General features: G+C 41.3%; 1 protein-coding gene across 1 annotated transcript; it reads right to left on the reverse strand.

The window, feature by feature from the left end:
- Nucleotides 1-32,374: 32,374 nt before the first annotated feature.
- Nucleotides 32,375-59,524, reverse strand: LOC145400179 (uncharacterized). The gene is made up of 12 exons (XM_080272692.1): nucleotides 59,296-59,524; nucleotides 54,218-54,267; nucleotides 52,214-52,242; nucleotides 51,449-51,732; nucleotides 50,947-51,084; nucleotides 50,537-50,601; nucleotides 48,479-48,620; nucleotides 47,238-47,328; nucleotides 41,030-41,263; nucleotides 35,164-35,306; nucleotides 32,815-32,923; nucleotides 32,375-32,517 (listed from the first exon to the last, which is right to left on the reverse strand). Exons 1-12 carry the CDS (start codon nucleotides 59,374-59,376, stop codon nucleotides 32,414-32,416), a joined length of 1,470 nt encoding a protein of 489 aa, XP_080128818.1. The 5' UTR covers nucleotides 59,377-59,524; the 3' UTR covers nucleotides 32,375-32,413.
- Nucleotides 59,525-61,066: the final 1,542 nt, after the last annotated feature.

Genomic DNA, 61,066 nt, shown 5'->3' on the forward strand with positions numbered 1-61,066 from the left:
ACCACCCTCTGTAGTTGTTGTTGTTGTAGTTACTGTTGGCGTTAGTGATGAAACTTTAAAAATAAACCTTCACTCAAATCCTTAATCCTACAACACCCATTTTCCCATGGCCCATCCCCATTCTACACAATAATTCCAGCTCTTCCCACTTTTTTTTTTTAGTCCCTCCCACCCCATCCTTTACCCCTTCTCCGAAACGTTCATTCATTTTCACAGGGTATAAGTTCTTATCCCAGTCCCAATGCCCGCCTACATGTCCAGTTCATTTCACCCAATCCTTACCACATCGATTTCTTTACCCGTCTCCGACGGTTTCACGGCGTGACGCAGGTCACGCGGTCAACGAAAGGGTTTGTTTACCATAGTTCATTCCCGAGGCCCAACAAACCGCCTGCACAAAACAGATAGCGTAAAATTGAATATATGATAGATATTTCATTCGGGACTGGTGTGTGATGGTACCAGCGAAAGAGTTGTCAGGTCCTCTCAGGGGTCAAGCTAAGAAGTGCCCATGTCACTGAATAACTGAATCTCCGAGTTCCCGATTATCTTGAGTCAGACGGCTCAGCGTCCACCACCACACACCAGCTTAAGCGTCATACCCTGGGACTCATCCTCTGTCGAAAGTTTTTAGGTTGGTAGAGTTTTGAAACGTTTGCAGAGGTTTAAATATAATGAGCTGGTTTCGGAAGGAGGCAGGTTCCCTTAAGTTTTGCTGCAGGACACAAAATTTTCAAAATATTTTAGATTTTCTTTTCTAAAGTTTCGGCTTGGTTTGATCAGTGTTTGTTTGGGCAAGTCTGGATAAATATGAGTATGAGTTTTGGTGAATAGGTCTTTCATGAGTTTGGACGTGAATCTTGGTGAAAAAACTTTTGTGCTGGAACAATGATTCGTGTTAGTTATATATATATTGACAGATGAATAAGACCGATAATGTTGGGAAAAATACACAGAAAAATAGATGGATTTGTAGGTACTGGTAAAAACAGGTAGATGGACAGATGAATACACAGAGATATGCAGATTACATGATGGATGGATGGATAATCATATGGATATATGGCTAATAGCGGCGTCTGGCAACACCATCGCTGGAGGTGACAAGTTGCCAATCGTCACCAGATTTTCCGTTTTCTCTCGTGATTTTGAAGATAAACTAAACTGCTTCTTGCCTTACTCGTGTTTTTAAATCCGGCAGAAAGCATGGTGGCTGTTCTATTTTATGACACATCGGTAGGTCTTCTGAAAGATCAATAAAAGCTACTTTAATGAAACTCAAATTTTAATTTTTTGCCAGCGCTGTTTCCATTACCTGAATAAACTCGTCTCTCGCAAGCTGGAATAAACACAAAATTTCTTTACTCTCGGGTCAAGTATGAATTGTTCTCGCTCTGGCACATTTGGGTCACTGGGTCTCTCTCTCGAGTATCATGTAATCGTCTGGCTTTAACACAAACTAGAATAACTTGCAGGGAAATGGTTAACCTCTCCCTTGTCTCAGATTGATCAATCACGCGCCGTTTCAAAAGGCACTTTAACCCACTACCACTGTGGCCTGTTGTTGTTATTGGGGTGAGCTGAGGAGGAGGCGGTGTGGGCTGTGCAGTTTGTCGATACCTGTCCTCCTCTGTCATATCTCTTCCTGCGTACCCATCTGTCTGTCAGTGCCTACCAATTTATCTACCTGTCTACCTACAAACCGATCAATGTCAGTCTCTACCAACGTATCTACTTACCTACCCACCTACCAACTGTATCTGTCTAGTTTGGATTTTTATCTACCTGGCTATCTATCAGTTCACGTTATCTATATTCCTACCTACATAGGCTCTATGTCCATCTATATAATTGCTTATCTAGCTGTTTATCTGCCTACCTGTCTGCCGGGTACCTACATATTTATCGCTATCTTTCTATCTATCTATCTATCTGCCTGTTTGTGTCAGTCTCTGCTGATCTATCAATACATCTATCTATCTATCCGTTCCTACCATAACCATTCTAATCCAATTTCCCAATAATATCCACCATTCTGTATCAGCTTATCTGTATATTTAAAACCTGTCTACCCGTCTACCAGCCGACACGTAAGGTGCGTATGTTTGCTTACCTGTCTACCGACCTAATTAACTACCTGCAGCTTCGCCAATCTACCGTAATTAGTTGCCTGTTTCTACCAATTTTTCTCCACTCACCTACCTACCTACGTACAGTGTATATGTATTTACCCATTAATTCACTTATTCATGTAGCTACCTGTGCATAATTAGGGACAAAAGTTTAACTACTACGCCATAATGCTACTTGACGCTTCGGGCATCTCACTCAATTTCCCCTCTGAAACATCACGTCAAGGAGAATCACCTTGGGGCAGAAAACATACCAACCAACAAAAGGAAAAGGATATTGCAAATGGTGATATGTATGGAGGGTTTTCCTCACCCACTGTACCTGCCTGTCAACCTATCTAAACTCACCTGTTAATCGTCGTGTTTATGATCTCACTGCCTACACCTTTCCTTCTCTCCTATCTACCACTTTACTTAACGTTCTTTCTTGTATACTAACATATCGTAGTTTAAAGCATTTGCCTACATACAAAAAAAAAAAAAAATCCATATCTATGTACAGTATATCCCTGAGTCGATGTCATGCTATTTTATGCAAAGATATATTGGTCAATACTTATTAATTAGCAAATACAACAGTACATTTGTCGGTCTCTTACAAGTCATAATTCCTTTCCCTCTCACTGTCTATCTACATCTATCTATCCATCCTCCTATCTATCACGGAGTACATGCAGTTCTTTCCTTTTTTTTTTTTTTTTTTTACATTTCGTCACACCCATTCGGAACCTTTATTTGCCTTTTCCTACTTCATCCCATCATCCTATTTCATCATTTTGCTTAACTGTAAAGCCAACCCACATCAATACAGCCTACACCAGCCAGTCTGTGTATTCGGTTGCATGTTAAGTTTATCTGTTTCTGCAACTTTCTGCATTTCGATGGGCTGTCTGTTGCATGTCTGTCTTCGTCTGCCTACATGTCTTTAAATAAACCTCTATACCTCACATACACCATTAAGGCAGCCAGGAGACAGGGCATGTGTGCTGGGCAATCCCCAGGTCCTGTCCTCCCCACTTACCATTTTTTAACCAGCCCATACCCCACTGGCCGGGCTAATGTATGGCCCGGCCTGCACTATATGTGCAGGAAATCTTCGAACGAACGAACTCTATACCTGCCCGAATGCCTACACCTGTTGATTAAGTTGATCTGTATTCTCTCCCTCTCTCTCTCTCTCTCTCTCTCTCTCTCTCTCTCTCTCTCTCTCTGACACAAAAACGTGATAGTGGTAGACCGATAGAGTAATATATGAGACAGACAGACTTACAGACTGATAGAAGAGAAAGAAATATTGTAGAAGCAATAATAGAAGCACACACACACACACACACACACACACACACACACACACAAATATTCGTGCCTAAGAATATTTTGCCACTGCTAAAACATTCACATCCATCAGCATCGACCGCCAGTGAATATCTTGTCTCCCGGTTCAATATCGGAGAATAATTGCGTTCGAATATTAGATTTTGATTCAGCAGAGTGACAGGCGTAGAGAGGGCGAGAGGGCGAACGGAGAAGTGGGCTGGGACAGGAAGAGGGAGAGGGAGCGAGGTGGTGGGAGAGTGGTGGGAGAGGGAGAGTGGTGGGAGAGGGAGGGATACGGCAGAAGGGGGGAGGGGTAGGGTAAAAGGGGGGAGGGGTAGGGTAAAAGGGGGGAGGGGTAGGGTAAAAGGGGGGAGTAGTAGGGAAAGGAGGTATAGCAAGAATAGGAATGTAGGGGAGGGGGTTGGAGAGAGAGAGATGTGAAGGGGGGAAAGGAGGTGGAATGGAAAGGGGGGGGGCAGTAGGAAAGGGAGATTGGAAATCGAGGAGTGAAGAGAAAATGGGAGAAAAGGAGTATGACGGGGAGGGAGGAGGAGGACGAGGAGGAGGAGGAGGAAGAAGAAAAGGAGAGTGATGAGGAGGGAGGAGGGGAATGTAGAGGAGAATAAAAGAGTGGATAAGGAAGGAGAAGAGGTATGGAGATATAACACGAGAATAGAGAGAATGGAAAAAAAAAGAATGAAAGAGAGTACGGTAATAGGGAGAGAATATGGAAGATGAGATACAGGGAAAATAAGTCGATAAGGGAAAAGAGGGATGCAGAAGAGGAGAGATAAGAAAGTGTTAAAAAGAGAATAAAAAGAGAAAGACGAGGTAGGATAATGATGGGACATTTCAGTAAGGAAAATTAAGAAGACAGAATGGTAAATGGGGAGGAGGAGGGAAACAAGGGGAGAGTGAAACGAGGAAGGGGAACAGGGGTGAGGAAGAGAAAATGGGAGAGTGCGAACAAGGGAAGCAGAAGGGAGGGAGGGGAAGCAGACGGGAGGAAGGGGGAAAGAGAGAGGAGGGGAAGGACGAGAACAGAATGAAAGTGAAAGGAAGGTTCAATGACAGGGAGAGTGAATGAAAACGAGAGACAGCGTTAGGGAAGGGGAATACATTCAAAGGATGTATAAAGGAAAGAAGTGAATGGGGAAAATAAAAAGAAAGATATTTTGATGAGAATAAGTAAAAGAAAAAATATGAAAGAAATCTGGAAGTACCGGTATGGAAAGTGAAACGGTGATAAAGGATAGTGAATGAAGAGAGCAAGTATGGCTGTGCCCAATAAATCAGTGAAATAAAGTTTGTCCATGAGTGAAGGGGTGAAAGAGAGGGGAAACTAAAAGAGAGAGTAAATAAGAAATGAGAAATTCAAAGCTAAAAGCATAAGAGCAAAGTGAAGCGAGAAGGAAAAAAAAAAAAAAAAAAGGAACTGAAAAAAGGTGAGAAGACGGGTGATTCTGTATACTACACAGCACCCTCCATAAGGTCAATAAGAAACTGCTTATCAGTGAGCGTATAAAGTACAATACCACAAACAAGGAAACAGAAGACGAATATAATCTCCTCTGGCTCGACTTTACTGGCCTATATTTTTAGAGGAAGATCGATAGTTACATCAACGACACACATCCTGACAGTGGATGGGTTCTCGGGTTCAAATGTGATGCGTGATGTATGAACTTTCAGGTGTGATGTGCGATATATGAAAGGGTGAATTTGATGTAAAAAAAAAAAAAAAAAAAAACTGACAGCAGGCGAGTTATCCTATGCATTATACTTCATTCTAGCTAAGTGTTAACGACTGCAGAAGTGCTAAGTACAACCTCTCTGACTGGAGAGAAACTGAAACGATCCCAAATCCTTCTCTTCAGTACCATGACGTCGTAGCTGTTTTCCTCTAACAGCCGGCGATTTCTCCGACTTGGCGACGTTCCTGGCAAAAGTTGTGTTCTATTTGTGGTTGCTACTTGCCTCATCATACCTAGTTGTTACCAGTATCTCACCCAAAGGGCAAAGTACAGCGAGGAACTTTAAGCAAAATGGAAGATTATCTTAAACGAAGACGGAAGGAAAACTTAGATGATTGGGGGGGGGAAGGTTGTGTATGTATTAAGCGAAAATTGTACGAAAAAAAGTTATCGAAAACACAAGGAGTTTCAAATGAACCAATAAACATAGACACACTGCCCACCGTGAAGCAGTCAAATAATAAGCGACAACGTACTGAAGCTTTTCATGTTTTCCACGTTTGGCACTGATGTTGGTTTGCTTTTAGTTGACGGAAGTGGGCCACACTCAGAGTTTGAATACTGAGTCGTGGTTACCTGATATACACTGATTCTTAGTTATGAGTTAATCAGTCTTCTTAGTGCCATAATCGACCCTCCAGTCTAACGACGCTTGACCATCAACTGTGCTGAAAGGCGATAGGAATCCTCGCGCTGTGGTGGAGTATCAGTATAAATCACCACCGCCACCACCTGCTCATTGTCAATAGTGCTCTGTTGATCTTAGCGGGAGCAACATGCAGTTATCTCACGTGTACAGGACCTGCTTGCTGTTTACTACTTTACAGTGTCGTTTAGGCACAGATTCGAGAAGCGAGTCAGGGAAGATAGGCTACACTAATGTATGTCCTGTCCTTAGTTAGAAAATGTTTTGTAAGTTACCTGTAATATATTTAGTAAGTAGTATGGGTAACAAGACTCTGTAATCACTCTGCATTTTATTTTATTTCTGTATTTATCGCTCGACCTGACTTACGATTACTTTCATACGCAAAGTTCTGCTTCACTAATAGAAGGGTAAAATACAGCTATAGATCTGAAAGATAAAAAAAGACCGACAGAGTATATGGGTTTAGACAGCCAAGCAAATAAACTGCGAGATGGAGACAAATATGGATATAGACCTGAGAGATATGGATGGATATGGCCGGTAGAAGAGACGGGTATAGACAGTCCGGCGTATCCACCACTACATCCGTGTGTCATACTCTCTCTGACAGGAAGAAATTAGCGACACAATGTGATCAAAAGCGGTCCTCTAATTATCCCCTAATCTATACACGACGCCCATTTACCCTGTCCCCTCTTACCGTCATTGTTCCCCTTACCCCACTCCTCCAACACACCCCTGCACCCCCATCCCGAGAGACACGTTGGCGAGGGGAACGTGAGGTGGATTTAGACCGGTGTTAACATCATTATTTGGTGAAAACAGTGGCTATACGAATCCAATTCTGGCTCTACAGAATCGACAGGACCGATTTTCTATGACGTCTTGATTATTCTATTTTTGATATCGCCAGACCATTATTCCCTTCGGAACTATGGGATCTTATTTCACCATTGCTATTCAGCTTCAGGGGGAAACTTCACTTACTCAAGGATTTTTTTTTTTTTTTTTTTTTCGGAGGGGAGGGGATACTGTAGTACGTGTATCTCTAATAATGTAAAAACGATTCTCCAGATCTAAACTTTACCTTTTCTCATTTACCAATGTGGTTATCAGATACACTAACCAAGACAATTTGGAATTATTCAACCCCTTCACTACGATGCAATATTCTTTCGCTTACTTTGTCTCCCTAGAGAAAAATACCCTTGGGGAACCCTCTGGCAAAGAAATCTTACCGCTTGCTGCACTTGACTCAGAAATCCAATGTATGGTGTTCAGAGAATTCTGGAAAAGGAGTCAAGAAGATTCTGATGTACTTTACACCATTAACAATAAGCTGAGTGTTTCATGAATCTGGAGCAACGGGTGAAGGTTAAGAATACATCCAGGGCTAAGCAAAAATCGGTGAAGATAAACCTTAACATAGACAAGGTCACAAGGCAATTCAGAATCACATCGGCTAAATCGACATCCAGCTGAAAGATATTACAATATTTTGAAAAGCAGAAGAAACTCAAGCTAATTAAGATGATCGTAGCGAGGAATCAAATACTTTAGATGACTGACCCAGCGTTGGTAAACAGTGTATAATATGCAGTTCTCAGCATACTAATTACTAAACATTTAAAAGTTTTGACTAAGCAGAATAAGTATGTGTGGCTCATTTCGATGGAATTCTGTTGTCAGTTTTCTTTGTTTAGATCCTGGATCCAACCCGGTCCGTATACAGCAAGGGAAGCTTAAAGTGTGAGGAGGAGGAGGAGGAGGAGGATCGCCACTGCCATAAACAGGTGACTTTTTATGTAATCAGTGCACCGGAAAAAGTTTGTGCTACTAATATAGTACAATATAAAATGAGCAAACTGTGTGTGTGTGTGTGTGTGTGTGTGTGTGTGTGTGTGTGTGTGTGTGTTTATTTATCTAACTCAAAAAGGGATGCTGCATAGTCAGTGCAATAAGAAATGAACAGTTACTACTTACTACTGCAGCTCCGAGAGTATCATATGGCCCTAAAAGGGGCTTGGTTAAATTTAAGGAAGATCAGAACCTCGTTCCTGAAAAGCCTTCGTGAATGACAGAACGACAGCCTGACTGCTAGACATGTTCTCGCATCTAAAAGCTAAAGTAAACATTTGTGAGTAAATGCATGACTTTGTCTTTTCGTGCTCCTAACTTACTGCCCAGCGACCGTCCCAAGATTCAGAAAGAAGTGACAGAGGGCAGCCAAGATGGGGTAGGGAAAGGGACTCGCGGAAAGATGAAAAGTCCGAGTCCGCAGCGTGAACATTTTTTTTTTTTTTTTTTTTATTATTCACTAAAAAACCCAAATACTCTGAGAAACGCAAGACATCCCAATATGGTGAAGTTACCCCACACATACCTCGTTATCTTCTTTACAAAAGTTTCTCCGTTTTCTTTTAAGCTTTTAGTAATTATGGGGGGACAAACTATCAGTAAATGTACTTTTTACTTTAAGCAGCTTAACCTGACCAATTCAGTTCCTATTCCTCCAGTATTCTGCATTTTTCTGAGTATTTTCATCGTGGTAAACTATTGTTTTAAGTTGACTTTTTCCATTCTTGTCATGTTCCTTAAGCCTCACCGAGTTTTGCTTCTCCTCAGGCGTAATGGATGACTTAATTCAAACCTACTCAAATTACCCAGATTCATTTACTTGTGTATTTTTATCTGGTTCATTTTTCATTTTTACCACTTTTATGGGCGTAAACGATGTTTACTGTTCACTTTTCCTTTGCTGATCTACTGTTCATATCACGGGTGTAGCTGCGGACTTACTAAAACTTATTCGAATCCTAAGTTAGGTTAGGTTAGGTTGTATTGCTGGATTAGGTTAGGTTAGACTAGGTTAAAATGTAAGGTTAGGATGAGGTACTAAATGGCGACCGCAATGGGTGCTGGAGCTACACTCGAGAAACAGTTAATACATCGGAAGGAACATGGCTAAAAACAATCGGGAAAGAAGTTTAACGTGAAACGTTCATTTATCACCCCAGAAATAATCAGAAAAATATAGAAGAATATCAAGAAGAAGAACTTATACCGCAAGGTGCTTCTACTGCTTAGTAAACACCTATGATAAACTAAATTTACATGTTTTTTCTCATGCAGCTTCGTGTTCCCCTCCTGTGTTGGCAGTTGTTCCCTTCCTGTGTTGGCAGTTGTAGACAATACGATTGCTTTTGCCCTACGTATGCGTCAAATCCACCCTTTAGCTCTTATCACTGTCCTGCTTCCTACTTGGCCTTCAGCAACAACGTTCCCTGGCTCAGTGTAAGGGCTCAATTGTAGCCAACTTAATGGTAAATAAAGAAGCTTTTGAGAGAGAGAGAGAGAGAGAGAGAGAGAGAGAGAGAGAGAAGGAGGAGGAGGAGGAGGAGGAGAAGAAGGAGAACGGAAATCTGGGAGGGCGTCTCGAGAGAACTGAGAAGTGTAATAAAATGACAAAGGAAATGCACAAAGGCATGCTTGTGCAGGTTATGCAGAGTAAAAACGTAGCAGGGGAACTATTTCAATGCACTGACATAGACACGGGATTCGATTGTCATAAAACGAGAGAGAGAGAGAGAGAGAGAGAGAGAGAGAGAGAGAGAGAGAGAGAGAGAGAGAGAGAGAGATGTGTGACATGATAATTTTCAGTGTGTAGAATGCAAAACGCCATGAAACTCAATTAAGGACACCACTAAGCAACACAAGAAATCTGTCAGTTCTTAGGACTCAACCGCAGAGTCACTTGAGAAGGAACCCTTTATCTAAAGACCCCGAGATAAGTCAGTCAAGGATTTATCAAAGAGAGTGGAGACATGGATCGGGATGGCCCTGTGTTAATGAGCGGCTGGATTGTTCAATCCATATTACATAATCATTAAGCTCACTTAAATACGTTCGGGATTTTTACTAAAATATTTTTATTTCTTAATAATATGATTTACCATTCAGTACATGCCCAAAGTATACCTTTACAACTGTAGGCCTAAATATTCCAATCAATCTTTCACTCTGGGAACCATAGAAATTTACAGTAGTTTTGACAATTTCCACAGGTAGAAAACTAAGGTGTATTTGCTTCAAAGAAAATGAACTTTCTATCGGTACCTGACCTAAAACGAATTATAAAGCCTGCCATTCCCTTTAATGTTGAGACACTCAACGGCTAGTAAATTATCATTTATTTCTCTCTCTAAACTTACACATACACACACAGATACATGTATATAAATTATCGCGCACAGCTTCCCACAAAGTTCGGCCACAGTTAGAAAAAGTAATTGTGACACCCATTTGATCCACTCACTCGCAGTTGTTTGTGAATTCAAGACCATACAAAACGCAGTTGCAAGATGAAATAATGACACTCCAAAGAATAGAAAATACAGTATACCAACATGCTAGGCACCCCGAAGTATATGCTCAGAGAGCTACACTGAGGGGGGGGATCCAACATAACGGCAAAAGTAAGGGAAGGCAAATTACAATTTTTACACATTTTGAAAGAAAATGAACTGGGAGAAGGTGAGAAACTCACTTCTATGAGAAACAGTGACTGAGATGAAAAGTACTAACCAACTTAAACGGATACAAGTGAAGAATTACGCCAGCCACTTGAACATACCTCTTGACAGAATAAATGAAAAAAAAAAAAATCAAGAAGATTCAAGATTGAGACAAAAAGAATGGGCAAGAAATGGAAAACCTCTCAAGCTCAACAGTTTACCACCAATGGAAACAGAATACAGAAAGCGATGAAGAGGTATACAGTATAATTACGGTATGATATGACAACATAATTACGGTATGACAACACATCTTCATCAGTGATCTTACAGAAATACAGAGCATATAATTTCGCCATTAAATGATAGAAAACGTTTTACTAGAAAGGTACAGAATGTAGGTTGTGTGGAGAAAACAGAATACTGTATTTAGCTCATTTTATACAGTATTGTCCAGCATACAGCAAAATCCGAAATAATGTACTTCAGTTGCAACAACCATATATAGAAAACCAGATAAACCTTAGAGTCGTCGTACAACCTCTTTAATAAAAAGCTTCCTTTGAACAGATTCAGCGACTTTGCAATGGTGTACAAAAATGCGTTTTCGAGTATGAAGAGGATCCATCAATAAACAAGAAAAATATGATTCCATAATGGGGCGCTTTCAAAGCTAGTATTCCGGTAGATGTCACTACCACTGGGACAAACACATTCCCCGCGCTGCATATTTTTCTTTGTTAAATATCTACACTGTTGTGTGAAACTGTGAGTCATAGTAATGTCACATACCATAATATAAATAATACAAACAACACGATTTTTTTGTGTGTGTGTGTGTGTGTGAGGAAGAAGAAACCAAAGGCTGAGCCCTCATTAACATTCCTTCCAAGAAACAAAAACAATATAAAAGAGAGCCAAATTCAAGATCCATTCATTTCGAGATGCCTGAGCACACAGCGTTTGAAAGACAGGAGATCATAGGAAGCAGGAAATACAGACAGAGGGAGACAGTTCCAGAGCTGACCTGTTGCATAAATGAAGGAGAGTAACGGTTAACTCTTGCATTAAAGAGTTGGACAGCAAAGGGATGAGAGTTTGTTACTAAACGGGTGCTACGCGCCCGTCGTAGAGGTGGAGAGATGCAAGAAGACAGATCAGAGGAGCAGTGACCATTGAAGTAGCGATAGAAAAGAGATAAAGAGGCAACAGCGCGGTGAAGAGACAAAGGTTGAAGGAAGCCAGTAAGGGTAGGACAGCTGATGAGATGAAGAGCTTATGACTCCACCCTATTGAGAAGAGTTGTATGTGGGGAGCCTCCCCACACATGAGAGTTGTACTCTAAACAGGGGCGAACGTAGCGTGAATTGTTTATATTTATCATAAACTGAAATTAAAATATAACTGCTAGCATGTGATGGCAACCCGCCATTTCAGTGGTCCTATATTATTTAATTTCTGCTTCATTTAGTACAAGTTAGGTTCTTAATACACAGTTTGTTCAGACTGTAAATTATGCCTAGTGGCTATCCTGACTCAGTCTCTATGTGGGCAGAAATTTAATGTTGAATAAATACTGGGACTCACATTTTGCTCACTTCCTTCATGCCTAAAACACTGAAACTTGACGATATAATCAGAAAATACTTAAAGAATCACATGAGGAACTATGGTAAGGGGAAAAAAAAAAAAATGCAAAATAAGGTGATCTTGTCTCCTTAAGGCTTACTGAAACTCATTGATAAGTAGCTACTAGGAAAATTCTTACTTGGAAAAGAAATGGGGGATATTATTCAGATGTCCTGTACTTTGCTCAACTAATTTCATTGTATTTTTCTCAATGTTATTTTGGTCCGGTGATCAAGAAAAAATTCATAATTTGGTTGTGCAATTTATATTTCTGGTTGATATTTAACCCCCAAACGCCAGATGATTTTTACCACTGTTAGCCTCTGTTTGGGCAATTTTTCCAAAATTGCTTATTTTCAAACCTTAGGAACTCATAAAGTATAGCATTTAGAGAAAAAATAAAAAGAGCAACTTACCAACTCTTCTTCTTGCAAATGGAAGCATCCCCAGGTCTGTAGGTGGTCCCGTTCATGAGAAGGGACGTAAAGACGACAGGTTACTTGTGGTTCAAGTCAGAGTGTGTCTGACCCGCTGCACGCGGCCCAGACATAGGGCTCAGCGGTCGCGCTCTGGCTAGCATTTGTAACACTGACTTCCCGGGGAGTGTGGTGTGTTTGTATCACTGCCTGTTATCTCACTAAGAAATTTTCCATTTTTAGTAACCAATCTCCCCCACTTTCCCTACTCACAGCTATGATTATGACCAGTCATCACCCGGTACATGTGGCTCACTTATATGGTTTCCGGCAGTAAAAGCATTGCACTTTGCCCAGTTTGTGTGTGGGAGACAGTGAAGGACACAATACTTACCCATTTTTCCCTCACTATCTTACAATTTTGCACTTTGGAAACACAGAGAAAATTTCCTTCTTTCCGTTTCACTTTTTTCTCAGCTGGCAAGCACTCGTGTAATAAATATCTTATTTTAAACAATGATGGAGATGTTTGTACTATTGGTTAGGCTTTTTGGCAAATTTTCTTGGCATCGGGCTAGTGCTTTTCTCAATAATTAAGTTATATATTACTTATTCTACTAGCACTTCGTATCACATATACGGAGCACATAATTTGCACAATAAAACGAAGGCAAGAAATAAGCTTAAGTACTACCACAAAAAGCAGTTTTCTTCTGGTGCGCAAAAGGTTTCTTTTGTAAGTGGCAGGGTAACTAGGCATATTTACAACTACTTCACATCAACTTTGACTTAGGTGATTATGACAAAAAATTAAACACACACACACACACACACACACATTACAGGAAAGAGAAGGATGGGTGGACAGTACCTATATAGATTTCAAGAAAGCATTTGACACAGTACCACACCAAAGACTTTTATGGAAACTGTACCATCAAGGAGGAATTCCAGGCAAACTGTATTGTTGGATGCAAGATTTTCTCATGAAAAGAAAAATAAGAACAGTACTAAGGGAAACTTACTCATCATGGAAAGAAGTGACTAGTGGAGTACCACAGAGCTCAGTGCTGGCACCAATCGTGTTTTTAGTGTATATAAATGATACAGACAGTAACACTTAATGATAGCTATCTAGATGATGCAAAAAATACAAAGGAGAATTACTAACACCGACTCTTGTAAAGAGCTACAAGAAGAATTAAATAAACTTCATGAATGGAGTAATACATGGCAAATGGAATTCAATGTGGACAAGTGTCATGTAATCAAGTTTGGTAAAAGTGGAAAAAGACCTGATTGGGATTATACATTAGGAAATAAAACCCTACACACATCAGAAAGAGAGAAGTACCTAGGTGTGATTGTCAATAACAGACTATCTCCTGCTGACCACATCAGTGAGAAGGTACGGAACATGTATACATTGCTTACCAATATAAGAATAGTGTTTACATAAATAAATTAAGACATGCTAAGAAAGATAATAACATCATTCATCAGACCAACCCTGGAGTATGCATCAGTAGTCTGGAGTCCTCATCTCAAAAAACACATAGACAAGATTGAAAAAGTTCAAAGGGCCGCTACAAGATGGGTACGGTACCAAGCTTAAGGAATCTGAGCTACGAAGAAAGACTAAATAAACTGAATCTACTAACACTACAGGAGAGAAGGAAAAGAGGTGGCATGATTATGCTATATAAATGCATATCAGGGAAGGAGAAAATAGACATAAATGATTACTTAACGTATGGGGAAGCATCAGCAAGAGGACACAGCAAAAAACTGCATAAAAAGAGAGGTGATAAAGACGTAAGGATATTTAGTTTCCCAAATAGAGCAACTGATCAGTGGAATGCACTACCGAATGAAATAATGTGTGCCAAAACAATTCACAAATTTAAGGATATGTACGATAAATATGGTTTAAGACACGGGACAGTACGAGCTTGACTCATTCCTGTGAAGATACAATTAGGTAAGAACAATTGGGTAATAATTAGGTAAGAAATACGCACACATACACACACACACACACACACACAGCACCTTGTCTTTGTCTGCTATTTCCAATAATGCTCCCACACACCTGTGCTTAGAATTCATGGTGGTATACGAAGAAGCACTCTGGGCAAACAGTCTTGCACTCATGACACTGATAGGCCATTTCCCTGCATGCAAAGGGCTGGCATTTTGTCATTGAACACACATGACAATGCCTGCACGTCACTCTCCTTGCAGATGTTCGGCCCAGATTGACGAGATAATGCCTTCCCAGGTACTGTGTACTGGCCAACCTATCAGCCAGTGGTACCTGATGCACTTGCCTCCATCCACGTGCAACCTCTGCAGTTTCATATTTTCAAAGAGCTGCTGTACCAGTTCTTTCTCGTCTTCACGTAAGGGAAGACTCTTACCAACAACTTCTTTGTAAAGGATGTAACTGTTGAGAAAATGGTATCCAAAAGGTGCAGGAATGCCTTTTTATACCATCGGCAAGACTTCCAAAGGCAATCTCTCGGTAAATATTTCCTTTATTGCCGATTCTTTTTTTTTTTTTTTTCCATTTGATAGTTTATAGTTCATTTGAGTGTTTTGAAACCTCATTTGTTGTTCAAATGAATAATTACCACAATATGACTATGACAGTCCGATTGGAAATATTAGTAATGGTGGAATGGACTAGCCCAATCTAAGTATTTAACTAAACCTAACCTAACCTAGCTTAACCCCTAAACCGCGGGGTTGTTTTTGCTTGACTTGCGTGTCTCGCGGGCATATTAGTGCTCCGACAGACTCTCTAAAAATATTTGCCAAAAATCAGTTATTAGTCCTAGAATATTAAAATTACCTATGCATATGGCACATACCTTCAGCTTTCTCCTGGGATGTTTGTTGAGCCTTCGTCGAGTACCGTAGTACTTGTGGAGACCTCTCAAGTTGGGTAACAAAGTCTCCACTTTACATTTCCCGACAACCCGTAATATGATTACCACAGCCTGATATTATCACTAGTAACACTATTCTATGATTCTCAAATAGTTTGGAATCCATACTCCAAAAAAAAAAAAAAAAACACTGTGAAAGCAATGAAAATTACGAGTGCATATGACCTTCCCACTTAGGCTACCTCGTTCGCCACTGGTGTTCTGTCATTTATTATTCATAAAAACACTCACACTTTATATTTCTATTACTATATAACACTTATATATATCTGCAATCTTTATCCATAAGTTTCCTTCAGTAATAGTAGTTTATTGTCACAGTAGGCATTCAATTTCTCTTTCAGTAAAATACGTAGCATTCACCTTCTCGTCGTGTATACTAGTGTTGTGAATCTGTCACTTTCACTTCCACTTTCATAACTCATAGTATTCATACATGCTAGAGTGAAACTTTCACTTTCATTACTCCTAGTATATATACTCGTATTCTTATATTACTACTCATTTACATTTCTATTTACATTCCCTATTTTATTTACAGTAATCACTCCAATATCCGGATCAATAGAGCCATCGGTAGGTTCGGATATTGGTTTTGTCCGGATATTGGGCCCCAGCTTATGGACTTGTACTTACGGACCCTAACACAGAGAAACACCTATACAACTCCCTCCGGACATGCATAGCACCTATTTAACACCCAAATCACACCAATAAGGCACATAAATGACTGAAATAAATGCAATAGACACATAAAATGTGGGTTTAGAAGTATGTTCATACATTAATAAACAATCTGGTACTTATGGACTCTAACCGAACCTAACCTAACCGAACCTAACCGAACTCTGAAAAACACATTCCTACTGCACATGCATGAGGTAAGTTTAGTATGGAAAGAAGTACAGTATGACACTTTCTGGTAAGTATAGTATGGGAAAAAATACAATATGAAACATTCTGGTAAATATAGTATGGAAAATAGTACAACATGAAACATTTTGGCTACTTACAGCAAGTCCCTGGCCACCTCGATGAATAACCGCCTCCTCTCGGACTCTGACAGTAAGAACGATTTCCTGAAGCACTTGCACTACACTCTTCCTGAAGTCTTGCACTGAACTTAGTCAATAACACACAGAAGTCCGTTCTTTTCACAGTGTTCACTTTAGTCCAAATAATGTTCCATTAAATTTAAGTGTTGCACATTAACTTTTCCCAAGTTTTTTTAAGTTTCCAAAGCCGAAACAAAGAAGGTTAGTTACGTTAAATTTCTTTTCTACTTAGTCTTTTCTCCCAACTTGAAAACCTTAACACAACACACCGTTTTTTTCACTGCACAACACTCAAAATTCCCGTGTGGTCTAGTGGAGAAGTTCTTGTTGTTTATTCACTGTCAGAGCCCGAAAGTATCACTGGCAGGCGTCCAAGGGGTGCATCGGTGGGTAGTGGTGATGGCGTACCGACTACAGAAGACTCTGAAGACAGCCGCAAACTCACGTCGAGCGGTGACTCCACTGTAGCTGATGTGCTGGGCTGTGGCTCGGAGCATGAGGGCCTGTCTTGGGGAGGCAACGGAGTGGAACCAGGGCTTGGCACAGCGGGGGTCACGGGCCTGAAAAAACTGTCAATCGTTGACTGACGCAAGGACCGACGATTCTGGCGATTGATGATGCGCTGCCGGAAAGCACGCACTTCCTCCACGAGTCCCAAGGGCCCCATCTCCCTGTCGCAGTCCGGGTGTTCCAGGTAGTCTAGGACGAACTCTAGATGTTCCCGGAGTGCGCTCAGCTTGGGGATGGCTGGAGTAGTGTCCTGCTGGGCGGAGTCTGCATCATCATCGCCTTCGTCGTCGGAATCTTCAAGTTCGGGACTGACACCAGCAACCGAAGACGCGATCTCGATATCAGACAACGTCTGATACCCAGGATCGCCCTCGTCGTCGTCCAACCACTCACGAACATCGTCCACATCAACATCGTCGCTGTGCGTACGTAGCCGTGCATGGAAGTCATCCACGTCAAACCCTAGGAAATCGTACTCCACATCTGTTCCGAGAAGCAGACGAGACCAACCATTTTCAAGAGTTTTCACAGGGACTTCCTTCCATGCACTAGCCCAGTTGTACAGCGCAGACGATGTTGTAGCGGCGAAGGTTTTCCAAAGTCCGCTTGCCTCGAGTGTCACGTCCTTCCCTGCGCTCGTCCTCGTCCTCGAGAACCACCATCACCTTGTCCAGGAACTTCCGACGGTACAGGCGCTTTGTTGCCACGATCACTCCTTGGTCCATTGGTTGATTGAGAGCAGTCGTATTAGGTGGCAGAAACATGCACCTAATACGGCCATTCTCAGCAACCAAGTCCTTGTCGCACGGGTGGGCAGGTGCATTGTCGAGGAGAAGGAGAGCCTTTACCTGGTCGCGAGGAATTCCCAGTGTCTTCGTCTGGTAATGTATGACCTCCTTGACGAAGTGATGGTGAAACCAGTCTTTGAAAATCACAGCTGTGAACCATGCTTTCAAAGAATGGTACCATACGACAGGAAGGACATCCATCACCCCACGAAGGCACCGAGGCTGCTTTGCACGGCCAACAATAACGGGCTTAAGCCGGTGCATGCCGTTAGCATTGGCACAACACAAAGCAGATATCCGTTCCTTAGAAAGCTTGCGGCCAGGTACACGCTTCTCCGTCTCATCGGCGAGAGTGTTCGTTGGCACCGAGCGATAGAATAGGCCAGTTTCGTCAGCGTTGTAGACTTGGCCGAGAGTGAGGCCCTCCCTGTCGATCAAGCCTTTCACCTTGTGCCGAAACTCGTCCACTCCATCCTCGTTAGCGTCCAATGCTTCGCCATGTGCTTTACGGTTAGTAAGGCCATGTTGCAACTTGAACGCGAAGAGCCAACCCTCGGATGCCTTGAAGTCTAGGGCGTCGTGAAGCCTTGCAAACTTCTCAGCAGCAGCCTTCAGCTCCGTTCCACGTACCATCACACCAGCTGCACGTTGCTGTCGATACCAAATCAACGTGGAGCGGTCGATCTCTGCATACTTGGGGGTAAACATAACCTTCCTCTCCATGTTGCGTTTGCTTCTCGACAAGAAGTCAGCCGTGTACTGCATGAGCTTGTCTCGGGAACGCTTGATATCAAACAAAGTCGACCGGGCCAGGTTGAACTCGCGGAGAATGCGAGAGGAAGACCAACCCGCATCAACCTTCTCCAATATCTCCCGTTTCTTCTCCAGAGTCAACACCACTCTCTTCCTTTTCTCAGGAGGCGGGGCCATCATCACACACACTAAGAGTAGGGCAGAGAGCAGCAGGAGGCCTTGCAGCAAGTACGGCACCACCACAAAAGCGAGCACGTGGGCAGCCATGGCGAAGAGCGTAGGTCTTGTCGCGGTGAGAGACAGGCGGGAAGTGGGGAGGATGCAGCGGCGCTCTATCGGACGTCGGAGGAATGACGAACCAAAACAATGCTCTCACGCGGCGCGCGCGGCAAGTTCAAATTACGGACGGCAAAAAATCGATTTTTTTTCCAATTTTTTTGGATTTTCGGACCATTTTGGGAATGTTTGATCCCAGGACGATAAGGTTCGGTTACTGGGGATGTTCGGATATTGGGCGTCCGGATATTAGAGTGATTACTGTATTTACATTTCTATTTTATTTACACTGTGTTATGCACTGTCACTTGGTAGTAACGTATAAAACTGTTTTCCACTGTTCACTTATATTTACATTCATTGCTTTCACCTGCTGTTTACACATTATTTACACATTTACATTTCCACTTGCACTGTTTTACTCACCAGGAAGATCGTAGTCACTGTCCATCATTTTCATTGATAAATTAGCCAGTTCACATTCCACAGCAGTCACTTAGCCCTTTACCCCTTTCCACATGAGGTTTAGTAGGAGGTAGAGGTCACAGGGCCCTTTGCATGGGGCTAAAAAGCGGCGGAACTGGACAGGCGCGAATCCGACGTGCTTTCACCTTGAAAGACGACAGTAAACTGAATACAGTGTGGTGGCCTAGGGGGAGTGCAATGCTGCCAATGTCAGCGTGGTGACAGCTGCTAATATATATGCTATGAAATGATTGGCAGGAAATCTAGACAATACATAATAAATTAGGTAGTTCCAGGTGAATGCAAATATCATTTGGGCTTCTCCCTTCCTTTTTTATATATATTTTTATTACGAGAATAGATTATACGGCATATTTCAAGGGGAAATAAACAGCGAAAATTAGCAAACGGGTGCACGTGAGGTGTTGTCAGGTGATAATTAGCCAATTCCAGGTGTATGGCACAATCACTTACCTTATTTTTTGTATATATTATTTGGTATAAGAATAGGGCATAGGGCTTATTTCAATGGATGAAATCAGTGGAAAATTCCAGGGAAGATTTACTTAGCGTAGCACGACCGGGCAGGCGAGAGGAGAGGGTAATGGAGGGGAGGTAGGGAGGGGAGTCAAGAACAGGGAGAAATGGCTAAATTGCCAACAATGGATGGGAGTACAGATGAGATTAGGAGTGCTGACTAGTGTTGGACACTGGCAGTACTGATAGATGATACAAGCCACCACTTGAAAGCCCGGGCGAATTCAAAGTAACACAGAATCACAAAAGTGACCCCCCGCAGTATGATCCCTTGCTCCCAAGCATCATGAAAGTGACGCCCCGCGGTTAAGGGGTTAACTGTACCTAATAATTTAATCTACCCTAACCTAACTTAACTTAACCAAACCTAACTCAACCCAGCCTAACCCAGCATCCAGTTGGGAAACTGGGAAACGAAATTCACCTTTCAGTATGTTGAGCAAGATTCGGTAATATTCATTTGCACAAAAAAAAAAAAAAAAAAAACACATACAGGCATACACTATATGATAGCACAAATCCACTGGGTATAGTAAGATTGCCTGCTAAAGAAATAGCAATAAAGGAAATAAATACCAATCTCTCCAATCAGCATGTCAAATTTAACCACGAGCCACATGTTGATATTGTAATCATTGATGGCATGTGGCTTCAACAGTGACTGGCTGGTCCTGTAGTCTGGTTTGCCAGTGTCGTGCATAAACCCACGGTGAACTGTCGTAAGCATAGTCACCTTTTTGACATTTCCGGATTAACAGGGCACCTTTCTCGGGCTTTTCTGGGAATGATGGAAAAATCGTCTTCAGGAACGAACAGTACCACAGGAACCAGTCCCATGTTGCAGTATATACCGACTCAACCCCGGAGAAGTGTAGTAATTGTCGGTGTACAGGATGTGGTTTTTGTGGAAGTACCTGTCCATAAGCACTTTCACCTCAGTGGCAGAAAAACCATGGGGATCATCGCTGGGTATATCCACATCTGTAGCTGAGTACACTGCCACGTCTAGCACATATCCAGTCTTGCAATCGCATAAGACAAAGAACTTTATGCCAAAGGGTCATTCCAAATCAAATCACCCAGAGGGTCCCAGGTCACCCTCTCAGATTCTCCTGAAAAAATTCACAGGTGCTCCCATAGCAAACATATGGTAAAATCCCAAGTATTAAGTCTGTATCTCCAATAGTTTTGAAACTACAGCCCTTTGAAATTTTAATTAACTTTATGCATTTTGCCGCACAAGCCATTTGGTCCAACTCCCGACATTCATAGCTCCTTTGACATGGCATGTACAGCACTGAAACTTTGTGACTAAGGCTAATTTTTTCAGTAGAATTCAAAAATGTAACCAGATCAGGTGTATCTTATGTACTTTTCCTCCTGCAAGGCTCTGAAAGTGGCAAAAAATTCAAAATGACACCCCTTTTGAGAGCTTGTCATTCAAACAGTATGCTATATACAGCACTCAGAGCTTTTTTCCTGTCAGTTATGATATATTAGGCCATGTGTATACAGGAACCATTCATTACTGTTATACGAGTGTCAGAATAATGTTTTGAAATATGCTCTATTTTCGTATTTCCTCAAAATTGCCCATTTTCATATCCTCATTTGACCATGTGGGTAGTTAACTATTATTTTCATATTTTTATCTTGTATTCTTATATAACTGAAGATGATCTGACAAAAATTTGGTGTTGTTGCTGAGCTTCCTGCTGGAGTTATGATTTTTTAAAGAATGAGCTGTCATGCTCTTATCATACAAATTCAACCAAAACAAATATTTAATAGTTTGCAGTTTCAGAAGTGCCACAAAGTCTTATTTCAGTAAGAGGAACATAATACCCCTCCATAAATTAATTCAAAATAGTGAAAATAAAGTTGTTTTTTTTTTTTTTAAGAAGCAATTTTATTGATTGTCAAAAACATGACAAGGTATTATCGCCAGTAACAGACAAATTATCACAACAATAACTTTTACTTCTCAGGACATAAACAATCACTGTAAATAGTATTCAGATTCAGAGTGACAGTAGCCAATACTTTCATAGTGACAGGTCAGCATTTCACCAAATAGGTTTTAATATTACAATGTTACAAATTTTTTGGTAATACCTTAATTCTATAGTTTATCATTTTGAAGAACATCGTGACATCAGTATCAAAAGTAACACAATGACTTGCATGGCATATATTGCAAAAACGCTCTTAACTGAACATTGCAATACTTAAGAGTTACTGATTTTGCACAGATTTTGGGAAGAGAGAGTGAATTTTGTTCAGGTCAGTGGAAACTAACTGTATAGTTGCGAGCTCTACTATCTTGAACACTAGGTGCACTGATGTCACACATGGTAAGTTGTAAAGGTACCCACCATTAGTACCTCCGAGACCTTGCAGGCCATGAGTACATTGTTTTCAGACCGCTTCATGAAGGAAACAAGAATATCGAAATACTTATCTGAATGGTCTTTTATATTTCCCACATACCAGTTGGCATCATAAACACATGCTACATATTGGCCTGGTTGATAGTCTTCCCAGTTTACAGTGATCTGGTCTTCATTCTCACTGTCTAAAATTACAACAGTGTAGGCATCATCAAGGGAAACTCTCCTCATTTCAATCTTATTTCCCGAGCAGGGAATGAAACTATGATGTGACCTTACACCAACTATTGTTTTACAGGTGTCAAACCATTCATACAATTTGAATTTGATGGAATTTTCTTGTACTTGATCTTAAGTACCATTACAACATATCATGTGTGACATCAGTGCACCTAGTGCTCAAGACAGTAGGGCTTGCAACTACAGTTTCCACTGACCTGTACAAAATTCACACTCTCTTCACAAAACCTGTGCAAAATCAATAACTCTTGAGTACTGCCATGTCCAGTTAACTGTGTTTTTGCAATATATGCCATGCAAGTCATTGTGTTAATTGTGATACTGATGTCACGATGTTCTTCAAAATGATAAACTATAGAATTAAGGTATTACCAAAATTTTTGTAACATTGTAATATTAAAATCTATTTGGTGAAATGCTGACCTGTCACTATTAACCAGTCACGTCCCGAGGTTTTCCGCACCTCTGAAATCCCCCAATCCCGAGGTATTTTCGAAAAAAAATTTTTTGGCTAAAACCTCTGCTTTTGGTGAGAAACATCGAAAATTCATGAGAAATCGCTCACCTGAGGTTTAAAATACTCGATCCAGGTAGGAGTTCCTCCTTACCTGACTGGGTTTTCTAACATGCTGGCACCAAAGAAAACGAGTTCTATGGGAGGGTAACTATTTCACACAACTCATAAACGGTATTTATTTATTTACTTGGTACGAATTTATATGTAGTATGAGAGTATATTGGTTTTCAAGCAGTAATACAGGCATTATAAGCATTGTTTCACTCACTAACTAATCACCATACCTGACCTTTTTTTGGGTCTGGTTAGTACTTGGATGGGTGACCGCCTGGGAACACCAGATGCTGTTGGCATCCCTACGTCAAGTGGGGTTGGTGGAGGATTAGTGCCCCTCCCTGTAAAACAATTAAATCTAAGCCCTTGGCCACCCTGTCTGGGATACATGGCATCTGGCAATGAATGAATGAACCTGATCATTATTTCTGACTGTTTCTTCTTCTAATGCTTTGTAAACTTTGTCCTCCACATTGTCATCGATTGGGGAATCACTCTGGCCCTGAATATCTTTACTGGCCAGGTCACTGGTAACAGGTGAATTGCCGAGACAGTGGCTTGAGGTGTAAGGCATTGTCTCTGCTTGGCATCTTGTAGAGGAATTGAGGAAGGTGTCCCATGTATACGTACGAAAAATCACGCGCAAAATTTGAAAATCGTGCAAATTAGGGACCTTGCAATTGCACGACGTACCAGTACGTCGCCGGGACTGGCAAATGCAAAATGTTGCAACGTACCCATACGTCGACGGACGGGGCGGGTTAAAGTACTGACTACCGTCCCTGTGAATCTGAATACTATTTACAGTGATTGTTTATATCCTGAAAAGAAAAAGTTCTTGCTGTGATAATTTGTCCATTACTGGTGATAATGCTTTAACATGTCTTTGACAATCAATAAAATTGACTAACAAAAAAAAACAATGTTCATTTTCACTATTTTGAATTAATTTATGAAAGGGTGGTATGTTCCTCTTATTGAAATAAGACTATGTGGTAATTCTGAAACTGCGAACTATGTAATATTTGTTTAGGTTGAATATGCATGACAAGAGCATGACAGCTCATTCTTTAAAAAAATCTTAACTCCAGCAGGAAGCTCAGCAACAACACCAAATTTTTGTCAGATAATCTTCAGATATATAAGAATACAAGGCAAAAATATAAAAATGATAGTTAATTGCCCACATGGTCAAATAAGGATATGAATGTGGGCAATTTTGAGGAAATACAAAAATAGAGCGTATTTCAAAACATTATTCCGACACTCCTATAACAGTAATGAATATGGTCACTGTGTACACATGGCCTGATATCATGTCATAACTGACTGGAAAAAAGCTCTGAGTTGTTTATCTAGCATACTGTTTGAGTAAAAAGCTTTCAAAGGGGGTGTCATTTTGAATTTTTTGCCATTTTCAGAGCCTTGTTGGAGGAAAAGTACATAAGAGACACCTGATCTGGTTACATTTTTTAAATTCTACTGAAAAAGTAGGCCCTAGTCACAAAGTTTCAATGCTGTACATGCCATGTCAAAGGAGCTATGGATGTCGTGAGTTGGACCAAATGGCTCATGCGGCAAAATGCATAAAACTAAAATTTCAAAGGGCTGTAGTTTCAAAAGTATTAGGGATACACACCTAATATTTGGGATTTCACCATAAGTTTGCTACAGTAGCACCTGTGAATTTTTTCATGAGAATCTGAGAGGGTGACCTGGGAAATTTTTCTCAAACTGGGTGATTTGATATGGTACGACCACAAAGTGATGTCGTCTGGAAGCCACATACAGAATAAAGGCTAAATGGCCCTGGAATAAAACAGGTGACTCGTCAATAACCACTTTCTGAAACAGCTGGAAAAGACTGATATATGACTCCTTCACCATGGTAAGAAGCGGCCTGATCTTCCACAACCTGTCATTTGGGGCTGGGCCTTACTTCTTGTTGAAGTGTAAGAACTTGAGAAAGGCCAAGTACCTGTCCCAGGCCATATACTGACCAAAGACAGGTGTTTGTAAGATTTCGTCAACAGACCAATTACCATGAATGATAAGCTTCTTTATATGTGCCATCATCATCGTCAGTGTCAGCCACACATACATTTCCCCCACTGCCACTACCTTTCATTCTTTCATTTTTGTACTCTGGGACAGGGACACCTCAAGCCAGTGAACAGATATAGCCTGGTGAAAGTTTATCTCCTCCACCAGGCACTGCATAATTGTGGTTGTAAATATAGCTTGGAAACAAAACAGGATGGCTGATTCTCCTGCCCCCAGGTGCTGCCTCTGAACATCTTCCCCAGTCACATTAAAGACAGGTAGGGTAGGCTGGAAGCCTTCACCTCCCATACAAAACTGTCAAGCCTGCTGACGCAAGGGTTGCTATGGCGTGATCTGGCAGGAATAAGGTGCCTCGTGACATCACAAGGCCGCCCACGACTAAGTGCACGCCCATGGCCACAAGCGAGGGTGGGGAGGGGAAGGAGAGATGGAGGTGGAGGTGGGGGAGGAAACAGGTGGACTCACCTGTAGTGGGGACTCCCTGCCTGGCTGGCCATGTTTCCTTGCTGGTGTCGATGACCTCATTACCCTCACATAGGCCTATGTAGGGCCATGTTGTTTGGAAATGGCCCCTGAGGTAGTAGGCTGTGGTGATGAAGGTCGTGATGGGGAGGGAAAGGAGCCTCCTTGCTCAGAATGTGGTGCCGAGATGCGGCGGTGGAGTTTATGTAGTATGTGACAGTCATCATCACCACCATCTCCCTCACTGTCCACTTTCCCTGGTGCATCCTGCTCTTCTCCTGTAACAAAAGCGTCACTCTCGTATGCCTCTCCAGCCTCCTGAAGTACTTTCAGGTCCTCATCTGACGTGTCTGAGGGAGCATGGGTGGGCACATGTTACACATCATTTACAATATGATAACTCCAGCAGTTTTCAGAGAAAGTTTCACCACTTTCAGAGAGGAGACACAATATCCTCCAGCACAAGCCCTATAGCACTGTCCCTAAGCCCTTTCCTTGCATCCTTCAGCAGGAGTTTGGCTGGAATGGAAGAAGCAAAGGGGCCGTGGGTGGTGGGGACAGAATCGGACGAGGAGGATCCTGAAGACATCATACTACGGTACACCTGGCCAGGGTGTGGGAGACTGAGTCACGCTCCAGCGTGGAGGAAAGAGTATGCCAACACTCTTTAGTGACGAGATAAATTGGCAGCCGCTTCAAACAATGGTGCGAAATCTAGTGTAGCAATAGTCGTCACCCAGCGTTCCCTATCCACAAATTTTGTGTCGGATATAACCATCACCCAGCACCTAGGGGTTAAACTGAATTCTATTTCTTGCTGAAATTGCATGTTGGTATTCAAGGAGCTGAGCGGACCCAAGCTGCACTGTGTAATAAGTATCACAAATTCCATTTCTTTTTTTCTATGTATTTCACTGTGCCTACTGTTTATAAGAGGAACTGGTGATTTTCAAGGTTAGGTTTGGTTATTTGTATGTACTGAGGTCAATTTTGGTCGTTTTTTTTAATCGACTGAACATTGAAAGCCGAACCTAACTCCGTAAAAATATCAACCAATAATATACACTGCACAACCTGATTATATTTTTTTTCTTGATCACTGGACCAAAATAACATTGGGAAAATCAAATGAAACCAGTAACACGAAGTATAGGACATCCGAATAATTACCGAAATGGGGAAATTAAGTTAAACGAAGTATATGCTATATAAATTCTAGAAAATTTGACAAAGTTAAGGGAACTCCAAAATCACTAGGAAAGAACAAAAACACACAAAAAGAAAATTACAAATTAATACAAGGAAAAGTAAAGTGAGAAGGAAAAACTGGTTCCCAACCAAGCTCCTAAGGAAGAAATACCACAGGCAACAGGGATATGCCTTTGGAAAGGCCATACCTCCGCCAATCACCGAGTCTTATTGACCTTTGTGGGACTATCGCCGACATCAATAAACCTAACCGTGTACTTGAGTAACATGTTACTTTCGCAGAATTTTGATGTTATGAATGAATTATACAATCTTTCGTAACATGCTCGTAAATAATATTTACACTGAATCGGTGTGATACATGAATTTACGGGTATGAAAGGTAAAACCTGTCATAACTTTCTCATCATTTGCTGATGGCAGCTCTCGTTTTGTTTGTCCAATGGATTTATGCTTGGTAAATGTAGGTGAAGGTAGGTAGGTGGGGGCGCCCACCATCCACTCACTCAATGTAGTGCAGCTCTCGGGTGTCTGCCCTGTCCTCTCCTCCATCCTTGTTTCCTTCCATCTTCTGTCTTTTTTTCCTTCATTCTTTTCTCTTCCTTCAGACTACGGGTGACTTTACACTCCTTCTGTCTTTCACTCCTTCATTCTTTCCTCTCCCTTCTGCCTGTGGGTGACTCTACACTGAGTGAAAAGCCAAATGGTTTCCTGTACACCAGGAAACAATTTACTACGCTGGGTGGTAACCATATAACCAAATTTTGGCGCCTGGTGGTTTAGTGGGTAATTATTGTGCTCCAGTCGGATTGAACCGGTGAAGGTTTATATCCAAGGGGTGATTGGGGTTTATTGATCATGTAATGCCACACAGGGATGAATGAGGCTGGTCACTCTCATCTTAAATGTCGGGACCAACTGCCTAGCCCCGGGCTTCTGCGCTCCTCATGGGGAAACGTAGGATTGGATGATGGATGGATGGAAATATAAGTGAATATTTGCGTCCAACTCTTACCTTGTGATTTGGTGGCGTCGAGTTCGACGGCCAGCTGTAAGGATGAGATGGAAGAAAGCAAAACCTCTCGTCAACCACATTCAGACGGTCAGCACTTTTTATCTTAACTGTACTTTACACACATGCAAGAGTTACCACTGATCCATCTTTTTTCGAGTTTCTGTTCAACAATACCGAGAAAAGTGAAATTATTTACCCTGCGCTTCACAACCAACACGCCGCATGAGTGGTAAACACTGGCAGCTACTCTCCACGGAATCGACTTGCCACAATACGAACCCTCCGTCGGGAGAGGCTTTGCTGGTTTCGAATTGCCTCTTCCTAGTTTCGCTTACCATGGTGTGTTCCTTTAACCCTGTCAGCCAGAGGACGTCATTTATATTTCTTTCTTAGTGTCTTTTGAGATTATTATTCAGCTTAGGATAGATTTTTTTTTTTTTAGTAGAGCGATTAGATTTTTTTTTTTTATATAACTTTACTACTATTGGAATCTCATAAGTTGAATTAAGTCGTCTTCGGCGATCAGAATAAACAACACAGTGCGTCATTTGTCTGAAATAATTAAGATATCAGGAATGAATTGCAAAGTACGTTTTATTCATATCCCTTTTCCCGTGTGAGGGTGACAAAGTTCTTACCAATGGTTTGGATCAGAGGCTGGATGAAAATGTTTTCATTGGTTATTTCACTGATCATTTGCTGGAGAGTAAGAAAACGTCTAATACACTATGTATTAGGTGCCATTGTTACATGCCACAATTTTTTGCTCTTCATTTTCCCATTATTTAAATATAATCCACTGTAATGGTATGTAAATAAGTAAATAAATACCATACTGAAAGGTAGCCAAATGCCTTCCATGAAAGAATCATCTTCATCAGTTCGTCAGACCTGCCTTTAAAAGTGCACTTACAGTATTAACTCCTGCTAAAACTGGTGAATATGACTGTGAGAAAGAGTAATAAAAATTAACCAGTGCTATATCCTGCTGATGGTGTAAGGTCTAATTAAACCTACTTGCTCGCCGAATTCTGTATTGGTCGTTTACAGGACTAAAATGATAATAATAATCATCATCATCATCATCATCATCATTATCGTCATCATCAGTGCTTGGCTGTGGTTTGTTAATATGGCTACATGAGCTGCATCAAAGAATCACATCTTGATGGAAGTATAAGCCTAGCATAACTAAGGTCAAGCCGACAGCAAGTGCTTGCGGCGCGGGCAAGTGCAGGCTGTAGTTTTGCATCGCTTAAGGCAGCGTTTCTTAACCTGGGGTGCTAGCACCCCCAGGGGGTGCTGAAATCAATTGTAGGGGGTGCTGGAAAATGCTGCGTTATATTTTTTCTTACTGGATTTGCTTAGTATTGGCATCCTTGTTTTTTTTTTTTTTTTTTTTTTTGAGAGTATAAAATAAACTGTCAGGCAGTACTTCACTTTACTTTAACCCTGAGGTAGTGTAGCAACTGCAGTCCCAGTAACCAGATGTAGAAGGGTGCCGGACTGAGACCTTATTACAAGGGGGGTGCTGAGGTCGGAAAAGGTTAAGAAACCCTGGCTTAAGGGATGACGTCATCTTAAGTATCATCATTGTGACCAATTTCCCGTACTATATAAATGGAGACTGTAGAATCTACACACACACACACACACACACACACACCGCTCGCTGGTGCAGTGGTAACGCTCTCGCTTGCCAACTGGTGGACGGGAGTTCGCGCCTCGCTCAAGTTGCAAAAAAGTTTCACTGACGAAGTGGGTGGTTACTGTCCCCCTTGAGCAAGGGGACGGGTGTGTGCGTATGTGAAGGTCACAGCCTTGCCCTTAGATCGGACTCTATGAGCTCTCAGCTCCCTTCCGGGAGGGTAAAAGCTGACGATCACGACCATCCAGTGATCCTGACCGACCCGGTTACCCGGTGAATTACATGAACTAACATGAAAGTGCCCAGTGATATGGGTCATACAGCCTTTCGTTCATTATATCATCGACTCCACAGACAAATTTAGTCACAGACATGCTTCTCTCTTAAGTTATTATCGCAACACCCGTAAGCTACAGCAATAGTGGATGTGGTCTTTACGTACGCCACCACTCGTCTAACTTCTTCAGCTTTTCGCTTCATCAACCATACCTCACTTTTCTGCACGCTAACTTACCACATCGTCGTCTTCTTCTCGCCTTTTACAGTTAACATTGCATTGACAGTTTTCACCAACCTCATCATGTCTTTTACCCGTGACAATATTGTCTTGCAAAAATGCAGCACTTATATCATAATTAGGATAAACAAGGACGTAATTTATATAGCAGTGAAAGCAGCTTCTGTAAACAAGTTTATTGACACTTTATACAAGTTTTATGACATCATTAATATCCTCAGTATTTTTAACAAAAAATTTAAGTAAATATATCGGACTACATAAACTGTGAAGTGTATCGGGGCAAACTTGAGTAACTTTAGGCAAGCGATATGTAGGCTATGCGATGAGACGATCCTCATTTGTAAATTATGGTTTTTTTCTTACAAACAGTGATAATATAGGTTTCTGCTTATACCCTTAATACTGGTACGATTACGTATTGATATACATCACTATACATAATTTACTGGAGAGAATCTTGCTGCGAACAAGTTACATTTTTGCAGCTTTTACCTAAAGGTAGCTCCTCTTGCTATTTTGTTCAAATTTGTCTCCTTACAACCATAGCACGAGGAAAAAACATGTATGTGTGTGTGTGTGTGTCTGTGTGTGTGTGTGTGTGTGTGTGTGATTTAATTTGCATCAGAGGCCATTGTTTTCCCGTAAACTATTAATTACAACAAAGAATTCATTAGCATTACTAGTGTAAAGGGACGCTGTTGCTCAAGTGGGTAAGCTTGCTTAGCCAAGGATGACTAAGATCAGAATACTGTATCTGTGGATGAAAATAGTCGGATAAATAGACAGGTGGATGAGAATGCCCCGCAGGTTGCATTTGGCGTTTCATACTGAAGCTGATAAAATGTCGTGAGAGAAAACTTATGCTATAATAATGATAAACTGAATTTTCCTAATAAGCTGTTGCACTCCATATATATATATATATATATATATATATATATATAATATCTTCATATCAGGACAAAGGGTTTTCAGTACTGAAGATCATATCCAAAAAACTGGGATACTGTCCATAATGCCGACCTCTGATGCAGGGAGACCTTGGTAGCATCACACTCTTATTCCTGATGCAATTGATGACCATACAGTTATCGCCCGCCTTTACAAGGCGGAGCGAATATGCTTTTGCCGTCCTCTGTGTGTGTGTGTGTGTGTGTGTGTGTGTGTGTTCCCATTATATCTCATGAACGGCTTGAGCTATCAACATGAAACCTTCAGGACATCAAGATATGACCAAAATCTTGGCCAAGTTCGAACATGGGCACTCGGGATCAAGGTCAAGGTCACCAAAATGGCTGCCAAAGGTCAACTAGTTTTTATCGCCCGCTCTGAGCACCATTATATCTCATGAACGGATTGAGCTACCAACATGAAACCTTCAGGGTATCAAGATATGGCCAAAATCTTGGACTTGACCAACAGCATATTCTGACGGGCGATTAGCATTCGGCTCTCGAATGCTTTTCTTTCATTATTTATGGTTACTACTGACTGTTAAAGAATATAAGCTTCATCATGTTGAGTCACCTGTTCATAAGACACTAAGGGTGTGTAGTTCCTTCTTGCACTTCAGAAAAATTCTACCTCTAGGCTTATAACCGAGAACAGCACAATACTCTTAATGAATAATACGAATTTAGCTCCAAAAGTCCACATGCTAACGAAAAGATGGAATTAGCTGTCTATTCTTCCTGCAGATCTCAATCGTAGTCAAGAAAAATTAATGGTTTCATGATTTTCTAGGCTTACATGTCCGGATAACGAGTCCCTTCGTTCAGTTTACCTCCGAAGGAACTTTAGTTTTCTTGTGGTATGCGGGATAACACTTGCATTTGTATCTTCTTATAATTTCCCGAACATTCCATTCCACATTCCTACCTTGGATTAAAAATGAACCAGCTGGAATATACAGTAATTAGCCTGGTGACGGTGCAATGTGACTCTGTTTACATTTATTTCCAATTACTTTTTGCAGTTTAATTCAGATTTGATAACATTTTTCTTGCGTTTTGCCTTAATCTTTTCCTCCCATATTCGCGTCCATGGGCTAAGACAGGAACCAGCTATAACGTAGTGAAGTCTAGGAGGGGTGCATTGCTTGGCTTCTGTATGGTTCAGAAAGAATATTAGTAGTCATGGGATATACCGAATTAACACATATTTCTTGTGTTTTGCCCCTTCTCTTTAAGTTTCCACATCTGCTTCCTTGAGGTAGACAACAATTAGTTGGAATACGGTGAAGTCTACGAAATGATTAATAGATCACTGTCATCTGCTTATCTCCAAGGGACAGTGAGTAACTTTGTCCTTAGGAGATATATATATATATATATATATATATATATATATATATATATATATAGCATTTACTTCCCTGGAGTGGACAGGAACCAGTGGAATGCAGTAGTCTGGGAAGTGTGATAGTAGCCTACTTTGCAACTTATTAGCGCCCAACGAATTTTAATTATCATGCGTTCCCCTAGAGTAATGGATATTTTTGCTTCTTCTATTTTAGAGTTCCTACACGTACCACATTCGCCAGCTATATCTAAACAGGAACCACTTGGAATATTGTGGAGTCTGGGAGAGGCGAGTCGTATGTTTCCCTGGCCACCATCACCACACCTTCAGGCCCGGCACACACAAAGTTACCTGCGGGAAGAAAAGGAGTAGACTCAAGGACAATGGAAATCAAATTAGTTTACATATGACAACTGGACTTTGTTAGCTGTCCCTGAGTTTTGGTTTTACATCAGTAACAGTAGTGTCCTTGTTTCCTTTTCAACTCTCTCTCTCTCTCTCTCTCTCTCTCTCTCTCTCTCTCTCTCTCTCTCTCTCTCTCTCTCTCTCTCTCTCTCACACACACACACACACACACACACACACACACCTGCTTGCTTGCCTGCCTGCCTGCCTGCATCCCTCCCTACCACCCTCTTTCTCACTCACCAGTAAACACGCCCTCTATCCTGACCCCCCGTCCGTCTGGCAAGGGGTGTAGGGTGAAGCAGCGTGGGTCAGCTTGGGTCAGTCCTTTCACAGCAGACCAGGGGCAGTGCTGAGGAGGAGGTGGATTGATAAGTTAACCCATTCCGTACAGTGACACTTTCTTTGGTGCTGACAAGTACCTATACGTGGTGGCGCTATTCTCCCTCGGTGGAACAGCTGCGGCTTCCACTCGGGAGCCTAACCCCCTCCTATTTCTCCGCACCTTGCCGTGAGAGGATCCTCGTTCGACCCTGGCCAGGCTCCGTCTACCATTTGAATTCCCTACTCGCTGTATGTATTGTACTGAACTTGTGGACAGTCCCACTGAAGAAGTTGCTATTTTTTTTTTTTTTATGTGAGGAAGAAGGAACCAAAGGCCGCAAGCCCACAATTATTGTTCCTTCCAAGACAAAAACAAAATACAAGAGAGAGCCAAATTCAAGATCCGATCATTTCGAGAAGCCTGGATGCACTGCGTTTGAAAGACTGGAGATCATAGAAAGCAGGAAATACAGACAGGGAGACAGTTCCACAGCTGACCTGTTGCATAAATGAAGGACTGGGAGTAACGTTTAACTCTTGCATTAGAGAGTTGGACAGAAAAGGGATGAGAGTTTGCTGCTAGACGGGTGCTACGCGCCCGTCATAGAGGTGGAGGAATGCATGCAGACAGTTCAGAGGAGCAGTGACCATTGAAGTAGCAGTGATCATTGAAGTAGAAAAAGAGATAAAGATGCAACAGTGCGGCGAAGAGACAGAGGTTGAAGGGAGTCAGAAAGAGGAGGAGAGTTAATGAGACGAAAAGCCTTTGGCTCCACCCTACTGAGAAGAGCTGTATGGGGGAGCCTCCCCACACATGAGAGTTGTACTCCACACAGGAGCGGATAAACCCCCTGTATAGAGTCAACAATTATGCAGGGGTAAAGAAGGAACGGAGTCGGCTTAACACACCTAATCTCTTGGAAGCAGATTTTACAAGAGATGTAATATGATCTTTCCAAGATAAGTACTGGGTAAATGAAACCCCAGGCATGTTCAAGGATGATGCAGGATTAAGCTGAATATCATTAAACATTAGTGGGTATACCTGTGGAAGATTTTGTCGGGTTGATAGGTGTAAAAACTGAGTCTTTGATGCATTAAAAACAACCAGATTATTTTTACCCCAGTCAGAGATACGAGCCAAGTCAGACATTAAGTGTACCATAGCCTCATCCCTTGTTTGCTGAAGTAACTGCTGAGATGGACGTTGTGAAAACCGAATGGAAAGGTGAAGGGTGGAGTCATCAACGTATGATTGGATACGGTAAGATGTACAGTTTAGAAGGTCATTGATGAACAAAAGGAAGAGAGTTGGTGATAGGACAGAGCCCTGAGGAACCCCACTGTTAATAGATCTAGGAGAAGAACGATGGCCGTCTACAACAGCGGCTATAGAACGACCAGAAAGGAAGCTATAGATGAAGACACAGATAGAAGGATAGAAACCGTAAGAGGGCAGTTTGGAAATTAAAGATTTATGCCAGACTCGATCGAAAGCCTTTGAGATGTCAAGTGCAATGGCAAAGCTTTCGCCAAAGTCCCGAAAGGAGGATGACCAGGAGTCTGAAAGGTAGGTGGGAAGATCGCCAGTGGAGCGTTCCTGACGAAACCCATACTGACGATCAGAAAGAAGGTTGTGATCAACGGGTCTGCTCAGTCAGACAGACTAGGGTTAAACAACAATAACAGCAACGATAATAACAACAGATCTACAACAACAACAGATCATTAACACATCCTGGGAGGCATTATGTAGCCAAGGCGAGACCTTGAGGATTGATGAAGTTTATTTCTAGTCCCTTCATACGTAGACATTTTTCCTAACATTCGTTGAAGAGAAAACTTTGTAGCAAACAGTCAAATGAAATTTACTTCTAACGCCTTCACTGTTTGGCGTCTCTTCTAATCTTGTGGCATAAAGTTAACGAAGTCTATGTCTAACCTTTGCAGAACTCGACTTATTTCCTAATCTTCTGTCCTATGAGCTGAGGAAGTTAACTTCCAACTCCTTCACCACTGGGCGCCACTCCTAATCTTGTATCATAAGGGTTGATGAAGTTTAATATTATTATAACCCCTCCACTGTTAGGCGTCTCATCTGGTATCCGTCTAACGGAAGGCCTCTTGTAGGGTAAGAATTAATGATATTTATTTCCTGCTGTACCTTACTATGTCTCCCTGAAACTGAAAAAATTGTCTGGTGGTAAAAAGAATACAATAAAAAAAAGATATGTCAAGATAGTGAAAGAGTTAATAAGGTCTGAGTACCATTAGAGCAAGGTGTGTGGGGGAGCGAGGCAGGAGAAAACAGGATGGGGGGGATGTTGTCTCCACCACCACCACTTCTCTTCCTCCTCGCCCTCCTCCCTCTATGGAAGGAGACACGTCGAATGTGTGGAAGTAGAAGTGTGCTGCAGGGAAGAGAAATTGAACATTAGTATACTAGCCACTGAGATACAAAAGCCCATATTCTCGTCGACACAGGTGTCTCCCAAGCTCTGTGCTGATCCTCTTCCTTATCCGTTTAGTTTTGCGTGTAGCACTTTAATATATTCTTATGCATTAATATTACAAAGTAGAGAATGCCGATGTAAAGTAAATAACATAAAAGAGAACATTAACGTGCACTATGCAAAAAAATTCACTAAGAAAGATGTGGTAGAAAGTCTCCTACATTCACCACAAAACTGCCCAAAACTCAATATGAAGTAATAACCTGCCCGAATTTTCGTCCATTTGCAGAAATAATTTTTATAATTCTCCGATATTTTCTCTTGTTTGGCTGTGACGTATTTAGTAGTCGTGTGAGTGAAGACAAAAACATGAATAAACAATCTTGTTGAGCTTAAGAAGCTGATGACTACGGCATGAGCTTACAACATCCCCGGCATTTGTAAACACTGTTACCACATAATATTCTGGTACTTGGGAACGTTTCATGATGCTCACAGGAAATATAACTTCCGCTGTTTTTCTAATAGCGTCGTTAACTGGCCACGGCTAATGCAAGTCAATTAGGCTTAGTATAAAGAAAACGAAATTATTTCTTGTCCATATTATTTGTACTAGCTAAATTACGTGTTTTACATTATGTACAAGAAACTGAAATCATTATAAACAGAACACATTCTTCAACTCAAGAATGAATTATTTTCTGAGGCTATACTAAGAGCAATTATACACACACACACACACACACACACATCTATCTATCTATCTATCTATCTATCTATCTATATCTATCTATCTATCTATCTATCTATCTATCTATCTATCTATCTATATATATATATATATATATATATATATATATATATATATATATTTTTCCAGATGCCTTAATCCCGTAAGGGGTTGCCACAAATAAATTACCACCATGTCGCTCTAGCCCCCACCATTTCACTGCCCTCCACCCAGCTCACACCCCCGTCTCTCATAAACCTCTCCACTCCATCCCTCCATCTCATCCCCGGCCTTCCCCATCCTCTCCCTCCTCCACCTCACTCACATAAACTCTCCTCGTTAGTCGCTTGCTCTCCATCCTCTCCACATGGCCAAACCACCTTAGTGTATTTCTCCTAACGCTTTTTATCACATCCGTATCCACATCACAACGCTCCTTCACTTCCTCATTAGGTAGTCTGTCTCTCCATGTAACTCCACATGCTCCCCACAAATAACTCGTTTCCAAAGCTCTCACTCTTGACTAATGTCCAACAAGGTCCAAACTTAACTTCCATACGTTAGAGTTGATATCACAATTCTGTCATGCAGACTTTTTTACTTCCATGCTCACTTCCCTATTTCTCATCACTATTTTCAAAAAGCCAGCAACAATTCTTCCTTGTTGTACCATTTCAAGCACTTCATCAACCTTCCATCCTTACTCATCACACAACTCAAGCACTTAAATGCACTCACATTTTCCATTTCCTCATCATTCAACCTCACTGTACAGTATATTCAGTGACTTCATTTCTCTCGAAAACCATAACTTTACTCTTCCCTACATTCACCTTTAGATTCCGTTTCTTACACAATCTCCCAAACTCATTATCCAAGCCTTGCAGTTCCCCATCGCCTTTACTTAATAATACAGTATCATCTGCAAACAACAGTACAGGAAGTTTCCAGACGCTTCCCTCTCTCATTAGGGCCGCTCCAACACCCACTGTCCTACCTTATATCTCTTTTTTTTACACTATCCATAAACAGATTGAAAAACCATGGAAACACTGACACACCCTGTTTCAGTCCAACATTCAGAAAGAAAAATTCAATCATTTCGCTGTCCACACATAGGCCTACTGCAGCCTTTGCACCCTCATACATATTCTTCACGGTATTCAACAACTTCCCATTTACTATATATATAGTCTTAATATTTTCCACATTTCTTGTCTATCCTCTTCGTCATATGCTTTCTCCAAATCCATGAAGGCGGAATACATCTTTCCCTCCTCTAGAAATTTCTCCTCTAAGTCCTATGGATGAATATCTGATCTACACAACCTCTTCCCTTCGTAAAACCTCCATTTTTTTTCTCTAATTAATTCTTTTGTTATTTTCCTAACTTTGTCAATAAATATCCTACCATATAATTTTCCAATTACACTCAGAAGACAAATGCCCCTATGATTACCATACACTTCTTTTTCCCTTTTCCTTTTGAACAGGGGAATAATTATACCTGACTTCCAATCCTCCGGGACTCTACCTTCCTCCCAGGCCAACCTACACATCTTCCACATCCATTCTACTACTATCTCTCCCCCATGCTTCAGCATTTCACAACACACTCCATCAATTCCTGGGGCTTTCCCCTTTTTGACTTTCTTCATTGCCTCCACAACTTCCATCCTACTGATTCCTTCCTCTCTTCTCACATCCCTTCTTCTCCCACCCATTCCACACCCACTTACACTCGCATTACTTTCATTCCCTATGTTCAACAATTCATTAAAGTGTTCTCTCCATCTGCTCACTTTTTCTCCCTTCTCCATTAGTAATCTACCTTTTTTATCTTTCACTCCCCGACTAACATTACTGCCACCCTGTCTAACTCTCTTTACTTCTTTCGAGAACATTTTCTTACAGTCCCTCCACTTTACACTCAAATTCCTTCCAAATTCCTCATCCGCCCTCCTCTTACTCTCTCTCACTAATCTTTTCACCTCTCTCTTCTTCTCTACATATAACTCTCTCTTCTATCTCTCATCTTCTTCCACACCCCTATTTCTCATCCACTCACTATATGCTTTCTCCTTTTGTGCCACAGACTGTCTCACCTCTTCATTCCACAATGCTGTTCCCTGCACCCCCTTTTGTCTTCTCTTCACCCCACACACCACCTCACATGTTGCACAGATTTCTTTTGTAAATATCCTGCACACACCTTCCACATCCTCCATCTGCTCCAATCCATATTCACCCAATCGCTCCTCCACTTCTCTCTTATATTCTGCCTTTTTCTCATCCTCTTGTAATCTTTCAACTCTCCTTGTACCTTCCCTTCTTCTATTTCTCCATTTTACTTGGACCTTAATTTTGACCACCACCAAGTGGTGGTCAGAAAGCCCACTCCCCCAACCTCTATATGCTCTTGCATCCATTACACACCTTTGCATCCTTTCATCCACACACACATAATCAATCATTGCCTCCCTTCCATTCAGTTCACCACCCACCCTTCTCGTCACTCGCCATGTATGTGTGTGGATCATTTTGTGCCTGAGGAGGGTATTGGCTATATATATATATATATATATATATATATATATAATCTCATCTCATAAGCCGTTTGAGTGTCCACTGCAGGACCGGCTTATTCCAACCGAAGCGGGGACGATACAGCCAATGTATCTCTACCAAGTGGCTTAGGCTGTCTGGTAGAGATTGTACAGTATGTAGGGTGAGAAGCGCTTGTAAATGTACTGTAGTGTTGGAGTGGCTTTGGATGTGTGTGTAGTCTGTGAACCACGTGTAATCGACCCGCGCAAGCCGACTGGGGGCAAACATACTTTATAGTATGCGACACTGGTTCAGCCACAACACCCCTGATGTCCACCAATGCAGTACGTGGTCAGAAGAACGCTCCCAAAGTTCATTACCCTGGCGGGGAGCGAACCCCCGTTCTTCAGTGTATGAAAACACACACTTGACCACTGTACTACAGCGGCTCATATATATATATATATATATATATATATATATATATATATGTGTGTGTGTGTGTGTGTGTGTGTGTGTGTGTGTGTGTGTGTGTGTGTGTGTGTGTGTGTGTGTGTGTGGACGGTAGCACACTCGCCTCGGAAGCGAGAGTTCCCGGGTTCGATTCCCGGGTCGACCACGAGACCTTTGGGCACGGTCTCCTTTGCCCCAGCCTGTTCGTACCTAGAACTAAAAATAGGTCTATCTATCTATCTATATACCTAGGCTGCTTCCCCCAAGGAAAGGGAGGTAGCCGAGACAGGACGACTCACTCTCCATTTACTCATCCATTCAAACACATTCATTTGCATCTTAGCCCCAAAGGGGAGAACGGACAGATCCTCACCGCACCACACCGCACAAGGGTCAACTGGGCAATGCAATCAGTGACATCCGCAGCAGGGCCCGACAGCAGAACTGGTTTACCCCTGCCACATCATAACAGACCCATCCCCTTACCCGCACCTGACCTGACTAGCTGATCAGACCAAATGCGGGAGAATATCCCCTCAGGGCTGCGTCATCACTTATTCATTCACAATTTCTCTCCATTTATTTCTGTCACGCACAGCCACTCTTCCTTGCTCAACAGACATCCCTCTCGCATCCAGCGCTCTCTTCACACTGTCCATCCATCCTATTCGTGGTCTTCCTCTCAGCCTTACACCTCTCACATCAGATCTAGTTATCTTTTTCACCAATCGCTCATTATCCATTCTCTCCATATGTCCAAACCATTGCAACACCCTCTGCTCAACTCTACCAGCCATCTCCCGAACAACTCCAGTTCTCCTTCGCACTTCATCATTTCGCACCCGATCCATACGCGTCACTCCACACATACTCCTCAGACATCTCATCTCCATTACATTCAAACTTTTCCTCTCTGCTACACCCATATTCCATGTTTCAGCCCCATATAATGCAGTCGGTACCACAACACCCTCATACAGCCTTCTCTTTACATCCATTCTAAGCGAACGACATTTAAACACTTTTTTCATTCCTCCCAGCACCTTTCCTACTTCATTTATTCTAAACTTCACTTCTGCATCTATTCTTCCATCCACAGCAACATGTGACCCTAGATATTTAAAACAATCTACCTCCTCAAGCAACTCACCATTCAAAACTATATTCATCCCCCTAGGTACCCGGATGTAAAATCGACGGTTGCGTGTCGTATTCCGGGGGAATGTTTGGGAGCTTACTTTCCTTGTCTGTTCACCATTCTTGTATGTTTGTGTTGTCCCCTGCCCAGTGCAACTGCCCAAAATAACTGCCCACGCACGTTGGGTTAAGCCCCGACGCCTATTCCTTCAACTAAACTTCACTTCCTCACCAACTGATTCTTCCCTTGTCCCCCTCCTTCCTTCTGACTTGGTGGTGGTAACCCCAACATTTTTGGAAGCTTACTTTCCGTGTCTGTTCACCGTGTCTGTGTGTGTGTGTGTTGAATACAAGTCAATATTCGAATGAATTACGCTTAAAAATATGTGCTAACGTTCCATGGAGTTAGTTATAATAATAATTAATTGCCATTACTTCGGGGGAAAATATATTTCATCATGTAACAAGTAAGTCATGGATATGGTATTTCAGTGTTTCTGTTGAGTGCTTCCAGACATCATGTAAATGATTAACTATGGAGGTGTGAGGGAGGTGGGAGAGTAAGAGAAAAATAGGCAGAGAACGAAGTGGAGGGACAAGAATGGGAAGTACAGTATGCAAGGATGTATGAACGCTGAGTGGTTGAAAGAATGAGGTCGAAGGACAAAGTGGTAAGTATATGAGGATATACAAGAGTTGGGTGGTTAGATGTAGAACAATTAGGATACGATCGGAGTGGCGGGGAACGATTTCATTAGTCGTAGGAAGGACCTCTTATAATGAAGTACTTGAAAAGACTGCTGATACACTCCACCTGCATCGCTTTCCGTCACCTTCCCCTCCACCACCCCCACCCCAACTCCCCCCTCTGGCAGCACACAGGAGGCCAGAAAGCGAGGGGTGTCGTGGGAGTGGGGGTGTGAGTTGCGTTGGGTGCCGCCGGGTGAAGGGAGCGGAGGAGAGGAACCAGCTAGCCTCACCCGGCACGTCTGCGTGTGGCGATAGTGGATGCTCGTCTCTGTCTCCCGCACACTCTTCACGCTTGCTCCTGTGGGGTAGAGGGGAGGGTTAGGGTAGATTATCTCGTGTGGAATGAAGAGGGGATTAGAGTAGTTCTCACTCGTGCAGGGGATGGTAGGGGGGGGGGAAGTTAGGATGCATTCAGGTGCTGTGTGAGAAGTGGGTGGACTGGGGTCTTTTTTGCTCATGTAGGGGAAACAGGAGAGTAAGGACAGTTCTCGCTCCTGTGGCATAAAGGGCGGGGGTCAGGAATGGTACTTATAGCTTCTAAAAGGGTGAGTGGATTTTGAAGTTTTATGAGCTTGTGGGCAAAACAAATAACTTTTCACATCTCTTTGTAAGAGATTATATACTAATTGGCAGTGTGTGTGTGTGTGTGTGTGTGTGTGTGTGTGTGTGTGTGTGTGTGTGTGTGTTTGCTCTCGCACTAGTACCAGTACTTGGGTAGTGTGATGAGAAAGGATGGAAGTTTAGAGGGTGAAGTGCTTGAAAGGGTACAACTAGGAAGAAAGGTTTCTGGTTCCTTGAAAGCAATGATAAGAAACAGGGAAGTGAGCATGGAAGTGAAAAAGTTACTACATGAAGCTTGGACCTTGTTGAAGGGACAAGAGTCAACAGTGAAAGCAGTGGAAATGAGTTATTTGAGAGAAGCATGTGGAGTCACATGGAGAAACAGACTGACAAATGAGGAAGTGAAGGAGCGTTGTGATGTGGATGTGGTAGGAGGCGTTAGGAGAAACACTCTGAGGTGGTTTGGCCATATGGAGAGGACGGAGAACGAGAGACTGATGAGGAGAGTGTATGTGAGTGAGGTGGAGGAGGGGAGAGGAAGGGGGAGGCCAAGGATGAGATGGAGGGTTGGAGTGGAGAGATATAAGAGGGAGAGGGGTGTGAGCTGGGAGCAGGGCAGTGAAATAGCTGGGGACAGGGCGACATGGAGGCCATTTGTTTGTGGCCACACTTTACGAGATTAAGGCGTCTGGAAACAGATAGATAGATAGACAGACAGACCAGTATTTCTTGCTGTTTTGTAGGAATAATGTGATTCTCGTTCCTACAGGGAGGATTATGAAGTTCTCTTTTCTGTGTGGGATTATGAATTTGCGCTTTAGAACTACCATTAAGCCGTCAGTGCGAACAGGTTTCCTCTGTGGACAAGAAGCCACGCCTAAACTAAACAAGATTATCAAACCTATCTATATATCTATTGCCAGACGCCTCAATCCCGTTTGGGGTGGCCACAAACAAATCGCCTCCAAGTCGCCCTGTTCCCCGCCATTTCACTGCCCTGCTCCCAACTCACACCCCCCTCTCTCATATACCTCTCCACCCCATCCCTCCATCTCATCCTCGGCCTCCCCCTCCCTCTTCCCCCCTCCACCTCACTCACATACACTCTCTTCGTCAGTCTTTCACCCTCCATTCTCTCCACATGGCCAAACCACCTCAGTGTGTTCCTCATAACGCTTCCTATCACATCCACATCCACACCACAACGCTCCTTTATATCCTCATTCGTCAGCCTGTCTCTCCATGTGACTCCACAGGCTCCTCTTAAATAACTCATTTCCACTGCTCTCACTCTTGACTTGTGTCCTTCCAACAACGTCCAGGCTTCACTTCCGTACGTTAGAGTTGGTATCACAATACTGTCATGTAGTAACTTTTTCATTTCCATGCTCACTTCCCTGTTTCTTATCACTGCTTTCAAAGAACCAGCAACCTTTCTTCCCTGCTGTACCCTTTCAAGCACTTCACCCTCCAAACCTCCATCCTTACTCATCACACTACCCAAGTACTTAAACGTACTCACATTTTCCAATTCCTCACCATCCAACCTCGCTGTATATTCACTGACTTCACCCCTCTCAAAGACCATCACTTTACTCTTCCCTACATTCACCTTTAGATTCCGTTTCTTACACACTCTCAAACCAAACAGATGAAATAGTTAAATCTTCTGTCCTCGTGAAACTGTTACAGAAGGCTTCTTTAAACTCTGGGATTTTAAAGATCAATCCTCATATAAAACAAATACGATGTACCAGATCCAGGAGCATCAAAGCCCTAATATGGGTCTTTGCTAGCTTTTATGGTAGGTGAGCATCTTCTTTCCGAAAACCCTGTGTGAGTGACTATCGGACAGTCTGAATCCTAGAGAGGCTCCTGAATCTAAAAATCGCCATGCATTTATCCAAAACAGATTGTTCAAAATTTCAATCTTCATGAGATAGCTAACCATCAGGAGGTTGCCAAAGTAAGAAATCATCATACTGAAGAGACTAGAAAACAAAATTTTTCTTCTAAAATGATTGTTAAGAAGTAGGAATGGCAAAAGAAGCTCATATAAGACATGAAAAAAGCACAGAAACAAGAGCATTCCACCAGCAACAGATACATGTTTGTGGCTATGGTGTGGAATGTTGTAATGGGCATAGGTCTCCAAATCTGCAAAGGGCAAAAGTGCTGAGAGAAGAGGTGAAAAAAGTACTGGAGCATTAGAGCATTCGGGATGGGAGAAGAGTTGGAGACTTATACCCATTACTACATTCCACACTTTAGCCACAAACTTGTAGCTGGTGGAATGTAGTATTGGGTATGAGTTTCTAAATCTATTCCCATCCTGAATGCTCTCTTGTTTCTGTGCTTTTTTCACCTCTTATCACGGCACTTTTGCCTTTGCAAATTTGGAGACCTACGCCCATTACTATATTCCACACCTTAGCCACAAACATGTATTTGTAGCTAGTGGAATACTCTTTTCCTGTGCTTTTTTCATCTCCTATCTGTGTACTTTTGCCATTCCTACTTCTTAACAATCATTTTAGAAGAAAGTTTTTGTTATCTAGATTATGATCTTTTTGTGGAAGTACAATTTTATATAGAGCAAGTGTTAGAATTAGACTGTTACAGGCATAGCATACGTTCATTATTCCAAGCATGCATGTACTACATGTATCATGTGATGCGATTTGGATACTTCTGTCTTACATGCATAGCTTTATTTTAGAACGCATGCGCACGTTCTGAGCATGCATGTACTGTATATATACCACGCTCTTAGGTCTGGCGTCAAACTGAGAGACCGAGAGATATAAAAATAGGATAAAACAATGACAAATTAAACTGAATTGAAATGAGAAAACAATGACAAATTATTGATGTTTTTTTTTTTAATACTGAAGATTGGAGTAGAGATTCCCATGATGCCTTGCACCCTTTATGCTGACTGATAATATGAGAAGGTAATGTGGTCTGTAGCACTGTTGTATCACACTTGGGGTAAACACTGGATATTATGCATGTACGCGTGCGAGCATGCGTAACACCATGCAGGCATGCACGTACACTTAACAGCTTCACTTAGGCTTAGTCTTGAAAGTCAGTAAAAGAAACTAGTCCACTTCCCAAGACTGACTGGTATTCAAGGTAGCGTGTAACCTATTGTTAGACTTCTACACAAAAACAGAAAGCACTGTTGAGTGTTGTCGAAAAGTACAGATAAAGTTAAGACCTGGAGAATAACGCGGTAGAGCGATGTTGATTAGACTGCAGTTGACTTGTAGAACATAGCTCCATTGCTACTGAAAGACTAAAACGAGGGTGCCTTCCCATGAAAAGAAGTGTTTTGGTACGTTCTTTAATTGTACACGAGCTGTAGCTAACCAATATTGTTCAAAACGGCGTACTTGCAGATGACCGCGATGCGGTTTTCAGGCCGTAACTCGCGAACCATAACCTGAATGCTTTTCTAAACATGAAAAGAAACATCTACACTTGACAAGAAGCGTTTTGGTGTGTAATACACTCGTGTACGCCTATTAGTTTTGGAGTCATGACTGATTAAGATAGAAAGAAAGAACAAAACTGATATTTTTGCTGTTCGATCTTGTGACTCCTATGAAGGTTAGCAAGCCTTTGCGAGTAGTTTTACACTTGAATAGTGATGGTCTTCTAGTTCATAAGCTTAGAACTGGACTTTGCGACCATTTTCACATGAAAGCCCCATTACCCTATGTACAGGACGCCATTTTTAACCTGTGCCATTCCAACTTACAGAGTGGCTACCATGCTCCGTGATTACTGGAGCAATTTCATTGGATCGGGAGCATCTTTCTAAGCTGCGTTTTTTTTTTTAATAACATAACAAAGGAAGAAAAAACAAATGAATAAAAAAAAATCATCCATATACCAGATTACTGGTGTCCTCCGTTCATAAAATATATGTAAGAGTTAGACTTGAACAGCTGTACAGCAGGTTTAAGTTTGGAGGGAAACAACTCTGGGGAAGCGAGTTCCAGAGAGATGCAGTTCGGGGAAAGAAAGAATTCAGATGGGCAGAAGTTCTGCAATATGGCTGAGTGACATTCCAGTCATGAGCGCTACCAGGTGCCTGTGTAGCACGAGGGAAGGCATGGAGAGGTGGCACAATGGACGCAACTTCGTCTGAGCATTTCCCATAAAAATGTTTGTAAAATAATGCAAGGGAGGCAACATTCCTTCTTCCTTGTAGGGGAGGTAGTTTATTTGTGATGGCTGGGTTGTTAATAATTCTAACAGCTTTGTTCTGAATTTTGTCTAGATGTTTTAATGCAACCTCTCCACATCCATTCCACAGGGGTGAGTAATATTCAAGCTGAGAGCACACATGACTCCTATAAATTATAGCTAACTGCTCATCAGTGAAGAAGTTACGAACTCTGTACAATAATCCAAGTTTCTTTGAGGCGGTTTTAGCAAGTGATCTAACATGAGAGGTCCAGCTGAGGGCATTGTTAAGTGAGAAGCCGAGGATTTCAATACTTTTTTGAGGTGGGAATATTAGTAGCACTGAAGGTGATATACGAATCTGGCAATATCTTTCTATTAGTAAATTGTATATATTTAGTTTTATTAGCACTAAACGAGACAAGATTGTTTTGTCCCCATTCACTGATCGTAGATAAGTCTTGATTTATGGAGATGGCTGTCCTGAGTTGGAAGGTAGAGATATTAGACTTTGTAACTGGGTGTCTGAGTGTGAATGAACTATGTAGTGTTAAGTCATCTGCATATGAGTGGATGGGATTGTGGGTGACAGATAGGAGATCATTAATATGAACCAGGAACAGGGTTGGCGCCAGAACTGATCCCTGTGGCACGCCGGTGTTAATTGAGTGGAAATAGGAATATACATCATCGCCTGTTACTCTTATTTTTCCGTCCCTGAGATGTGAGGAAATCAAAGGAACAAAAGACGTTAGTCCTGTAGTGGTGGGAGAAATATATGAAGAAACAAAAGAAATGTCATTGTAATGAAAGGATTATTAAAGATAACTTCCCTATTACGAAAAGACCTTCCTAACTGAAGAAACTCATGTTGCGGTGGTACAAATAAAGAAAAAAAAAACACACACACAAAAAAGGAGGGGGTGGGAGGAAAAGCAACGTCGTCTTGCCAACAGGGATAAATGTGGCTTTTTTAACTTACTTTGATATTATAGTAGGTTTAGAAAAATATAATCTGTAATAAACATGATATAGCATTAGTGTTATGGTCATAATGATGTATTGTTTTATTTGGAGAACATTATTCTTATGGCCGTTTTAATGTACCAACACATTTTGCAGGTATACGATAATCACTTTTATGCTTATGAAACGCAGAGTAATTTCAGGTGCTCATGATTACTTGTCAAATATCATTCAAAATCTGATTCCTGCCCGAAAGATGAGGTGAAATAGGATCCAGAAAAATAAGTAGAAAAGGAAATCGTTAATGGAAGAGCTTTCAAATACCACGCAAAGGGTAATGGGTCATACAAACATTCACAGTTCATTCATATCTTTGGAATCCTGATCCTGTCTGAATTAGCAGTAAGAACAAGGAATAGAGAATGCAGAATCTTCCTACGTCTTTCGTTTTTCCTGCAAAGACAAGTGCAAGTCACGACTGAGTAACGATCGTAAATATGCTTGAGAATACATCTCCTTGCTATACAACACATGCAATCTCTACATACTCTTCCTGGCTATGGCGAGCGAAGCGAGGACCTGTCTGGAGCTTGGCGCCTCCCATGGTGCCCTCACTGTTCGACCAGCCCGACGGTATTCCTGTGAGAGGAAGACGAGTTAATTTGCGCAGCTATAAATTTCGATGGAAGGGCGTGTCACCATCCGTTGCGTGGCCTAACTGGGTTTTATTTGTGCAGAAACAAAGTTTGATGGTAGACTGTGTGGTCTCATGTTTTGTGTGGAAAGGAAACGGATTTATTAATGCCGCAGCACAGTTTGATGTGAAGGTGTGTGGCACCGTATGTTGTGTGGAAGGACATGACTTCATTAGCGCCACAGTATAATGATATGTGAGAGTGTCTGCGTCCTATGTTATGAGAGATGACTGAGTTTTAATAGAGCCACAGTATTATGATATGTGCGGGTGTCTGCGTCCTATATATGGGGAATGACTGATTTTATTACTGTAACAGTAGTATATCAGAAACTTTATACGTGACGGTGTATTACGCCATATGTTGTGTGGAAGGAGTGCGTGCAAAGTATCATGTGAGGGTGTGTCGCTGTCGAGTCATTTGTTGCTAGTGCATGGGGCAACTGTTGGGCCTGAGACAATGGACTGTCTAGGCTTGACCAGAGTCAGACGGATTCATATAAAATAAAGTAATTATGAGGTGATGGCACTGAAGATGTACGGCTTCAAACAACAGATTCTTTTTTGCCCTTTCTAAACCGTCAAAACAGTGAAACACCTTGCCAAACTACACAGTAATATGCAAGAGACTTCGAATCTCATTTCACCAGTTCGTAACACCTGATAATTAAAGTGATTAGTCTACGTAGACCATTGTTTTTGCTAGCCTTTATTATTATTCCCGCCTCAGAGTCTCGCAACGATTCCAGGAGAAACGAAGATTGCGCAAGAATTCTAAAGGGCCCAGGTTATGTGTCCTGGCATGTGCCATTGCTGATAGAAAAAAATAAAATCTAAATCTCCCTAATGGGGTAGAGGCACTGTGAGAAACAGTAGATGGAGACTAGTGACTGTTCGTAGGAAAGTTAAAGAGTTCTAGTTATTGATTGGTACTGTAGGTTAAGTGACTGATATGATCAACATTAAATACATACGGACAGCTACTCACCACTCACAAGAATACTTTATAGAGTGTGTCATTTTCCTTCGTGACGGCGAGCACACTGAGACTTTGAGAATCCCATAAAAGTTGAAATGGCCACCAGGTATACTCACCACACATAGCGATACTTCACAGGGTGCTTCATTTTGCCTCGAGACAGCAACCACGCTAAGATTCTTGACCCATTCCACCAAGAGGCTGTGGGACCATCCTACCAGACTCATCCCGTTCAGTTTCAGTAGACGATCCTGTGGCCTTGGACAGCAAATACAGATCGTTAGAATTAATAAAATATTTGCAAGTATTCTGGCGATATGATAATTGTTGACTCAGCATTTGCTATTATAAAATTCCCATTAAGTATTTACGTTTCTTAAACCTCACGCTTTTCGTTATTTCTTAACGGTTCTAACCTTTTTGTCAAAAAGTTTAATGCAACGCTTTGCTTGGCTGTAGGGAAAGTTGAAGCTAGAACGTTTCACCGAACGAAACCTCGTTGTGGTAGCTGTATAGCTGGATGTATTGCTAGAATATGTATGTACAGTGTGTGTGTGTGTGTGTGTGTGTGTGTGTGTGTGAGAGAGAGAGAGAGAGAGAGAGAGAGAGAGAGAGATCAGTGTCATTATGAACGACTCCTGTAAACTAGCAAAACTTCAGGTTGCCACCTTGACACTGAACAAGGATCTTCGTTAATGTGAAGTCCTGGCGTCCCCCTCGCCAGGCGTAGGGGTAAACGATGACCATTAACTGCGGTTCTCGAATGTACACGACACATCCATTTTTGCTTATTCCTTCTCATTTTACTTCGTATACCCTGTTTGCATTATGTTCCATTTTCTTCCACACGGGGAAACCATTAATCTTCCTTCCACAAAGTATGAATAGCTGGTGCTCTGCTGATAAGACTTTTTTCATTAATTATTCCTTTCACATACAAGCGTACGGTACTTTCCTTTAGATTTTCTTCCTTTCTCTGTCTAATCTTTCCTCCTACTATCCGTCAGAACACAGCATATTAATGTAAGAGCCAGTCCCACACTACACCTTGCAAAATGTAGAGGTTCGAGGCGACCGGTCTACGTCCTCAGTGGCATTACGTGATTTTTAAAAATGCAGTCGCCTCTTGAGGATTTAACCCGATGTGCAAATGGCACATCACCTTCGTCCCAGTTGGTGTTTATGACCACCAGACCATAAGGGGTCCAATAATTATGGCAACATTGGCACAAGATGTTAATACATTAACCACATTCGGTGAATTAATGGTTTAATAGATTTTTTTTTTTGAGAACTCCTTATAAACGACTATGTAAGGACGTGTGATGGTGGTAACACTATCGATTAAGAAAAAAATGCAAATAAATTAGAGAGAAGGTTGAGAGACGATTACCAATAAAAGTTTTACACATGGGTGGGTGAGACGTGGTAACAGCAGGCTCTGTGAGGTGGCTTCTCCAAAGCTATTGTCACTGGATGTCTCTGAACTGATAAAATGGCAACAACTAATCCTATAATACTCCCTTTGAGGCATAGGGGCCCGAGGCCAGGCTAACGTAGTTCAGTACAAACATATCTAGACGATAAGCCTACTTCTTTTGGTAGCATTACATGACAGAGAGAGAGAGAGAGAGAGAGAGAGAGAGAGAACATTTCCAGCTGGGGATGGAACCTTTGCAAGGCCCTCAGTCCGACTGGCAATTCTAGTCACTAGATCACCCGATGAATGTCGTTTCATGAGATCAAATGTTTGTCACACAATGGCTCCAAATCGTTAGCACTGCGCATTCTCACTGTGACTTCAGTTACATAATTGGCTTTTGAAATGCTCCGAAATGTACTGCATTACGAAATATTGCTGACAGATCCGAGCTCTGTTTAAATGTTGATGGCAGTCATGTAGTCATATGCCTGTATACACACTGACCTTTTCTCTGCGATTGGTGAATTTAGGTATGTAATTCAAGCTAACACCAGAAGATTTTGTTCGGGAGGAATAAATTAGAGCAATAAAATAACTTTAATACTCTTTCCCTGCTAATGGTACATTTAGCACATATATTCAGCCTGACTTCAGACGACTATGTTCAGCCAAGAGAAGTCCTAGGAGGCAAATGCTTAAACGCCTTCTATTTGACTGTACCGATATTCACCCAGTTTTTGATAGTACTCACTTTAGCTTGAGAGCGGCCAGCGGTGAGACGGGTGACACTTTGTAGACGGAGTGGTCCCCCGTCACCTGGGGAAGTATTTATAATCTCTGTTAAGCTTAAGTTGTGGTTAGGGTTGCTCTTGTGCATGTTAGTCTTCACACTTACAGATAAAAAAAATAATCAATAATTGGCTTTGAGAGAATAGTGAAGGAAAAATAAAAATTTGTGATAAAGCAGGGTTTAAGACTGCCTAAACAGCAACCAAACATTTCGTAATCGCCTCAGGGTTAATGTATATATATATATATATATATATATATATATATATATATATATATATATATATGAAAAAGCAATAGATGATAAAAATTAACTGTTACAGAGACTTCTTAATCGTCAATATTAGTTAGGATTCTTTATAAATGCGATACCTGATCTGTAGCCAGGAAGAGACCAAGGCAGATGAGTGAGCCAGTTGGACCCTCACCGTCGCCTTGACCCTCACACGTGGTGAAGCTCCCAGGGTCGTAAAGGGTTAACTCCGTCACGAATTTGTCCGACAAAGTCATCTAGAATGAATAAAAAATAATAATAATAATAATACATTCTGTACATACATCAATAAAATTCAACAGCTTCCATCCCTTGGATTGGGGGAATGTCCTATTCACCTTGAACCTGTTGCTACCAGACGATTTTATTTAGCTGGGGTAAGGCCACGGGCTGAAGGGAACTTTATAGCTAAATCTTACTCCTCTAGTTTGGAAAGTCTCTCTTACGCCGAATAAAATCATCTGGAGGTAAGAAGTATAAAATGAAATACACGTCATCGCACTGAGCAGGTTAACCTCTTGAATCCAAAATGTAACCAAATGTAGGCCAAGGTAACCCAGCCTAACTCTGCCTAACCTAACTGAGCACATCACAGCTTACCGTGAATCCTGATCCCCTCCTGCCACGTTTCTGAGTAAACTTCCTCCGTGCCGACTGAGGGGAGGAAGGAGACGGGGGAGTTGGGGAGAACCTCGAGGGGGAGGTTCTACCGGGGGAGGTTCGACTGGGGGAGGTCCTAGAGGGAAGGGTGTGGGAACCTCGTGGGAAGGGCTGATCGTCATTGAAGGAAATTGCCTGCAAGATTGAGGAGGGCGTGCTACCTTCTGCGCCTCCTTCACCTTCCTTCTCCACCAGACTGTCCTGTCGCTCGATGAATGACCGGCCTGTTATGGTGCGGGCAGGTAAGGACCATTGATAGGTTAATCAGTAGAAACGAATCTAATTAGTGAATTCTGTACACAGTGGCTAATTACTTAAAATGTTATATAGATACTGGATACGCATTGAAATTAATACATACCCGAAAATTATTAAAAGTGTTACATAGTGCATAGGCAATTAAAAAGAAGTAGGTACTATAAGAACTATTTAAAATTATAGTTTAACATTATTTCACGAATTATCTGGTAATTTCTAGAACAACATTGTATATCAGCATAACAATCATTCTCTTCCCGACAGCATATACTCGTATATCTATATCTGTCTATCTACACACACACACACACACACACACACACACACACACACACACACAGTTATTTTTTACCTATCCAGCACTTACTCGGGGCTGCATATACATTTTTTTTTTTTTAGTAAACGAAAAAGAACATTTAGCAAGCGAAAAATAACAGACAAACTTACGGTCGCCATCGTCGGTGTGATGATCAACTCTGGAATACAGAGAAGAAAACATTGCTCAGTGAATGTAAAAACGTAACAGAACAGCATTGTAAGTGGCTCAGTATTCGTAACACCCTTTTCTTTGCGATTCAAAGTGCGCATTATACCTTAACGTAATCTTGTATGCTGTTGATGCACATTAGGGCAATAATAAAACAATATTAATGAAATACATAATAATGTTATGAAGAAGAATGCAAAATAAATCGCAAAGATATATATGTGCTACGAAGCCTCTTATGCCATTTGGAATACGTCTCTGTCTCAGTAATCCTGCACATGTAAAGGTAGATCTACTTTCTTTGATGGTATCATATGTTAAAAGCCTCCAGTTACCTCTTAAGGATCGAATACTCGTACATGCAGCACCATCACTCCGACTGGGCTCGCTAATCATTAAAACACCAGATCATTAACGCTTTGAATACAATGGCATGTGTAATCTTATTCTTGCAACTATCACAAGGTTTTATTTATTTTGGAGGAGATATGTTGTAGTGAAAGGGTCAATGAGGCTAACTCTAATCCAAATTGTTGGATAAGCCTCTCGTCTTGAAAATAATCCACGGGAGAGAGCTGGAACAAAATATAAAAAGACGTCACTGTTGTCGAAGACTTAAAAACATTCCATAAAAAAGAAATAGTGATAGAAATGGGAAAACATAAAGGAGGGAGAGAAAGTAGTAACGACAGCCAGGAAACAAGTGATAATTAAGGAGATAGAGAAATGTGAGAGGAAGCGGTGAGGTGATGAGATCAACTGACACTCTCGATGTGTGTGTGTGTGTGTGTGTGTGTGTGTGTGTGTGTGTGTGTGTGTGTGTGTGTGTGTGTGTGTGTGTGTGTGTGTAAGACAGAGAGAGAGAGAGAGAGAGAGAGAGAGAGAGAGAGAGAGAGAAAATTATTTTTTGCCAACAATAGCCAGTTTTATTCATGTGAGAGTGATTCACAAACGCCCAAGTGTGTTATTACAGTCACCATTACCCCACATGATATGAACAACTCTACTTTTCTGTGTCTGATAACGCCTTTGATGTTATTCAGTTGAGTCATGGGAGCCTGAGAGTCAAGAAAGAAATATGTAAAATTGAGGGGAAAAAGAAAGAGGGGAGTGAAAGAATTATTGCAATGAATCGAGAAATGGACACAAAAAAGGTGCAATGCCATAATATAGATACCAGACGGAGAATACAGTAAATATAAGCGTATGAGAGAGAGAGAGAGAGAGAGAGAGAGAGAGAGAGAGAGAGAGAGCGAGAGAGCTGGGGCACGAGGTACAGAAAGAAAGGGAGGGAGAGATAAGAGCAAGGGTTAGTTTTTCTCACATCCGTCACCACGACTTCCTCTCCCCTCAAACACCACCCTTTGTCTCTCTCTCTCTCTCTCTCTCTCTCTCTCTCTCTCTCATCATTTTGCCTTTATCATTCCAATTGAAGTTATTTATTTTTTTTTTTTACTCTCTCTCTCTCTCTCTCTCTCTCTCTCTCTCTCTCTCTCTCTCTCTCTCTCTCATATCATATCATATCATATCATTTTGCCTCTATCATATCAATTTAAGTCATCCTTTCTTTTTTAATTACTCTCTCTCTCTCTCTCTCTCTCTGAAGACAATTGTACTTATATTTTTATATGCCCCTCTCAACTCCATCATCACTGTCCGAAACCCAAGAAAGGAGACAGGTGGAGTGTGGAAGAATGCCAGCACCAACCTGCAGATCATCGAGTTCAAATTCCAGATAACCCTTGGACATAAACAACAATAGCAACCAGTTAAGAATGAAAAAAAAAAACGCATTCCTTATCGTAGGTTATGTAATTCTTTCAGTAGGATGACGTAATTTCCATGCTTCTGTTGCTGGCAGCAACCAGATAGTTCTGTTCACCTTAGTAGTGCCCTCTAGGTGATAGTAAGTTAGTATCTATCTATCTATCTATATAAAATATATGAGAGAGAGTCCTACTCACCCGTTCTCCCTTAGATCAGGCGCAGAACTACTGGATGATATTGTGGAGACCTGAAACACAAATCACAGCAAAGGTAAATTTCTCAAGCTCCCTTTCCTATAACCCAACAGTCTGATGACGCACTTATTTTATTCTTGCTACTCTTGGACGATTTTCAATTTAAAAAAAAATCAAGTTGTGCATTGGTTAATGGACACTTTGTGACTCCGTCACTGCAAATGGTCTGAAAGTTAAATAAATCGTCAGAAGGCAGAAAGAATAAAGTAAAAAAAAAAAAAATGTCATGAATGTGAAGTGGATAACTATAGTTTATTTGACTGACCTGTGCACCTGAGATGTATGGGGCAAGGAGGGTGTGTTTGTTTAGCGGCTGCTAATTGGCCGCCGATGACGTCATTGAAGTAAATGCATTCATGTACTGTAGTGCAACATGAGGAAGTAGGTGTACACCGTGAGTGGATATTAAAGTGCGACATGTGGATGTAGGTGTACACCGTGGGTGGATGATTTGCTACAAGCATCACTCATCGTTTTATAAAACTTTAGATTCAAGTTTAATTTTCTTTGAGAACAGTAAACTTTTAACTCTAATTTTGACGTCTTTAGCTTCGAAAATTATTCCATATTTAATCTGGCTGCTTGTACTGAAGGCAAATTAAAATTATAAATATATATGTGTTAAAATAGGACGAGGTGTAGATTCAAATCATTGGCGGCAATTCAGCAACCGCGATTCAAACTCACCCTACTCGCCCCATACATCTCAGCTGCACAGGTCAGTCAAGTAGGGTATTATACCCAGTGATGCTATTAAACAATGAATAATAAGATATGTTGCAAAGATTATACATTAATTCAATACCCTTATCCTAATGTGCTGCACAAATATTCATTTAACAATCAACACAAAAAGAAAGAAAAAAAAAAAACTACAAAATCTGAAACAGATAATTTACTAAACCTCTTTTATTATAATCATTATTCACTAACTCAAGGAAATACGGATATATGTGACAAAGATTAGAGCACAATTGTGCTAAGCATGCTCTTTCTTCATCAGTATAGTCAGTAAATCAACTGCCTTCCAAGTTGCATTTGAATGTTATTCAAAGATAGCTATGCGTAACCAAAGTCTAAACTAACGCGTGTCTCGGATGGCTCGATATTTGTCTCCGACAACAAGAGTATTTTTTTAATCCCTTTTGATTGTCTGTTAGCAAGATTTCTCAAAATCTAAAAGGGAGATTTGGACCAAATTTGGTGTTTCCCAGGGAACAGTCGATTAATTTTTGGGACCGATTTGGATCGTATTGCAGATTTTTGATTTGTAAAACAATTTTGTGAAACCCTAATCAGCGATGAGTAAACCCAAACCATTATGAAGAGTGGTTTGGAAATTTCGTTGCCCTTGTCCGAGAGATGTGCTCCGCTCAGTGTTCCTCCAGTTGTACGATGTATTCACTAAACTTTGGAAAGAGACTTAACCTATTGAGGTCTGTAACTATTATTATTATTATTATTATGTTGTTGTTGTTGTTGTTATTATTATTATTATTATTATTGTTGTTGTTGTCCTTGTTCTTCTTCTTCTTATTATTATTATTAACATCATCATCATTATTATAATCATCATTTATTATTATTGTTATTGTTGTTATTATCATTAATTAGTGATTTTGTCCATTTTCGGAGAGATGTTTCAAAGTAGCAAACTCAAAACAGTCAAGGTAATCTATATAGTTAAAGAAGGCGGAGATATGATGCATAGTTGAATGATTAGCTATGGAAGCACTCTCATCGATGATCAGTAAGCAGTGGATAAAAAATAATCGTAAAAGATGAGTCCGATGGTTTCCTAAATAGTTTTATCACATTGTTTTTCCCCCTTGATGTGCAACACTGAATTGCCTGATTATGTTGTGCTGTTATTCGATGGGAATTCTTTTTTTGTTACTCTGCCAAGATTATTTTCTCTAATTAGTCATCAGCCATTCCGATTCTCTCCAGTAGCTAAAGCTTGTGATGTCTCTAGATTCTCTAGAAGGCTGGCATTCGTGCCAACAATTTACTTCGTGTGATTGCGGTACAGTGTTATTTCAACCAACATACTGCAGTCATTTTAAGTTATTATATATATTTTACATCATATCACGGTTAAAATTATATGGTTTGCCCAGGTACTGACTGAATTATATGCAAAACTCCACCCAGTGAATTACACTGATTCAGGAGGAAATGCGTATTTAGAAAAACATGTTATGTGATACGGATGATATAATACACTACTAAATACTATATCTGGTCCTTCTAGACACATAACTAATTTATTACCCATTTACCTCAATGATAATTTAATATTAACATTTTCACAACCACCAGACAATTTCGTTCGTCCTAGGGCGGAATCTTCACACATGATGGAATTAGGCACAGAACTAACTGAATCCCTTTATGACATCCATGATTTTTGCATTATTTTTCACTACCAACAAAGGATTTCGTTCAACTAAGAGGAGACGTCTGGTAGTGAATGAGTCAGTGGTGCAATCAGAACGTCCTGTTAAAATGCACAGAGATGTCTCTTTCTGTCATGATGTTACTGTATCATGTTGGATGCTAGATTCACTCCACAAACAGGAAGAAGACATAGACTAATCCTGTCGTATAGACTTGAGTCATTAAGGCAGACATTCAGTTTTTGGCAACTCCCAATTTTCTCCCACTTTACGACATGGAACCCTCCAGTTTACAACCCACGTCTGTACTTCAGTTCTTGATACAATTCACCCTGCTCATGGAACATTGCACAACATAGCAGAATGAATATCTGACATTACCACTGAGTCCATGCCATTCACCATGTAGACGTCGCCGGGGATACTTAGAGCTATTATCACCCGCCACAACGAGTGTACAGCATCTGTATGTGGACTGGTTAACAAACTGTGTATACACTTCCTGTGCTTCAGACAGGAAGTGGTGTTAGCAGGAGATATAAGGCATCCGCGTGACAACAAGGTTGCCATTGTGGGGTGGGACCAGTGGGTATGTTTTAATAACCAGCGTCTTTGGTGTCAGGTTGATTGTGCAGTGTGGCAGTGAGGGACGGAAAAATTCAATTACAGTCCTAGTATGCGTACTTCACCCTTAGGGTATGTACGCCATTTCCCCCCCAGTCGCTTCGTATCAAAGAGGATCATCTATGGACAAAGAAACCTATCAAGTAACCATAGCCTAGGAATATTAACCTAAATAGGAAACTGAGGAACAGAGCAGTCGGAACTTTAGGCGAGCTTTTGCTTCCGGTTATGTAACAGCACGTTATTGATCCAGTGTGCAATAATCCCAATAACAATAGATAATGAGATTTCTTTACATAAGTTTATAGGCAAATTATTCAATGTTTCTTACTTCTGAATTCTGTGAATCAGTTCAAATTAAATAGTAAATGCAGAGATACAATAGGAATGTTAGAGCACAAGTAAGTTATGCAAGCTCTCATAATCGGTACTGAATAATTATAATGAACAATAGAGTTAGGCCACCACGTGTAGAGGGAAGTGATTCAAGTCCACATATTTATGGGCAGCGTATAAAACTAAAAACAGTCAAAATTTGTAGAGATGTAAATTAACCTTCTCATGTCCAGGACAAATCTAGTAACCTACATAATTTGAATAACGAATCACAATAATATTACACTCAGCTGAGAGAGATTCATAGGAATTTGGGTGTTAAACTAATACCATTAACCCTTTCATGGTCAAGACAACCTTAACATTTTTATCCCAGTTAACGCCAGACGATTTAATGCAACTGGGAATGTGTCATATGAGCCTTAGGGCAGTGTTCCCGAGTGGTTAGGAAGCTTACTAATACTGTACTTTCCTTGCCAGTTTAGTTCTGATTCTGATCCGGTACTTTATTCTTGTGTGTTATTCAGGCAATCTTTGTTGATAAAAAAAAAAAAAAAAAAAAAAAGAGGTTATTAATGGGTAGAAAAATAAATCGTTAAGGAAGAGGTGCTAGGGAGCTTCCTAACCGACGGGAATACGGGCCTATTGCGTTAAAACTATTATATGCCATTAACCCTCTTATGGTCGGGCCTAAAGCAGTAGTTTATTCCAGGTAACTCCAACATGTTTTAATGAGGGTGAGTCACGCTAGCCAGAGAGAGTAAAGTCATCAACACCTTGAATCAGAGTGATTTTTTTTTTCTTGCTAGTGTCAGGCGATATTATTCAACTTGAGAAAAGCCTATTGTGTTGAAAGGATTTACCAAGGCTATATCGTGTCCCTTCCAGTTCGAAAATCTGTTCTAAACTGAATTATAACTGTAAGGAGATTGCAAGGATAAGGTGAAAAAGCCATTCCACGGCTGAATTACCCTTTCATGGTCGGACCAAGTCTACACTTATATTCCGGCAGACGTCACACACACACACACACACACACACACACACACACACACACACACACACACACACACACACACAGAGGCCTATGGCTATGGCATAGTCTGTAGATTTTGCAAGGTCCAGTATGCCGCAGTATGAAATGGCCACCGGGAGATGGACTGGCATTCGACAAGCAGTGCATGTACGAAGCCTAGTCCCTCTTACTGCATCTGAGTTCCTGTCTTGTATCACCTCACCATTTTTTTCTATCTTGTCTCACTAAACTCTTCCATTCTGTTCCTTTGTTACCAGCCAACAACCTTGCAACAACATACACAACTACAGCAATCCTGATTACACACCCTGCATACATACCACGTTCAAAATCCATGTTACCAAATCAATGGCAATAGATTTGTATAGATATATAAAGAAAAGTACTTACTCCTATAGTATTTACGGACAATGAAAAAATCTAGTTATTTCGTGTTGCGTAAAGTATGTGGAATATTTTTCCTGCACTGCATATTATCCTATAAGTAGGTTAATCAGTACATGGTTATATGAATTCCGTACACACTGTAATACTGGAGAGAGATTATTTTCAGTGAGTGTGTGTGTGTGTGTGTGTGTGTGTGTGTGTGTGTGTGTGTGTGTGTGTGTGTGTGTGTGTGTACTGACCGTGCCGTCCTCCCCAACCTCCTCCTCCTCCACATCCTCCTCTGTGATGGTTGCCACGTTCACTGCTCGCCACCCGGACATCTTCTCTCCTCTTCCTCTTGTTTCCTCTTTCTTCCTGTTCTCTTCCTTGCTTTTCCACTTCCTTTCAGTGTTCTTCCAGCTTCCTCTTCGTTGTTCCGGTCCTCTGTTCCTCCACTTCCTTTATCTCTCTTTTCCTCTCGTGTTTTCTGTTCTCTCTCTCTCTCTCTCTCTCTCTCTCTCTCTCTCTCTCTCTCTCTCTCTCTCTCTCTCTCTCTCTCTCCCTTTAATTTTTTGATTTTCTGCTCCTACTCTTCTATTTTCGTTCTGTCCCTCTGCTTCCTTCTTCCTGTCCTCTCCACTTTCTCGAGTTTTTCTTTCTCCTGTTCCTCGACCTTCACTAATTATGCATCCCGTCAATCTCTATCTTGTCTCTTTTTCCTCCTCCTCTTACTTTATATTCTTTCTCTTCCTCCTCCTCTTTCTTTATAGTCTCTTCTCCTTCTCTTCCTTTTCCTTCTTCCAGTTCCTTGAAGATTCCCTTATCTAATCTCTTTCTACTTAACCTTTCTCTCTGCTTTGTCTTATTCAGTTCTTCCAGTTCCTCTTTATTCTTCTTTTTCTCCCTGTCTTCTGCTTATTTCTCCTCTTCCTCTTCGTTGTTTCTTTTCTCTCTTAATTCTCGTTTTTTTTTTTTTGTCTATGCTCTTTTCTTTTAATGCATCCTCGTTATTTGTTCTCTCTCACCTCACTTCTCTTTCTCTCCCTTCTTTTCTGTACTCTTCTTTTACTTCTGCCTTAATCTTTTTTTTTTTTCTCGGCCTCTTTCTGCTTTTTCTCTTCCTTCTTCTTGCTTCTTGTTTTCTTTCTATCTCTGCTCTTTCTCTGTTTTATTTTGTTATATGCTTTCACTTCTCTCTTATTTTTGCAGTGTATTCGAAATCTCTTTTGTATAGTCTATTATCTTCTCTTTCAGCTCTCTCTCTTCTTTCCTGTCTCTCTCTTCCTTCTTTTCCTTCACTCTTGCTTTTCCCCCGTTATCTTTCCTTAACTCCTCTTGTGTCTTTTTATCAGTCCTCTAATCGGTCTCCCTTCTTTCTTCTTTTGTCCTCTACCTTTCCTGCTTTTCTTTCATGGTTTCTTTTTTCCAACAATCACAACATTGTCAGTTTATCTTACTTTCTTCCTCTCGTTATCACCATAAGTACTTTTACTCTCGTCTTCGCCTTTCTTAATTAGTTTCTCTCTGTCTGTCTGTCTGTCTGTCTGTCTGTCTGTCTCTGTCTCTGTCTCTGTCTCTGTCTCTCTCTCTCTTTCTTTATTTGTCACTGATGTTCTTTTTCTACCTTGGTATCTGTTTTTGTCTTTGTCACGACCCCTGCTTTCTGTTATTGCATTTCAGTAGTTAACTTTCCCTAACCTTTTCAGATGTTGTTACACTGGGCTATTTAAATTAGATTCATACCCGACAATTTTATTCAGTTAGTAGAAGTCCTGGTAGCCCATCTAAAAAACATTTCCAAGTATTCTTACGCTGCTACAGGAACATCAAGGTAATTTATTAAACTGCTCCCAGACAATTTGGTTCAGTTGAGAAAAATCGTATCGACCAAATAATATCCCTCGTTATCCTTTCCCTTATTTTCTCCCTGTCTTTCTCTTATTCAAAATATTATGGTTCTCATTTAATCAACTCTTGTAATTACATTTTCTTGCTTCGTGTCGCCCCATTTCATGTCAATGTTAATTACCT

This window comes from Coenobita brevimanus, chromosome 51 (genome assembly GCF_032717465.1).
Source record: "Coenobita brevimanus isolate Jiangsu-jjx chromosome 51, ASM3271746v2, whole genome shotgun sequence".
Classification (NCBI taxonomy): Eukaryota; Metazoa; Arthropoda; class Malacostraca; order Decapoda; family Coenobitidae; genus Coenobita; species Coenobita brevimanus.

Excerpts from the sequence above, each read along its gene's own strand:
- LOC145400179 (XM_080272692.1), bottom strand. The coding sequence starts at position 59,376 with ATGTCCGGGTGGCGAGCAGTGAACGTGGCAACCATCACAGAGGAGGAT. Across the intron at positions 50,602-50,946 it reads TCTTCCTGGCTACAGATCAG|GTGACGGGGGACCACTCCGT; the intron begins GTATCGCATTTA and ends ATACTTCCCCAG. Across the intron at positions 47,329-48,478 it reads GTGAAGTATCGCTATGTGTG|GAATACCGTCGGGCTGGTCG; the intron begins GTGAGTATACCT and ends TTCCTCTCACAG.